At 42.1% G+C, this 62147-nt stretch overlaps 2 protein-coding genes across 10 annotated transcripts; one reads left to right on the top strand and one right to left on the bottom strand.

Annotated features, from left to right (window-relative positions):
* Positions 1-3803: 3803 nt before the first annotated feature.
* Positions 3804-28216, top strand: ANGEL1 (angel homolog 1). 4 transcript variants are annotated; one of them, XM_060758029.2, is made up of 10 exons: positions 3804-3920; positions 8981-9583; positions 12407-12633; positions 13904-13973; positions 16222-16655; positions 17897-18023; positions 21264-21374; positions 22571-22640; positions 23467-23630; positions 26838-28216. In XM_060758029.2, exons 1-10 carry the CDS (start codon positions 3857-3859, stop codon positions 26996-26998), a joined length of 2031 nt encoding a protein of 676 aa, XP_060614012.2. In that variant the 5' UTR covers positions 3804-3856; the 3' UTR covers positions 26999-28216. The 4 variants fall into 4 exon arrangements, with proteins under 4 accessions (XP_060614012.2, XP_060614003.2, XP_060614027.2 ...); XM_060758020.2 differs by having other exon boundaries at positions 8978-9583; XM_060758044.2 differs by lacking the exon at positions 3804-3920 and adding an exon at positions 4113-4247.
* Positions 28217-34034: 5818 nt separating this feature from the next.
* VASH1 (vasohibin 1) lies at positions 34035-60433 on the bottom strand. Of its 6 annotated transcripts, none has more exons than XM_067462895.1 (9): positions 59870-60433; positions 59106-59212; positions 57224-57633; positions 46204-46292; positions 44170-44226; positions 42792-42866; positions 40533-40914; positions 38230-38342; positions 34035-36897 (listed from the first exon to the last, which is right to left on the bottom strand). In XM_067462895.1, exons 3-9 carry the CDS (start codon positions 57500-57502, stop codon positions 36825-36827), a joined length of 1068 nt encoding a protein of 355 aa, XP_067318996.1. In that variant the 5' UTR covers positions 57503-57633; positions 59106-59212; positions 59870-60433; the 3' UTR covers positions 34035-36824. The 6 variants fall into 6 exon arrangements, with proteins under 6 accessions (XP_067318996.1, XP_067318997.1, XP_060614040.2 ...); XM_067462896.1 differs by having other exon boundaries at positions 57224-57581; XM_060758057.2 differs by lacking the exon at positions 59106-59212.
* Positions 60434-62147: the final 1714 nt, after the last annotated feature.

Raw genomic sequence — 62147 nt, 5'->3', positions numbered from 1 at the left:
GAGTATATCTAATTTAGTGTATTACTTCTGCTTTCACACTTATTGCCAAATAACAGCACAATTTGCAACACTATCTTTAAATTCAGTCACAGAACTTCATAATTAGCTGACCTCTTTTTGAGATTTATTTCCAGCCATAATATTTAGACTTGCACACAATTTGTGTTCTATCTTTGTTCCATGTATTGTGATATACGTATAGTGCTTTAATATATGTATTTTATTATATTTTATGTCGATGTGTTTTGATTGTGTTATAATCTGCTTTGAGCTGTGAGGAGTGGCGGGTAACAAAATGTATTATTATTGCTATTATTTATTTATTTATTTCCTGCACTTGTAACCCGCCCTTCTCATCACCACCAGCATCATCATAGGAGCCTCTGATGGTGCAGTGTGCTAAAGTGCTGAGCTGCTGAACTTGCTGACCAAAAGGTCAGCAGTTTGAATCCAGAAAGTGGAGTAAGCTCCCGCTGTTAGCCTCCCCTTCTGCCAACCTAGAAGTTCGAAAACATGCAAATGTGAGTAGATCAATAGGTACGGCTCCAGCAGGAAGATAACGGCGCTCCATGCAGTCATGCCGGCCACATGACCTTGAAGGCGTCTACGGACAACGCCGGCTATTCGACTTAGAACTGGAGATGAGCACTACCACCCATAGTTGGACACGACTAGACTTAATGTCAGGGGAAAGCCTTTACCTATCATCATCATCTCTGTATATATAACAGACACTCAAAAGTGAGGTGTGAAATATATCTATTTTTTGACCAATATTATGCTTATAGTTTCGCCCGATTATGGTCCTTAATGTTTAGACAACTTTAAAAGAGCATGCACATGGTAAAAACTGCTGTCATCCAAGTACTGACATCTTGGTTTCATGGGATGTATCTTGCTGGCATGGCCAAACTTGGGCCCTCCAGGTGTTTGGACTTCAACTCCCACAATTCCTAAGTGTTAAGAATGTTGAAATTGTCCACATGCGTGTGGATTTCAGTGGCTTCTCTGTGTACCTTGACATTTATTATTTATTATTTATTAGATGCACTTATTGACCGCCATTCTCAGCCCTTACGGGCGACTCATGGCGGTGTACAGTACACATAAAAAGACAGTTACAGAGGCCAGTATCAACAACATATGACTATACAACAAATACAAACTACATAAAAATCCGCTTCGTCTCTTAGTAGAATCATAGCCAGTCTCATTTTCCTTATACCATTCCAGTTCTCATTACCGTAATGTTGTTGCTTAGCACTTAATTAAATGCCCTCTCGAACAGCCAGGTCTTAAGGCTTTTTCGAAAGGACATGAGGGAGGGCGCCTGCCTGATGTGTGCCGGGAGAGTGTTCCACAGCCGGGGGGCCACCACCGAGAAGGCCCTCTCCCTTGTCCCCGCCAGCCGTGCCTGTGATGCAGGCGGGATCGAGAGAAGGGCCTCCCCAGACGATCTCAAGGTCCTCGTGGGCTCGTAGGCCAAGATGCGGTCAGAAAGGTATTTTGGGCCGGAACCGTTTAGGGCTTTGTAGGCCAAGACCAGCACCTTGAATTGGGTCCGGTAGCAAATCGGCAGCCAGTGAAGCTGGGACAACAAGGGCGTTGTGTGCTCCCTGCTACCCGCTCCAGTTAGTGACATGGCTGCCGCACGCTGGACCAGCTGAAGCTTCCGGGCCGTCTTCAAGGGCAGCCCCACGTGGTGGTTGTTAGAGAGGTCCAGCATTTCTGTGTTCTCAAATAATATGCTGTGTTCAGGTTCAGGCCTGTAGTGAGGGGGGGGGGGAGGGTTAGGGGTTCAACCCCCCCCCCCCTGAAATGTTTCAGATTTTTTTAAAAACCTGGTTTATTCATGAATTTTAACGGGTTAACCAAATCCCCATGCTAAGTCTATGAGATGTAAAAAATTAAGAGTCCCTCCAGAACTGCAAGCACTATCTCAGGCAAATATTGACAATTTATTCACACTGTCATTACTTGCAGCAATAGCTGATGTAGCGAAACAACCAAGTTTTTTTTGGGGGGGGGTGTTGAATGCTCTCATTAGAGCCGTAGCAAACTAGGATTTTGCGAGAGCAAACTAAGCCAGCATGAGCGATGCTCCGCCTCTTTCTCCGCCTATTTCCCTTTGCTAGGGCAGCGTTGCGAGTCGTGCCACAGCAAACTACAGGAAACTTGCGCTCCGGCTTGCTCTGAAGCCCCGCCTCCCCCCCCCCCCCCCCAGGTTGCTCTCTCTCTTGCTAGCGTGCCTGTTTTCCATTGCAGAGGGCAGGGATGCGAGCGTACGCTCACAGTTGAATTCTTTTTTTTTTTTTTTTTTTTTTTTTTTTTTTTTTTTTTTTTTTTTTTTTTTTTTTTTTTTTTTTTTTTTTTTTTTTTTTTTTTTTTTTTTTTTTGAAATGATTTTTATTAAGTTTTTCACAATCCACACATGGAAAGAGGGGGAACAAAAAACAAGAAGATAGAACAGTAGGAAAGGGAGAGGTACACACAAAAAAAAAAAAAAAACGCAGAAACCCACCATATCTAACTACCATCTAATACATACAATACAACTACTCAAACTATTCTAAAACGACTTCCACTCCAACCTCAGGATCTTTTCAAGATATTTCTTCACCTTAATATCTATTCTCATCCCATTGTTTTTTCAGCTTTCTTTTCATAATCATATATCAGGGACCAATCTGTCCTCCTCAAAACTCTTCCTTCATTTCTTCTCAACAAAAAAGTTAGTTCGTCCATGTCTCTTATTTCTTTAATTTTCTTCCACCAGTCTTCAATACTCGGAACCTCACCATTCTTCCAGTATTTGGCAAAAACCATCCTAGCCGCCGTTGTGCAATAGGTAAATAATTTATCTTCATTCTCATCCAGTTTACAGTCATCATCTGTAAATCCCAGAAGATAATATTCCGGTTTCTTCTTAAAGCTTTTCTTTAATATTTTTTGTAACTCCTCATGAATAATAGACCAGAACTTTGTTGTTTCTTTACATGTCCACCACATGTGGTAAAAGGTGCCTACTTGCTCACTACATTTCCAGCACTTATCTGATACATTTTGATACATATGGCTCAGTCTACTCGGAGTCAAATACCACCTATAAAACATTTTATACCAATTTTCTTTTAAGTCCATAGCATATGTGTATTTCAATTTTTTATTCCACATCCTTTCCCATTCCCCAAAGTGCGCTCACAGTTGAATTCTGCCAACTGCGAGAGTACACTCGCATCGCTTCCCTAGCAAGGGAAAACAGGCACACTAGCAAGAGAGAGAGCAGCCTTGGGCGGGGGGGGGGGGAAGGCGGGGCTTCGGAGCGAGCTCGAGCACAAACTCGCTCTCGCTTCCAGTAGTTTGCTATGGCAGGAGGCCACATTTGGTGGAGGTGGTTGACAGGGGTGGAGCTGCAGGCTATTGAAGGCTGCTCTGCTCCCTGCTGTGCTCTTTACTTCAGAGTGAGCTAGGAGGCAGGTTTCAACCCCCCCCCCGCGAAATTTTCAAAACCAACCCCCCCCCCCCGAAAATTTCAACCCCTCCCGAAATTTTTTTTCTGGCTATGGCCCTGTCCAGGTTGGTTCATCAGGTGCTCTGCCATGGCTGACTTCTCTGGTTGAAGTAGTCTGCTGTGCCTTTCATGTTCCTTGATTCGTGTTTGTAAGTCAAGTCTCTCAGCCCGCTTTGCTAGTCTTCAAGCCAAAGCGGCCACTAGGGGAGGAAATGGCGCTGTGGGGCACAAGGCCTCCCTCGGCGCGCCGCCTCAACCAATGAGGGCCCAGGAGGTCGGCGTGGGGGCGGGGCGAGGCGGACCCGCGTGGCCGCTTGGCCTGGCAGGAGGGACGGCGACAGCAGCATGCTGGGGACGCTGCTCTGTTACGTCCTGCTGCCCCTGACGCGGCTCGGCCGGGCTTTACACGGTAACCTCCTCCCCCTCCTCCTCCTCCTCCTCGCCCTCCACCTGCTACCGCGCTCCAAAGGGGGCGGCCTCGTCGTGCTGGGCCTCCTCCCAGAGAGGCTCCGAGTGGAGGCCGCTCTGCTCTCCTAGGAATAGAAGCCTGAGGGGGGTTCGGAGGCCGTTGTCGGTGTTGGCTGGGGAGGCGCGTGACAGCCTTGGGAGCTCAGGAAGCGCCTCCCCGTCCTCATCCACAACAACAGAGGAGGAGGCCTGTCAGGAGGCGCGCGGCTGCCCTTCCCTTCCCTTCATAGGCCGCCGCCATACCTGCCTTTGAAACCCCTGGCGCTCGGTAGAGTATGCTCGAATTTGCCCTAATGGAGGGGGAAGGGGGAGGCGGGCCTCAAGAGGGTTTTGAACCTTCTCTGCCATACCAAACTACAACTCTCGGGATTTCCTATCCACGGCAGCTCAACAGGTGCCAAGCCGCATTCTTTTCTCAGCGTTTGTGTTTGTACCTAAGGTGTCCGTGGCTATATTTGTACAAATAGGGTTTTTTGTGTATTTTTTGCCCATAGCTTTCCCATGAGGGTTTTTTTTTTTTTGGTGTCAGGAGCGACTTGAGAAACTGCAAGTTGCTTCTGGTGTGAGAGAATGGGGCGTCTGCAAGGACGTTGCCCAGGGGACGCCAGGATGTTTTGATGTTTTACCATACTTTGTGAGAGGCTTCTCTCATGTCACTGCATGGGAAGCTGGAGCTGACAGAGGGGGCTCATCCACGCTCTCCCCGGATTCGAAGCTGCAACCTGTCGGTCTTCAATCCTGCCGTAACAAGGGTGTAACTCACCGAGCCACCGGGGGCTCCTACCTCTGAAGATGCATGCCATAGATGTGGGTGAAATGTCAGGAGAGAATGCTACTGGAACATGGCCATACAGCCCGGAAAATTCATAGCAACCCAGTGATTCCGACCATGAAAGCCTTCAACAGCACAAGGGTTTAACCCACAGCACCACCGGAGGGCTCCTGAGGATGAGAGTATAATTCGTCCAAAGTAGGCAACTTTGGCTGAATGGGAATTTGAGGTTGGCTCTACACCAGGCATCCTCAAACTGCGGCCCTCCAGCTGTTTGGGCCTCCCACTCCCAAAAGCCCTAACAACCTTGTTCAGCTGGTACTTATTTATTTATCGTGTCAGAAGCGAGTTGAAGGTACAGTTAAAATGCATTTAAAAACACTAAAAGAATGTCACTGTGAGAAGGTCCTCCATTGTGCATGTTGTCAGCTCACAGCGGCTGCTCCCAATGAAAACACAAGACCACGCTCTGATGTCAAAGAGAAACTTTACTGCTGGAATCATAGACATTCAAAAAGCCGAGATTGCCTGGCACCAGCCGGCACCTCCTTATATACCCTCCCCCTCATTCAAAAATGTCTCTCCCGCCAATGTAGTAGATGGTCTGTGGTTTGCTGTTCTCCACACTTGCATGCCGTGGACTCCACTTTGTAGCCCCATTTCTTAATGTTGGCTCTGCATCTCGTGGTGCAAGAGCACAGACTGTTCAACGCCTTCCAGGTTGCCCAATCTTCTGTGTGCCCAGGAGGGAGTTTCTCATCCCGTCTCAGCCACTGATTAAGCTGCTCGGTTTTAACCTGCCACTTTTGATCTCTGTTTTGCTGAGGTGTTCCGTGAGTATCTCTCTCAATCTTAGGAAACTGTTTCTTGATTTAAGCTGTTGGCGTGCTGGGCTGATACCTGAACAGAGGATGGGCTGGAGATGTCACTGCCTTGGTCCTTTCATTATTGGTTACTACTTCCCAATTGTTGTCAGGTGGTGCAGTACCAGCTTAACAGTATAATTTCTCCAGTGGTGTGGGGCATAGACATCCTGTGGTAATGCGGTATGTCTTATTAAGAGCCACATCCACTGTTTTAATGTGTTGAGATACATTCCACACTGGGCATGTGTACTCAGCAGCAGAGTAGAAAAGCGCAAGGGCAGATGTATTCACTATATAATAATAATAATAATAAACTTTATTTATACCCCACCACCATCTCCCCAATGGGGACTCAGAGCGGCTTACATGAGACCAAACCCAAACAACAAATTACAATAAAATAAAACCGAAAACGCAAACAATAAACAACTACAACATAATTACATAAAACATGTGAAAACATAGCAATATTGAATTACAATAGGCACAATCACAATGACAGTGGGTGGGCTACATGTAATGGTTAAAAGAGAGACTAATTAAAACTGATTAAAACTCAGGTGAGATAACAAAGAGACCGATTATTTGTGGTGGAGGATTCATTATAGTGGGGGTTGTGGAATCAAGCTTTCCCACAAAGAGGGGGGGGGGGGGATATGTACTCCAATGACAAAACATTGAGGCTAGGCAATAGTGTGAGAATGTAAACCTGGTTAAATACCTAGTTGTGATCCCCAGGTTGTGCCAGTCAGCTTTCATACAATATTATTTCTAGCACCCACCTTTTGCTTGATATTCAAACAGTGCTTCTTATAAGTCAGAGAACGGTCCAGGGTAACTCCCAGGTATTTTGGTGTGCTGCAATGCTCCAGTGGGATTCCTTCCCAGGTAATCCTCAGAGCTTGATTGAGATGCTTGTCTGTTCTTAAGATGAAAAGTACACATCTGCATTTTAGATGGATTAGGAAACAGTTGGTTTCCCCTGTAATAGGCAGTAAGAGCACCTAAAGCTTCAGTAGGCTGTTAGGAATTGTGGGAGTTGAAGTCCAAAACACCTGGAGGGCCAAAGTTTGCCCATGTCTGGTGTAGATGCATCAAACACGCAAGGCACTACAACACACTGGCAAATGCATGTTTATTTTCAAAGAGATAGCTATGTTTATCTTTGTGAGGAGAGGAAGGGGAGCACGAGCTTTGTGTTACCTTTCAGATTAACCCGTTTATTTCAGTGTAATATTTGGGGGACTACAGGTACATCTGAAGATGTCGATGTGGAATAGTAGGAGCTAGTGGTTAGACTGGGACTTTTAGATACAGCCATGAAATTCCCTGGCATACCTTGGTGGCCCGAGTTACTTCCGGAACTGTTGTGAGGAGAGAAAGTGGAAAGAAAGAGCCACCCATGCTACCTGGGGTTCACTGTAACAAACAAATTAATTAATCCTTGCAACAGTTCTGTAAGGGTAGTTGGTATCAAGTTCAAGACATTTTACTGCCTGGGGCCAGAACAGCAAGGACAACCTCACTTACCTCAAGTCAAGATATATATAGTAGCCAAGGGTGTTCAAGTTACTTTGGCATCTTGGGAAAAAAACACACAAGCATCTCCCCCATCATGGCAGTAAACACAAAACAGCAATAAGCTGACAAATTGCTGCATAATCAGCAGTCTGTGGGAGGAAAAAACAAGAACAACTAGTTTCCACTTGTATGAGGCTTGGAAACACCTTTTAGGCTTGTCGTGTAAGTACACTTATATAGACACCCATTTCTGTCTAGTTTCAATGCAGGGTATGGTACTAAGACAGCTTGGGGTGCCCTGACTGGGGACATATTCTAGGGGAAATATGTAAGTGTCATATTCTCTTGATATTTGTAGACCTTTAAATGGCTTTTGGTATTGATCTTGGTATCTCATTGGTCTGGTGCCATTGGTTGGAAGGCACTGTGTTATGGTGAGTTCTGTTCCAGTCTGTGAGGGCAAGTCCAGAGTATAGCGTTCAGTGGAGGGGAGAACCCTTTCATCTCCAGAGTCCACTGTACTTTTATATATCCTATACTATTCAACATCAATATGAAATTCATATCTTGTCTCCCAAGTGTTCAATATCAATATGATGCCTCTGAGAGAAGGTACTAGGAATTTTGGTGTTAGGGTCTATGAGTATATTCATTACACTCACCAGTACTTCTTGTCATTGGAGTTGTTTGGGGTTAGTACCTGGAATCTCTAATGGACTGGATTAAGGCCAATAAAATAAAGTGGAGATTGGAAAAGCTGGAGGATCTGTGGACAGGCGTTTCTCAAGCCTGAGAATTGTGTAAGGAACATGACTTGGATGGATTTGCACTCTTTTTGAAAGTTCAGGTGTGTTGCTTAGAAGTGCTCTTGGATCTATGTATGTCTCTCCAGGCCCTAGGTAGTTTCTGTGGTTCAGTTTCAGTTTGCCTCTAGCAACAGCTTTTTCAGGCATAACAAGGATAACTTAACCACAATCCAAGTGGTAACTTCACAATTAGACTGCTGAAGTTCACTCTGTGTGGAGTTGCCCTTGAAGAAAACATGGAAGCTGGTGCAAAATGCATGATTTGAACTGCTGATTGGAAAGCTATGTGGAAAACATGAAACATCATTTCTAAAGGAATTGTGCAGGCTGCCAACATGCTTTTGGGCTGAATTTAGGATGCTAGGATAACATGTAAGTCCTCAACGTCTTGGCACCGTGATATCCAAGAGAACGCTTCTCTCCCATCTATGCCTGCCTGACAGTCTTTTAGAGCAGTGGTTCCCAGCCTTTGGGCCTCCAGGTGTTTTGGACTTCAACTCCCAGAAATCCCATCCAGCTTGCCAACTGTTAAGAACCACTTGTGTAAAACTAGTGAGAGCAGTATATTGTGGGAGAGTTCCTTCTCTGTTGTGGTACTTGGGGAGTGGAATAACTTCAATTCAGAGGTCTGATGGGTAACAACTGTGTTTTGGTGCCCTTTGGGGTCTATTTGGTTGTATGCAATATGTACATATGCTATTGTTGGCATTGCAATACACATTGTTTTACCTGGTAGAAAAAGTTTCACTCACCCAGATCTCATGCTCAGCTAAAGTGATCAAGAAAATGTTCCTAAATGTCATCCAAATAATGAATCAGAACTGCAGTATTATGAAAATGTTTTAAAAATGTAGAAAATATGACTCAGGCTGCTTGTATTTCTTCTGTGCCAATTGATCCCCCTGAGTTGGCACACAAACTCCCTTGTCGAGTTTAAATAGTTTTAACCAGCCGAATTTTGCTTCACTTAGGAATCATGTGGATTTTTAATTCTTCTTCTCACACTGTTTTAAAAGGATTTTTTTTCTTTTAGCAGATGCTTTCTTTACGTGTCGGAAGAACGTGCTTTTGGCAAAGAGTGCGACCACCCATATAGACAACTTTTCTGCTTCAGTCAGTGGAAAGCCAGTCTCAGAGGAGCAGCAAGCCCTGCTGCAGCAGTGGCTAGAGGAAGGAGCTGGTGAGGTACATCCCAATGAGAGTGCTTCAAAACCAGAGAAGATATCAGCCGTTTTGGCTACTGAGTGGCGAGAAGGCCCAGAGCTACTGATGACGAGCTTAAGCGACCTGAACATATCACCAGAGTCTGGTGACCAGGAGCAGCCACAGCAGCAGTATGTGGACCAGACTGAAGTATCTCCTGAACTACAGGAGTTTGTAGAAACGACACTGTCAAATTTACCAGCAGAGGAGAGAGATGCCCTAGGGGACAATGCAATATGGGCAGCAGTAAGGACACATGCTGCTCCTCAGATTATTGATGCTGCTCCTTTATCCACAGAAGTGTGGATTGAAGACCCTGCTATTTTAGCTTGGAGTCCTGCCCAGGAGAGTGATGTGGGGTCAGTGGAGGGAGGAGTGTGGCCTTTTCAGAACACAGGTCAATTTCAGCCACTTCCAATTGAGATACCTTATCATGGTAAGTACACAGTATCATGGTGAGTAAGATACCTTGTCATGGTATGGCATGGCTGTATGATCTTTCCCACATGTGAATCTTAGTTATGTCAGGTGGTGATGAAAAGGCTTTTTTACAAGCCTTACATTTCCTTGGACTCTTTGAAGATATGTGTATCCTTTCATGCTACATTTTCAGAATAATTTCTGGTTTAATTTAATTCACTCTTCCTCAGTTTAATGCTACCTAGGTGACTAGGAGGCAAGATATTTGTGTCAGGAACAAGCATGTCAGATCAGCTTTATTTCCTTAGTGTTAGTAATTTAGTGAATTATGAGACATAGTATAGCTCAATTTAACCAAAGCATTTGACCTCATTTTTCATTATATTCTTCTTGATAAGCTGGTAAAATAAGGTGGATGATATTGCAATTAGGTGGATCCACCTACTTAAAAAACTTTATTCAGTGAGTTTCAGTTAATGGCTCAGCATTCTCCTTGATGAATGTCTACAGCAGTATGGAATCGGGATCTATTCTAGGTCATGTGGTGTTAAAACATTTTAGCAGATAAACTGGATGGGTCTATGAGTGGTTACTGAGCAGATCTGCATATAGTTAGGAGGTATAGCTAATGCTGTAGAATTTAAAATCAATCCTCTTTCATTCTGGAATATTGAAATGAAATTCTGCAGAATTAAATGTGAAGTCTTGCATGTGTTACAAGAAAAAAATTCCAAGTATAGGATTGGTATAGACTTGGTTTGGCCACAACTGACATGAAAGGAGCTCAAGTGTAATGTATATCATTAGCTAAATATGACCTAGCAATGTTATAAGTGTCTAACAAAGCTGTCATAAACTGCATTAAGAGAAGTTTGTGCATTACAGAAAGTAATTGTTTTACTCTGTTATATGCTAGTGAAGCCAAATTGGGGTATTCACAGTGCCTACTTCTAGAAGCCCCATTTTAGCAAGAATATTGGCAGACTATATCTAAAGAAATACAACCAAGATTATGACCATTTTGAAACCCAAGTCCTATGAAACACTGCATATGTTCAGCCTGTAGTAGAGATTAAAGGGATAAATGTTGTTATATTTATTTATATCCTGCCCTTTTCTTAAAAATGAGACATGGGGCACCTTAATGATTTTTTAATAAAAAACAGTATAGATTGGAAATTATAAAAACATCAGTAAAAATAAGATATACTTTAAAAACAATTAAACAATCTGTAGTTAAAACCTTTAAAAATAATTTAAAAGCCATATAAGAAGACAACAGAAGAACACAGTACACAATTAGAAATTCATCTCAGTCATTTCTAAAAGCCTAACAGAATATGAATGTTTTACTTGCTATGAGAAAGGGGGGGGGGGGGGGATCATTGTAGCCTTCTTAGGAAAGAAGTCCAAAACCCTTGAAGCAGCCACCAAAAACGGCAGCTCCCTTATTCCCATCAAATGAGTTTGAGAAAGAAGTGTGGGAAACAGAAGGGCCTTTCTCAAAGATATTTGAGCTCTAACATACTCCTTAGGGAAATCCAGTCCTTCAAAGAGTCTGGACCTTAGTAGTATGGGGCTTCATAGGTCTTCACCAGCACTTTAAATTGCGCTAATAAATAGAGTGGCTGCCAGTGGAGGTATTGCAAGAAGGGAGTTGTAAGCTCTTTATAGCCAACCCCAGTTGACAATCTGCCCATAGCTCTTTGAGGGAACTGAAGTATCTGAGCACTTTTCAAAGGCCACCCATGTAGCTTGCATTTCAATAATTTGAGTGGACTGTAAGTCTGGCATGGGTTACCATGCCTGGGTCAGACTTCTCTAGGAATCGGTACAGTTGGTGTAGTAGGTATAATTGTGCAGATTCACTACTGGTTATCCATGAAATCTGGACGTCCAGAATTGGGGCCAAACTTACATCTTCAGGGGGAGCGCAGACCCATTTATTATATGCTGAATATGTATTCTTTTGACTGACCAGGAGCACTATTGTCTTGTCTGAATTAGGCTTCAACTGATTTGGGCTCTGGTTTACGAGCTTCCTTGAAATTAAGTGGAAACGAGTAATACAACTGGACATAAGTAACATACTGTGACACCTGAGCCCAAAACCTCAGCAACCTCTCGTAGTAGTTTCATATATATGGTTACTGTAAGAGTGGACAAAACAAAGAGAGAATTCACAGGCCAGTTGCTAAGGAATTAAAGAGGAATCACCCAGCACAACCTTTTAATGAGGAATAGAGCCAGTGTAAAACAGTACTTTTTTGCTCCAGAATTGCCCCAAATACACTGCAAAGGGGTGTAGAGGGTGTTTCCATCATGTCTGATGCCTCAGGGGTCTCTTCCAGTGCTTTGATTGTAGAACAAAAGTAGAAAATGCACCAAATGCAACTTTGCAATTAATATGCATGTTTTTAAAAACGCCCCAAGTCTAGTGATTATTGGAATAGCAAAAAGCAGTTGTGGAGTGAAGAGTTTAATCCATTCTTTTCATGCTGAGGTCCTGATGAAAATTGGTTCTCTGTAGTTGCTGTTGGGAGGGATTTTTTCCCACATGTGGTGTAATATCTGTTTTGAAAAACCTGCATGATAAATTGATTTAATATGTTTGATATGGTCCTAAAGATTGAAATCAAAATGCTGTTGCTATCATCAGTATCTCATACACTTAAATAAAGTTAAAAGGAAACCTAGCAGCCATTAAATTGGACTTGAGACTGTGATTCTGGCAGGAGGTAGTTTGAGAAACCATCCCAATGCAACTCCTTCTGTCTATATATCTTCTTGTTGCTTGCAAATATACCCTTAACCTTTGTTTTCCTCCTTTCTTACATAGAGATTCTTTGGAGAGATTGGGAAGATCTTTCTGCTCAGGCTTGCATCCCAGAGCTGGGCTCAGAGGGGAGTTCTTTGTTTGAATTCAGAGTCATGTCCTACAATATTCTGGCCCAGGATCTGATAGAGCAGAGCCCTCATCTTTACATGCATTGTCACCCAGACATCCTGAACTGGAGCTATCGTCTCACCAATCTCTTACAGGAGATCCAGCATTGGGATCCTGATGTGAGTAGTGAAATTTCAGGTTTGTCAGGCACACTTAAAAATGGCAAGTTATCGTTACTGACAAATACAAAGTAAAAATGCATGTTTTCTTCTTCGCCTTCCTCTGAAACAATATTTTCATGTACTTCAGGCTTTTACTTAGGATGTCCTAAATCTTGTCAAGAAATGTTTCCTGCCCAGCCATAGCAGTAAGCTATGGGAACTCAGGGTAACCTCTTCATACTATTAAAAGACTGACTTCTTTAAAACGTACCAAAAACATCCTAACTCATACAGACATATCAATGTTAACTAGCTTTGTTCTGAGTTTCATGTAGGCATGTAGCATATTAATTTCCTCCCACATTTTCCAGTACTTTGTCCTTTTTCAAAATTCTCATTAGGAATATTTTCCTTTCCAACAGCCAAATATCTTGTTAACCTTGGTCTGCAATCCATACATTAGTCTTTCCACCACAGGATTCCACCTTCACCATAAGTCTTGCAAAGTAGACATGATCCTCAGGAATCCTCATTTGGTCATTAACGTCCAAGACTTGGTTCAATATTGAACCCTGACACACATTACTGCTGGAAGATGTTTATTGGGGTTAGACGATGTAGCAGTTGGCATATAGCTGAGAAGCATTCTAGTCCTTTTGTTAATGAATTTTTTGGGGGTGGGGGGGGGGGCAAAATGACTAATTCTGCGAAGGCTAAAGACCTTGTCAAACTACATGTCCTGTGATTCTATGGCATTAAAACGTGACAGTTAAAATCATGTCAAACTGCATTAATTCTATAGTGTAGGTGCTCCCAGTGTCATTTATACAAATTAAGTCCTGGACAGCTGCTAATGTTTGGTCATGAAGCTCTTAAGGATTTCAAAATCCATCTTCTGGTGTCGCTCGCGTGCTATTTGTTCTATTAGTATCTGATAATGGAGTTCCAGAGTTCTGTTCTGTGGGACATTTGAAATGTCTACTTTGGCGTTTCTACTGTTGGAAGTCCACTGAACTCTGGGTTCTATATACCACATTTGATTTTTTGTGAGCATCTCCAGTTTTAGTCTCCTGCTTTTTCAAAACTCTTTGCACCTCTTTTCTTGCTCATGTTTGAATACATAACTGAAATGTGCAGTGCTCCAGGATACTGTATTTTAATATTCTATAGCAAGTGGAAGTGAGGGAGAGAAACTGTTTAGATAAAAGCAGTTAGGATTAGACATATTTTCTGTTTTGCTGATTTATAAGGGCAACTGCTATGTATGTGCTCTTTTTTCTTGTTCCAGATTCTCTGTCTCCAAGAAATTCAGGAGAATCACTTTTGGGAGCAACTGGAACCAGCACTTATGATGATGGGTATCTATTTTCATTTTGATAATAACTAGACCAAGGTTGCCCCCTCTGATGCCTCCGAACATTGCCAATCTCTTTCTGATTATTTGTCTTACCTCTTTAGTCTGATCAGAGGCATGGTTGCGTAAAGTTTCAGTGATCTCTTGAAAGTTCCTTGGGGACTTCACTATTTGGGAACTAGCTCAGAAGTTTGTTCTCCCTATTCTCTCCTTATGGGTTTCTGAAAAGTGTTAAACCAAATTCTTCCTCAGGGCCAAAGTAGACATTGTAGATGTGGAAGGCTTCGGTCAGAGTGCAGCAATGGTGGTGAAAGGAGCTGTTTAACTTTCTACACAAACCGCTGTTTCCCCACCCACACAGATTTCTTTCATGTTGCAGGAGGGGCAGACTTTTATTTTACTGCTGAGATGGAAAATAGCCCGAGTGTTTGTCTGAAAATGCTTTGTATTTCCCTTTGCTTTCAGTGAAACACACCCATAGTCCTCACACCCACACTCACACTTCTTGTCATGTAAGAATGGAGATATTCACACCTCTTCTCCATGTGCTGGGACCTGTTTGAAAATGGACTGGTATGAAGACATTCAGCACCATCCTGGCTTTTGAAAACTCTCTTGTGGGAGTGGCAAAGATTAGGTCATTCCCCAATCCCAAGAGAGAAATCACATGTATTCATCACAATAAATATATCATTGGGTAGATGAGAGTTTAATCTATGTGGGGGGAGAAGATGCACAACAATGATTATTTTTGCATGTTATCTCTCCCCTGCGGCAGTGGGAAATTGGTGGTAGACTTGGAAACCAACAGTGGATGGTCAGGGGATTGATTTAAAGCAGAACAATATACAGAGGTGAAAGGTAGTCCTTGCCATTCCTCTGCTTACACTGCATAACTCTGTAGAACTGCATTCTGTCTGGAAAATTTATTTATTTATTTATTTATTGCAGTTACTTATACCCCGCCCTTCTCACCCCCAAGGGGGGACTCAGGGCGGCTTACAAACAAAGGCACAAATTCGATGCCTGTCAAAATATACATCATATATAAAACAGTATAAACATTTAACAACATTAAAACACATCACTACATAATATAATAAAAACAATTTCATGCACAGTGAGATTCAGAGTTCCGAAATGTCCATTCATTCCAACAATTCCTGCTCATCAATGGGTCCTTATTTTAGCTGCCAGAATGTCCAAAAGCTTGGTCCCAAATCCAGGTCTTCAGCTTTTTTCTGAACGACAGAAGGGAGGTCGCTGATCTGATCTCCCCGGGGAGTGAGTTCCATAGGCGAGGGGCCACCACCAAGAAGGCCCTGCTCCTTGTCCCCGCCAGCCTCACTTGAGATAGAGGCGGGGTCGAGAGCAGGGCCTCCCCAGATGATCTTAAACTCCGAGGTGGGACGTAGAGGGAGATCCGTTCGGACAAATACACTGGGCCGGAACCGTATAGGGTTTTGTAGGTTAAAACCAGCACTTTGAATTGTGCTCGGAATTGGATTGGCAGCCAGTGGAGCTGATGTAACGGGGGTAGTGTGCTCCCTGTACGTCGCTCCGGTGAGCAATCTGGCTGCTTCCCGCTGTACTAGTTGTAATTTCCAAGCAGTCTTCAAAGGCAACCCCACGTAGAGTGCGTTGCAGTAATCCAAGCGGGATGTGACAAGAGCGTGGACCACCGTGGCCAGATTTGACTTCCCGAGGTACGGGCGCAGCTGGCGCACAAGTTTTAATTGTGCGAAAGCTCTCCCGGCCACCGCCGAGACCTGGGGTTCCAGGCTCAGCGATGAGTCCAGGATCACTCCCAAGCTGCGAACCTGCGTCTTCAGGGGGAGTGTAACCCCGTCTAACACAGGCTGTAACCCTATACCCTGTTCGGCCTTACAACTGACCAGTAGGACCTCTGTCTTGTCTGGATTCAATTTCAATTTGTTAGCTCTCATCCAGTCCGATACAGAATGGAAGTAATATTTCATAGCTTATTTACAAAAGCAGAAGTGAGAAGAATGGCTATATTATCTCATCATGCTTAAAGATACTTGAAACCTAATTCTGTGTGCTTTTACTTAGAGTTTACTGGACCTTTCTCTGTCTGACCAGAGTAGAGCCAATAACCAATTGGATACACCTGTGTGTTGATTCACTAATCAACAATTGATTGAATTCCAGATAGTGGGTGTTTAAAGACTGCAGCTTGAAGTAGTTAGTTGGTTAAATTGTTCTAATAATGGCTTTTGTTGTTTGGCTAGGCTTTACCTGTATCTTCAAGCGGCGGACAGGAAGAAAGACAGATGGATGTGCCATCTGCTATAAGCAGAACATGTTCCAGCTGATCAGTTCAAACCCTGTGGAGTTCTTTCGGCCTGGCTTAGACATCCTCAACAGAGACAATGTGGGTCTGGTGTTACTACTGCAGCCCTTACTACCAGAAGGTTTAGGAGACAAATCAGTCAGTCCTTTATGTGTGGCAAACACTCATGTGTTGTACAATCCTCGTCGAGGAGATATCAAACTAGCCCAGATGGCTTTACTCCTGGCAGAAATTGACAAGACTGCAAAAATGGCTGATGGCAGTTATTGTCCTGTCATCTTATGCGGTGACCTGAACTCTGTACCTGACTCACCGCTGTACAAGTTCATTCGAAATGGCCAGTTGTATTACCATGGGATGCCAGCCTGGAAGGTAAGCAGAGGAAGAGCTAATAGATAGTGGCAGCTGGATTGATGTAGCTCTTTAGTGTGTAGTCCCTTTCTCTCTGGCCTTAGAAGTGCCTAAGAATACACCTTGCTTTTTCTTTGTATCTCTTTGTAGTTTTATTTCTTTCTTTCTTTCAGCAAAGCCGATTAATTTCCTTTCCACTAAAAGGAGAGCACTAAAGTCTTTATAAACGGAGGGTTTTATCTGTTTGACTGTTATTTCCATTATTGTTACTCTACACTCATGCAAAGTAGGAAGTGTGTGAAGTAGCTAAAGTAGGCACATAAACATGGAACTGTCAGGTTTAAAACTTGTCAGTAAATTAAATCAAAACTTTGATTTTAATCCAAGCAAACAGTTTTTTTGCCCAGTTCCAGTATATGTTAGACTTACTCCTCATAACATTAAATGACAAAAAACAACAAAAGGGAGATCAAATAGGTACATTTTTTCTGTAATTGATACTATGAAACCTGTTATGCCACTCACTGCCATGTGAGTGGCAACTGTAAGATGTAGGTGTGTGATTTGGATGCACAGATATCTCTTGTGCATTAATAATTTTTAAGATTATTACATTCTAAATCTCCTTCTGTCCTTGGTTGTAGTGTTACCATCTGCTACAGTTAAGTTTCCAGAGCCCTGAAATGACCAGAAAGAGTCTCGATTTGATTAGGCCACTCTTTTCTTTGTGATCATTAAGTTTCCATCATCCTATGTACCTATTGGAATTATAAAACACATTTACTCTGCAAACCAGGGGTGAGAATGTGCATCCTTAACTTGTGAATCCTTAACTTATTTTTCTTTGGAGGGAGGGATGGATAAAAATGCCGAGGAGGCCCTAAAGTCTTGTGGCTGGAGTGGTTATTAGCCATTTAGCTGTGTTTGGGGCCTTTTTGTACTCTTAGCATTTTGGGACTTGAACAAGATTTTTCTTCAAGTAGGAAGTGTCCATCTAGCATGGGGATAATGGAGGCCATTCTGTGGTTAAATGGGTGCAGGGAATGGGGTTGCAACCCTCCAGAGTTCTGTTTTAGTGAGGAACCAGTGAAGCCCACAAAGCCGTAACAGTTGGCCCACCAGTGGAAGCGGTAAATCTTGGTTTTCTGATCTTATTTAAAGGTGCATGTGCACCGACTGTCAATTTTTGCTGTGTCTGAGAAGAGGATATGCCTCAAAAGACTGCTGCAAGTATTTGTGTTTTGCCCCTTCTGCCTCTGTAGGTGTCTGGACAGGAAGAACTCTGTCAGAATTTACACCAGCGGAAACTGCTGACACCCCTTTGGCCTAGCTCCCTGGGTATAACTGATAGCTGCCAGTATGCCACTCTTTGCCAAAGCAAGAAGTCAGGTGAGCTTCCTGGGGGAATTGCAATTTTGATTTCTTCCACAAACTTTACATTTGAAAGTAGCATTTCTTTTTCTTTTCCTTTCTTTAATAGTCTGGAGCCTTTCCACCTTACTACTTTTTCAGTTTCCCAAAGTAACCTTTTTCCTAAAGACAGTGACTGTAACATTTGATATTTTGTGCTATCTTCCTAAATTTTTGAACACAAATCCCATTGAAAGGAATATGGTTTATTTCTGTACATGGATAAGATTTCATTGTCCTTTGGTAATTTTTACTGCAGTGAAACTAGCAATGATCTTCATGCCCTTATTTATGTCCTGAATTAGAGAATACAAGGTACTTTTCAGGTTGTATGGAGTTTCTCAGAATCTTTTATGTAACACTGACTGGTCCTAACTTTCTTACAATAATGGAATTCAGAAAGGAGTGGAAGAGTTATTTCCACAGTTGCCAACTATTTCTGTGGTTTGCAGCACAGTAGCAAAGCGCAAGGGCAGATGTCTTTACTGTATCTGGTTGTGATCCCAAGGTTGTGCCAGTCAGTTTTTGTACAATATTATTTCTAACACACACTTTTTGCTTGAAAAGCACATGTCTGCATTTTAGATGGATTAGGAATCAGCTGGTTTTCCTTATAATACTCAGTAAGAGCACCTCAAGTTCTGTGGTTATGTAATATTGTTAGGGTGGCTATAACCCCCTTACTTTTCTTATGCCATCTGGACAGTGATATTCTTGGGTGCTCTGTTTTGAAATTCTCCTATCACAATGTTGATTTTATTTATTTTTCTGTTTATTTTTATCCAAATGGTCTCCCTCTGGTTTGATCACTTGCATGGATTTATGTAAAAGTTAATTTGTCATTAACATTTAATGCTACGCTTCTTCCTTTTCTATACACCTCAATTATTATTTTCCAATTGTAGCAATCATCTCACCTTTTATAACCCCAAAATCATATTTACCTTCCTGAACAAGAACTTCAAGCTGTGAGAGCTGTTCAGCAGTGGAACTCTCTGCCCCAGACTGTGGTAGAGGCTCCTTTGGAAGCTTTTAAACAGAGGCTGGATGGCCATCTGTCGGGGGTGCTTTGAATGCAATTTTCTTGCTTCTTGGCAGGGGCTTGGACTGGATGGCCCATGAGGTCTCTTCCAACTCTATGATTCTATGATTCTTGTTCGTTCCCGAAATTCTGCGCATAGGCATCCAAAGCATTACACTTTTTTTCTATTGTGAATTTTACTATACTTTCCATTCTCACACTCAACTATTTTTGAATTCACATCCTTTTGTTTGGAAGATACTTTTTATAGACGTTTAACCTGTCATTTTCAATCCCCAAAGGATTTAGTTTAATTCCCTCTTGATCAGATTGCCATGCTTTTGCCAAATATATTTTCCCCAATTTTTGTGAAGTGTAGTGTAACTTATCTGTAACTAATAATCCTTTGTCTAAGGCCTGAATATAATGTTCACAGAAGCCAAACCTCTCCTGTTAATATAATCTGCATAGCCAGTCATTTCCTACAAGGTCTTCAAATTCTTGTCTCTATCTTTAACTGGTACAATTGGCAGGAATATATTTCACTGGTAAAATCGGTGAGAATACTACCGGGGCCTCTAAACTCTTCAGTTTTCTACTGAAAAGTGTTTTTTGCAGTGATGTTGGCTCCCACATGAATCAGGAGAAAGGGGTACTCCTTTCTGTTCTTGATGAGCTTTGACAACCTGTCAATGGCACCCTGGTTACATATGCCTAGGAAGACAGCACACTTCCCATTTCATCTTGTCCAATTGGCATACAATTCCCTCGATGCCCATGAACACTAGCACCTTTCTTTTTTTCTTGCTGCATTGGCAGTTTTTCTTATTGTTTCCAATCAGTGAGGGAAACCTACTAAATGATCTTGGGGAAGTCTAAGAGTAAGGCATTGATAAGCCACTTCTGAATAAATCCTTCCAAGAAACCTCAGTAATAGGGTTGCCAAAGCTATTGTTATGTCTGCAATGGACAACTTCAGGGACTGTTTTTTCCCTCTATAACTCTCTGCTGGTAGCGCTAGGTTTCAGAGTTCCAAATTCCCATGGCAAATGAACACTGGGAGTGGTTTCTGGTCCATTTCCAGTTTAACTTCCCCCACAATTTGGGGTTTTTTGACTTGCCAGTCCTGAAAAACAGATTTTTTTAAAATCCACCCCCACCCTGCTGCTAGTGGACCACACTTTGTGCATCCTGATCTAAACCTTTGAAGGGAAAAAAACGTAGATCAGGTCCCAAGATCATCTTGCAAACAAACTAGTAAAATGTTTGCAGGTGACCCCAAATTGGGAGGGCTAGCTAATACTCCAGAAAACAGGGTTAGAATGGCCTCAACAGATTAGATTGTGGGGCCAAAAGTAACAAAATGAATTTCTGATCAAGTAGGATATTTCACTTAGGCAGAAAAAACGAAATGCACAGGTACAGGATGGGTGACACCTGACTCGACAACAGAATATGTGAAAAAGATCTTGAAGTCTTAGTGGACAACAAGTTGAACATGAGCCAACAGTGTGATGCAGGAGCTAGAAAATCCAGTGGGATTTTGGGCTGCATCAAAAGAATATAGTGTAATTGTGCCTCCCTATTCTGCTTTGACCTCACCTAGAATACTGTGTCCAAGTCTAGGCACCACAATTCTAGGGAGATATTGTTTAGCTGAAATGTGTTCAGAGTAGGGCAGCTAAAATTCACAATGGTCTGGAGGCAAGTAGGCTTGTTTTCTGCTACCCTGGAGACCAGGACTAGGAGCAATGGCTTCAAATTACAGGACAGGAGATTCCACCTGAATATTAGGAAGAACTTCCTGAATGTAAGAGCTGTTCAAATGTGGACTCTCTGCCATGTAGTATGGTGGATGCTCCTTTCTTTGAGGCTTTTAAACAGGCTGGATGGCCATCTGTTGGGGGTGCTTTGTACTTTTCCTGCATGGCAGTGGGTTGACTAGATGGCCCATGTGTTCTCTTTCAACTCTATTATTCTATTGTTTTATAACACTGAAAGTTGTAAATCTATGGTTTTTCGTTTTCAGATGTCTCGGGTCATAAGGCTTGTCCCTTATTTTGTTCCTTGCCATTTAAAAAACTTGTTTACATTTTTATCATTGTGTATTCCTTCCAGTGTCATCGGTGAGGCAGGAGGAGGAGTAAATTCAGTATAAGTAATCAATTTGAACACCTCTGAACTATTTTTTCTTGCAGACAGGCGCAAATACAGCCGTGCATTCTTGCTTCAGTTCCGCTACTGTGATGCTGCTTGTGAACGACCTTCAGACCTGGTCCTGTTGGAAGGTGTGACAGATGCTGTACCAGGTACCCAAACATGGCCTCCCCCGATTCTGCTGCTTGTAGCAATTATATGCGTCATAGGCAAAGACCTTTTAATAGTTAATGATTTCCTACATTCCAGAAAGGTTTATGAATTGGGTTTGGGCAACCACACCGGGGTGTCTGTAACTGTCAACCTCACCTGCTCTAGTCTTTAGCTCCGTCTACTACTGGTAGGTGATTTCTGACCGACCAGTAGTTTGGCAATTGGTCTACCCAACTTGTGAAGGTTTCACAGCATCTCTTGCGTTGAGGAAGGATATCAGTTTTTTAGTACTCTTATTATTTATTTTGTGAAATCTGCCTGATCTGGTGTAACATGAGGAATCTTTGCATATTCTGTGCTTCTCCTTAGGGCAGCCTGTTGTGGTTTGGTAGATACAGGTCTTTTTGTATCAATAGCAAATCAATGATCCAAAAGAATCTTGTGACAAATGCCACAAATCTCAAGGCAATTTGTGGTTGTGTGTTTGTGTGCGGGTTTTTTTTTTTAAAGGGTTTTCAAGATAAGAGATTTTGCAAAAAAACAGATTCTCTTAGAAGCCAGAAATTGATTATGTCTGAGTTCTTAAATGCCCCTAAAGTAGTTTGGAAGACAGGAAGCTGCCTTATTCTGAGTCAGACCATCGATCTGTCTAGTCCAGTATTTGCTCAGGATACAGCTGTCCAGGTAGAATTCTTTCCTAGCCCTGCGTGGAGAGACATGGTATTATCTGATGATGTCCTACCACAATATTATCAAAAACTTCCAGAATAATTTTTAAAATCAGATGTGTGTTCAGGTTAGTATGGTGTTCTTCAAGTCCTTTCAAGACATATATGTTACATGGATAGCAGCACTGTTACTCATCCCTTGAATAGAGAAATATGAATCCATAGATGGCTAAATAGCCAGATCCATTTCTGACTAAGGCAGAAATTCTTAGCTCTGATAACTTCTGCATGTAAACCTGTTGCTAGTGTTTGCCAAGAAAGAATTTGAGACCCAGTTAGATTTTTTGTTAGAAGCATCAAGGCAATTTACATTCATCAGTGAAACTAGTGATTCCTCAATTTTGGTGTTAAACGATGGGGTTGAGGTAGGCAGCAACTTTCATTCTGCCTTTTATTGCAAGTCATGCTCAATGCTACAAATTCAGTGGCATATATAATTGTTTTGTTTTTGTTGTGTTGTATTGTAGATTGTCCTGCATACTGGCCTAAGGAACCTATTGTGGTCAACAACTCTGATTCAGAAATGTTTTGTTCAAGGTAACCTGAATGAGAAGTGGAACAGGGGATTTAGTAACTGATGCAAGCTCATAACTAATAATATACAAAGACTAGAGAATGGTATCACTGGAGATAGTGTGTTTACAATCATAACACTCATGATGCAATAGAAGACCTAATAGCAATAGATGAGTCCGTCGTCATCGTCCCCCCACCGCCCCAAGAAAGCCTTCTCAAGAGAAGGGAGTTGCCAGAGGCAGTCTGAGAAGCTATTCTTGGAGAAATTGAGTCTTCCCAGTTTTCACAGATTTACCAGGTGAAGTGAGAGATGTTTTCCCATCCTTTTGATATAGTTAGCCAACCAGGATGGCGTAAGTAAAGTACTTTCTCCAGACTAAAATGGAGACATTGGATAAGAGTTCTATCAGGAGACTTGAACATCCACGGGCTAAACCACAGACTTAGAGCAATTCATTCACTGCCAAGACAGGTCGTATACCATCAATAAAAAACAATCCTTGCATACTTATCTGGAAGTTTACAAGGCCCAAATCATTATTCTCTGTATACTCCTTTAATTAATTCCTCCTGTTTCAATTAACACCTTTTGTCCAGATTGCAGCAGGAAGAAAAAATGTTAATTCTATTTGCAGGTCCTGAGCCCAAATTCCAATAAATCATTTGCACTCTCATTCTCTTGGAGTTAAATGCAGAGGTGCATTGTTATTTCCAAATAACTGATGAAATGTTGCTGTAGAAATAGTTTGTGAATAGCAGTTGTAATTTCCATGCTCTTGACTCCATTGTTGAATTTTGTATCCCCTTCCCCTTCTTTTGGGGAAGGGGAGTGCTTTCTTTTGTGCAGCTACCCAGGCAGTATTCAGCATGGCCTCAACCTGACTTCTGTCTACAGCCACTTCCTTCCCACAAGAGGTCGCCCTGAGATCACAACCATGCCAATGGGTGTGGGTGCCACTGTGGATTACATCTTCTACTCGGCAAAGCCAATCAAGAACGACAATCTAGAAGGTGAGGAACATGAGGGTGACACAGTTAGTTGATGAGGTGGCTACAGCCTGTATATGATGTTCTTCCTCAGGGCAATTAATGGGTCTTCTCCCCATCCATGGACCTTTTCCATTGAATTAATAGAGTACACAGAAGTCAGAAAATATATTGACTCTCTTGTTTCCATTTGAGTTTAGCTTTGCAGTGAGTTGTAGTAATATGTAGATAATATACCCGTTGTACTTCATGTGGTCTTTCCTTAAATTATGATCAGTAAAGGCTAAAATGTTTTTCCTTTTTCTTGACATAATTTCTTTTCCTTATCATAATTCAGCTCTGACATGTTCTAGCAACGTTTTGTTTACATCTGCAATTTATTCCCTAGAGTAAATCAGTATAAGTAAAAGTGTTTTTAACATTCTTCCTGACATCATTTCCTTCGCAAATCATAATGCCGTGTATTTAACTTGGGGCATTAACTTCATGTTATTAAAAAACAACAATAATCCTTCTTCCTAAGCCTAAATTGTCTCAGAAAGTCCAAAAAAATGGTGGAAATGTCCCCATACATCCTAAATTGTATTTGGGGGCACAGTATCTAATCATTTTGTGGTGAGATTCAACCCTCCCAAGTTCTGGGGAGCTAATATGGCCCTCTACCCTTCCACTGTTGGTCACTTCCATCCTCGAGGATGCCATGGGGACAATGCTAGTGTATCTGTCTCTTTCTCCAGATATTTCTACTATTCTCTATGACAGTAGGACTTAGGATCACATACAATGGAAGCTGATATAAACAATTTAAAATAGTAAAAATAAACTATAAAAATGTGGAACATCAGTTAAGATTTAAAACCATGTTCATTACCAATTGAGATAAATTAGAGGGGTCAAAAGGTTCTGATGAACAGCTTTTTTAAAGCAGTTAGGTCCTTAAAAACTGTAGTCATGGCTAGTAGCAATGCTGGCTGGGAAATTCTGGGATGTATAGTCCAAAAAGTAACTCTTCCTAGCTCTGATGAAAACTGGTTATAGATTGCATGTATGGCAATTATAGGGTAACTACAAGTTTTTGATAGCTTTGACGATGTGGTGAATGAATTAGAACCAGACATCCTGAGGAGTGAGGTTGAATGGGCCTTAAGAAGCATTGCTAACAACAAGGCAGCAGGAGACGACGAGATCCCAGCTGAACAGTTTAAAATCTTAAAAGATGATGCTGTCAAGGTGATGCATGCCATATGCCAGCAAATATGGAAAACACAAGAATGGCCATCAGACTGGAAAAAATCAACTTATATCCCCATACTAAAAAAGGGAAATGCGAAAGACTGCTCCAACTTCCGTACAGTGGCCCTTATTTCTCATGCCAGTAAGGTAATGCTCAAGATCCTGCAAGGAAGACTCCAGCAATACATGGAGTGAGAGTTGCCAGATGTTCAAGCTGGGTTTAGAAAAGGCAGAGGAACGAGAGACCAGATTGCCAATATCCGCTGGATAATGGAGAAAGGCAGGGAGTTTCAGAAAAACATCTATTTCTTCTTCATTGACTATTCTAAAGCCTTTGACTGTGTGGATCATAATAAATTGTGGCAAGTTCTTGGTGGGATGGGCATCCCAAGCCACCTTGTCTCTCTCCTGAGAAATCTGTACAAGGACCAAGTAGCAACAGTAAGAACTGACCACGGAACAACAGACTGGTTCAAGATTGGGAAAGGCGTACGGCAAGGCTGCATACTCTCACCCAACCTTTTTAACTTGTATGCAGAACACATCATGCGATGTGCGGGGCTTGATGGATGCAAAGCTGGGGTAAAAATTGCTGGAAGAAACATTAACAACCTCAGATATGCAGATGACACCACTCTGGTGGCCGAAAGCGAGGAGGAGCTGAGGAGCCTTCTAATCAAGGTGAAAGAAGAAAGCGCAAAAGCTGGGTTGCAGCTAAACATCAAAAAAACCAAGATTATGGCAACAAGAATGATTGACAACTGGGAAATAGAGGGAGAAAATGTGGAGGCCGTGACAGACTTTGTATTTCTAGGTGCAAAGATTACTGCAGATGCAGACTGTGGCCAGGAAATCAGAAGACGCTTACTTCTTGGGAGGAGAGCAATGTCCAGTCTCGATAAAATAATAAAGAGTAGAGACATCAGACTGGCAACAAAGATCCGCCTAGTCAAAGCCATGGTATTCCCTGTAGTAACCTATGGATGTGAGAGCTGGACCTTAGGGAAGGCTGAGCGAAGGAAGATCGATGCTTTTGAGCTGTGGTGCTGGAGGAAAGTGCTGAGAGTGCCTTGGACTGCGAGAAGATCCAACCAGTCCATCCTCCAGGAAATAAAGCCCGGCTGCTCATTGGAGGGAAGGATACTAGAGACAAAGTTGAAGTACGTTGGCCACATCATGAGGAGATAGGAAAGCCTAGAGAAGACAATTATGCTGGGGAAAGTGGAAGGCAAAAGGAAGAGGGGCCGACCAAGGGCAAGATGGATGGATGGCATCCTTGAAGTGACTGGACTGACCTTGAAGGAGCTGGGGGTGGTGACGGCCGACAGGGAGCTCTGGCATGGACTGGTCCATGAGGTCACGAAGAGTCGGAGACAACTGAACGAATGAACAACAACAACACAAGTTCTTGAACTACATTTTTACTTTGTGACATTACAGTATTTAATTATTTTGTCACTCTTCTATCTGAAATGTTCAGGAAGAATAACTATGGATATTGTGATCTCATTAGTCAAGGAAGATAATAGCAAGTCTTTATTAGAATGAAAGCAAATGACACAAAGGGGGGTGATGTGTAAATTAATGTCTAGATTGCATTTGGGGGCACAGTATTTAATTATTTTGTGGGGAGATTCAACCCTGTCTGTAGAAATTGATTCCTAAGTTTCTGTTGACACAATTGTGCACTTTTAAAAACCCTTTATGGTTTTCTTAATAATAACAATAAGGACAACAACAATTATATTTGTATCCCATTCCATCTCCCTGCCAAGGACATGGAACAGCTCACAACAAAAATGGTAGCCATTCGATGCCAGACATACATAATATCTGAGTATTACAGCATAAGTAAACAAGATAAACAATAACAAATAAATAAAACATAATCAAATAAGCAATTCGTGCAAATATTTCTTTGCAGTTTCTCTGTGGTTAGAGCCCAAGTTCATGTTCTCTATGTGGAGCATTTTTCATTGAACTCTGGTTTGTTTCTAGGTCCCAGGATATATCAAGATGGAGCCCTGAAGCTACTGGGACGTCTTTCCCTCCTCTCTGAAGACATCCTTTGGTCAGCAAATGGCTTACCGAACCCTTTCTATTCATCAGATCATCTGTGTCTGCTGGCCAGTTTCGGCCTAGAGATCTCCAGCTTCTGATCATGTGCCAGATCTCTAGGACTTACACATCAGTTAGTGTGACTGGGAAAATCATGCCATTTGAAGTTTGCATCAACTAACCAAAAAGAAAACCCCCACCCACTCCAGCAATTTTTCCTTCCTCACCCTTCCCTTCCCCTATTTTTGAGATGTCCTTGTTCTTTTGTCCCATGGTTCTTTTTTTCTCCATAATAGGATAACCTAAGATTTACCCTGTAATGCTGCAGTTCTAGACCGAGCTTCACTTCTAGTTTTTGACCTCTTTTTTCTCTGGCTTGCTACTCCATCTCTGAGAAGGACATCCTGCCAGCAAACAGATTTCTTGGTTTGGTGAGAATACTTTTTGCTACCTTTATATAGAAGGTGGAAGGGCTTGTTGTGTGCTCATCGCAAAGATCTTGACTGAAAGGGCAAGAGCTGGGCTGAATCTCTTACGGAGGTTCTCCTTTTTTGCTTTATGCTGCTAACAGCAGGAAAAGTAAGATTTATTATTTTCCATGACACTCAGGTCAAAGTGGTGGTGCTGCCTGGTTTTGGCAATTGTGCAAATTATATTAATTTTAGTGGTGGTGCTGCTACTACCTTTCAGAGGTAGGTGCTTGCTGGCTGCTGTTTCCCTTTATCTGGTTAGAAATGAAATGAAAACAACTGGTGCCACCTGGCACACCAGAGAGACTTTTTATTAAGGCTTCCCAGTCCAAGCTTCAGATCTTCTGCAAAAATGCCAGATACGTTTGAAAGCTTTCAGCCCACATTGTGAAGAAGTGATCTCTCAACTCTTAAGAGCCCCATTGTGTTTTATTCTCAGGTTCTGTTTGCTTTTGTTTTTATTTCTCATTGTAAGCTTTGGGACATTGTTATTGCCTCTTATGGCATCCAGAGAAGAAAGGACTGCTAAAATTGATAGGAAAAAGAAAAGTGCTTTTTTGTGTTTTGTTTGTCTGTTTGGAGCTTGGAGGCCATGCCACTGAGACCTCAGCTGGGCCTGGCAGTTGATGCTCATTTTTCTTTCTTTCAGTACTGATGGACTGTGGCTACAGAATAAGTGGTCAGCTCTAGATTAACCCCACCCTTTCCTTGAAACATGGAAACCACAAGATCTAACATCAGCTATGTGGGGGCCAAATTTATTTTGGAAAAGAAAATGTATTGGGAGTTCTCTGTATTTTTAAAGTTTTTCTTAAATTCAAAAAATAAAGTTCTATGATTTCAGAAAAATGGTGAACTACTGGTTGGGACTAAGGGATGGGAAAGGACAGGAATGCTTTGCAAGGGCAGAGCTGTGGCTGTAAGGGTGCCCTCAGGTGGACACAGTGAAAAATGTTTAGGATGCATTTTCACACTTCACAGCAATTCCCAGGTGCTAGAAAAACCTGCTTAAAACAGTGAATGCTGCACCTTGGGTAATTTACCTGAATTTAATAATGCTTAGTGTGTCATGTGCTTTCTGAACCAGAATGAGAGTAGATACGACATTTTAAATGAGTTGATGCTCCCTTTTCTCAGTATATTTAGTGAAAAATGGAGAAGACTGACAAGAGTACACCTGATCTCAGAGGTAGGAAGAATGAAGATAATTATTTACTGCTAGATCTTGAGCTGACAGCATAGTAGTAGAAAAATAGCCTCAGATCTAATGACAAGTGTTTCAGGCCCAGTGTCCCTAGGAAGATTGCTGAGCTGGCTTTAACTCCATTTTTATGCAGCTCTACTGGGTGTTGTTAAAGTTTTCTTTTAGAATTCTTGGCCTGCAGTGATTTTAGTATATAATTGGAACTGGGTAGATAGCATTTAAAGAACCAAGATAGTGTGGTGGTTTGAGCTTTGGATTAAGACTCTGAAGATCGGGACTCAAATTCTCCTTAATCACAGAAATCCACTTGGGCAAGATACGTTCACACAGCCTCAGATGAAGGCAAAGGCAAATGCCCTCTTAGAAAACGTTACTAAGCAATCTTTGTGATAGATTCATCTTGGAGTTGCCATAAATCAGAGACAACTTTAATGCATGTAACAACAACTTCACACAATATCCAAAGTAAAGTGCAAGAAGTTACAAAGTGCAAGAGGTGATTGGAGTTGTCCAGAGTCACTTGTATCTTGCTTCACTTCTCAAAGGCACAATTTGCACCTAGCTCTGACCACTGCATGGTGTTGTTCTAACTCAGAAATAAGACCTTGAGTGCCTGCGAGGCACTTGTTCTATGGGATTTCTTCAACAAAAGTTAAAATTTATCATTCAGGAATTCTCAGGATTAAAATTAAGTAACTGTTAGCTATTAAAGCAAAAGCATGCAGTGCCAAAGGTAAGAGGAAAATCTCTTGTGACTCAGAAATACGTGTGCATAGTTAATATATATATAGATTTCCTTGTCATTACCTACCTCAAGTTTTGTTGAAGCAAAATTAAATTTCTTGCGAGGAGGGTGTGTGTTCTGTACATGTACTCAGTGTGTGTGTGACCTCAGATGTTTGCAACAAAAATTGAGGTTCCCGGAGTTGTCACTGAAACTGGGTCGTTGCTGCAACCACCTCTTGTGATGCATGCAGGAGAGTGCCAGAGCATATGCCAGTGCCACCGAGATCTCAAAGACTACGTTGCATTCCCTTTTGGAAGAGAAAAGAAAAAAAATGATCTTGGAGTTTAGAGCAATGCCACCAGAATTTAGTAATGCCTCTAGCCATCTAGGAAATGGTAAGGGCAGATAAAGTCTCAGGAGATTGCACATGTTACTTATTGCCCACCTTTACCCTATTGGGTAACAGAGGCTTGGCTGAAATGCTCTGTTGTTGTTGATGTTTATTTGTACCCCGCTTTTTCTCTCCACAAGAATAGATACACACACACACACACACACAATTTATATCCCACCTTTTCCTACCTCGATAGGGATTCACGGCAGCTTTACATATGGCAACTATTTGATGCCTTTAGGCAGCAGACAATAAATACATTTAAGTTGAAATTTAAAGTTGGAGATAAATTACACATTAAAACATATAACATTATAATCATTCTTAAAATCACGGCATCCACAATTGTAATCCTGTGCCGTTCCAAGTATCAGTCCAAGAAGATACCAATCCTTTAAAGAATGAGCCCCATTTAACTCAGACTTACTTCCGAGTGGACAGGTCTAGGGCTGCACTTGGAAGGATGCAATTTCTGACCTTAAATTCTTAGATTTCCTCTAAAGGTTTGTTTGATGGGACTTCATGTGTCACTATCAGTGACTTGCATTTTTGTTAAGGCATTGTACTGCTTCCCACACTTCACTGCAGACACATTTCTATTGCAGTGCTTTCTTTATGCCATTCTATCTATTTGTTTATTTAATTAATTTGTATACCACCTTTCTTCCAGATTGGGATCCAAGGTGATTCCCAGAAGAAGTTGATTAAAAGACATACATTGTAAAATAACAAACACCACCACATCAAACTATCATTTAATATATACATGTATAAGTCTTGACATATTTTTAGAATCATGTAGGAGGCCTAGAGGTCCAGTGCAATTCTGTGGTATGTTTTGGTCAGAATTTATGAATCCCTAGGTGATCCCTTGGATGTTGGTCCTCCAAGTATAGTGTCTTGGCAGTGGATCAATAGGTGGCTGTGGAGCCCTATTGTTGATCTGCATGTTCTCCCGCAGTGAGGACATTGGTTTCCAAGAGGAAGGTGGTTCCAGTCAGGGTTGGCTTGACATGCCTTCATCTTGGCACATTTCTCCTTTTCACCCACTATTCGTGCCTCTTTGAATTCTGCAGCACTGCTGGTCACAGCTGACCTCCAGTTAGAGTACTCAAGGGCCAGGGCTTGCCAATTCTTGGTGTTTATGCCACAGTTTTTAAGGTTGGCTTTAAGCCCATCTATAAATGTCTTTTCCTGTCCACCAACATTATGTTTCCCATTCTTGAGTTGGGAGTATAGCAACTGCTTTATGCCATTCTATCTGTTTATTTAATTAATTTGTATACCAGTGATTGGGCATTTGGACAACATGGCCGAATAACATGAAGTATTGGATTACTGTCAAGGGAACAATAGTTTATCTTGAGTAATGTTTCAGGACCATTATAACATGCAGAGAGTCTGCATGAAGACAAGGCAGTTTCCTGTAAGTAGAAAGTTTGCTAACTCTTAATTTTAAGCCACTATATAAGTGCACTGAATGAGGTCTGGCCACATGGACATTCATGGGCAAATTTAATGCTAAAGAACACAGATTTAAACTACACTGGAACACAGATTTAAACTAAGATGTTATAGCATACTAACACCTAACAAGCTAGGATTTGGGGCCAAAATGACTGCTGTACAATCCTTGTTATTGTAAAGCAGCTACAGTGTAAATTAACTATAGGACTTGCTAGCATCCCTTTTAAGGTCGTTTAATGCTTTTCAACATTTTTTTAATTTTCATAATTTCATAAATTGCTTTTTTATATATTTCATATCAACTGTTATTGACATTTTTGTATTGAAATTACAAAAATTAACATGTTTTATACAAATGAAAAACTGAATTAAATTCTAGTACTGATTTAAATATTGGCTGCCTTGAGCCCCAAATCAGGAGGAACTTGATGATAACAACAATAATAACAAGTATAACACTAGAATTATATCTCTTTTCAATTGTAATTGAGGGAAGAACTCAAAATCTTTCCTTATTATTTGCCCCTGTTCTTATTATGCACCTTCAAGTCATTTTCTAAGTTATCGTGATTCTAAGGCAACCCTATCATGGATTTTCTGGGGCTGGGAGTATGTCCAAGACTAGTCCAAGGTCACCCACTGGGTTTCCATGGCTGAGTGTGAAACTGAACCCTAGTCTTCAGTCATAGTCCCAAACCATCTCTCATTGTATGTACCTACCTTTAACCTCTCAAAACTTGCTGGGGATTGTAGAGAAGCACTCGATATATCCTTAAAGCTGGATAATTGAAACAAAGGCATCTCCTAAGTCTTCCAGATGTTCTGGAGGATGAAGCTGCTGTTGTGCATCAAGCAACAGAGACATAGTCAAACTCTCTTCTGCCCCACTCCACTAGCTCCCCTTCAGCAATTACAATATCATGTTGGGAGAGTGTTGCAGAACGGAGAGGAATCTTATGGGGAAAAGTCAGGGCGATAGGGCAGTATTCTGTATGGAACTTCATGCTGCATTTGCTAATGCCAGATACCAGCCATTACTGTGCTTGTTTGCACCAACCTCAGAAACATTCATACATTGAACAATTTTACCCCAAATCCTATAGCTAATGGTCTTTTGGGTTCATATTTTTTTTTCCAAGTTGTTGTTCTGGGATAGCAGCAGAAGTTCACATACTAAAATACAATAAGTGGGGAAAAGACATAGCTTTATTCCTAAATTAATACGGTATTTACAACTTATTGCTGCACTGTTTCCACCATACCACATGGAGTTTTGAAACAAAGTGCAGGCGTACAATACCAGCTCCTATTTTTAACACATTTAGTATAATTACATGTTTGAGGCACGTGGACTTGAAACTCAACTCTAGGGTACAGCATTCAGTCTTTGAAGTAGCACAGATGGCTCTCCACATTTATGGATTTTACCTTTGCAGATTTGATTAAAATGTTCTAAGAATCTCTAGGTTCTTCAGTGCGACTTTCTCATGAGGTTAACCATAGAATCAGACTGGAATCTTTAGGAATGTCTAGGTCCACCAGTGTGACTACGGACAACTTCAAGAGAAAGGTGGCCACAGTGTCACACCAGAGAACCAAGAAAAAAGAGCATTTTTAAAATTTGTGGGTCTTGTCCCTTGACTCCAGTGAATGAAAAAGGCTGATTGTACAAAAATCAGGACCAAAGGCTAGTCTAATAAATATTGGTTCTTCCCAGCTTGTAGTTTTGTGAGATAAATCTATAAAATTCATATTACCTTTCCAGACTCTCAGGATGGATGTGCCACATTCTTTGTCAAGAAATGTAAAACAGAGAGCATCGGATGGCTGAAGCAGAAATGGTGTTTGGTGGCGTCATCTGTTTGCTGTTTATTTGTGCCCATGGAAATTAAGAGTCCAACCATGTAGAACAGTGGTTCTCAATTTTGGGGAAAATAGACCTTGACATTTGGGAGTTGTAGTTGCTGGGATTATTAATTCACCTACTGAACCCCACCAATCATAGAATTGAGCCAAATTTCCCACACAAAATCCTTAAGGCCAACAGAAAATAGTGTGTTTTCTAATGATCTTCAGTGACCCCTCTGACACCTCCTTGTGACCCCCCCCCCAGGGGTCCCAACCCCCAAGTTGATAAATACTGATGTAGAAGGACACAAATTCCCTATCCTTAAAGTATCAGTGGCACATGCTTTGCCGGTACAATGGCGTAGGGAGGAGCACGTCTGTGGAAAAGGATGATATGAAACTTAGACATTCAGTATAGATTGTTTCTCCTCCCTGGAAGAGCTTTTAAAATATGTATTTCTCCCACACTCCTTTTCATTACATAAGTATATGAGTCCTCTAGATGCAGTTTTCCTCAGAGTCTTTCCCAAGTTCTCCACTTACAACTGAACTTCTCTAAAACACACACAAAGGGTTTACTACATGTCTGGCAAAGGAACACACATTCAATTTGGGTCTTACGTTTACTTTCACATTAATTGTGGTTCATCACCAGCAAAAAAGGGGTAGGCTGCTTCACAATTGTATCTTCTTAGAGAGCAAGTACTAATGGGAATTACCGGTTCACTTTAAGGGCTCAACTAAATGATGAATGTCAATCATTTGATACCATCTTTATGTGTAATTCTCGAACTTGGCTCAACTTTTCAAGATCAAAAGATGACACAAATATAAAGATTATGTCAGCGGTTAACAGATCATGGCCTGGTAATGAATATTAACCACTTCCTGTTTCCTGTCCATTTTTTCATCTTTTCTTGATAGGTTTAGCCAGTAGCAAGCTAGAAAAACAAAAGCAAGAGTAGCTATTTGACTCTGTTAAAACACTTCACAGAAGCAATTGTGGATAGATCAAGATGGGCCCCAGTTGCAGTAGTTTCCACTATTTATTATCCAAAAATCAGGTTCACTGTAAACTACAAAAAGAATATCAATTTTTAAATATAAATATGATCCAGTCATATCGAAAAGTGGTATTTTCTTTACTTGTAGAGACAAAAAGGAACTAGCCACAAGCATGATGCACAGTGCCCTAAACAATGCTCCAAACATCTTAATACTTTGTGGACATACATGATATGTTTGCACCTGGCTCAAAAGTATTTATGCACTTTCTGTAGCATAAATATTTCAATTGTAGATTTACCCCACCCTCCCTCCATCCTCTTGATGTTAGCACACTGGTAAGTCTCATAATTTCAGTAGGACAGGACTGGAAACTCACATCACATTGTTTCACACCCATTCCCAATATACACAAAACGTCATCCTGATCAGCAACAATACTCCCAGCTTCTCCAGCCAGAGATACCCACAGCACATAATTTCTGAAAGTGTTTAATTACACCATAGCTGCTCACTAGATGAGAGGAAGATCAGAGTTGTCTTTTTGTGAAAAGACGGCCAAATTAAAGACAAAGAATGTCTGATTATTACTTGAGGTTGAGGAAGAATAGAAAAGTGAAAGAAAGCAATCACATTTCCTGTGATGATTGAAATGCTGTAGCCTGAGCTGCCCAGGATGAACAGGGAAACAAGACACTGTGTAGAAAGCATGGCACAGGTCCTCTGTACATAATACATGAGCTCTTGGTAGATCTTCATTCTCTTTTAACAATGTTAAGATATCAGTATTCCCAATCAGTATAACTATTTCCATTGAATGGGTGAAGTCTGTCATTCCCTATAGAGCTCTCTCAACGTATTTACCACATTCCTTTTCCTAATACAGGCTTCCTTTAACGCCGTGACCAGACAACCCCATCTCCCCTTTCAGTTTTGTCCTTTATTAAACCAGACCCTCGTTACCTCTTTAAAAAATTGCAAATTGGCAAAAAGTTTGTATCCTTACTGTCTACTTTAAAGAAGTCCTCAATCTATGCAATTTCAATATATTATCGAAGGCTTTCATGGCTGGAATCACTGGGCTGTTGTAGGTTTTTCAGGATGTATGGCTATGTTATAGAAGCATTCTCTCCTGATGTTTCACCTGCATCTGTGGTAGACATCCTCAGATGTTGTGAGGTCTGTTGGAAACTAGGTAAAATGATATATAAACCCTATTTTCCTAGTTTCCAACTGACCTCACAACCTCTGAGGATGCCTGCCACAGATGCAGGCAAAACATCAGGAGAGAATGTTTCTAGAACATGGCCATACAGCCCGAAAAACCTGCAACAACCCTATGCAATTTCACTTAGATACATCTTTCCAATCAGAATGCTTATAAAAAGTTGTGAATCGAGTTTGAGATATGATTTCGAAGTGTCCACATGTAAGCAGGCTTCTACTAAAACCAGCTACCATATTAAATAATCATTTTTTTAAAGTAAGGAGATGAAACGTCACTGTTGAAATATAAAGGACAAAGAGAAAGGCAGTTCAAGACTTTGGTCCAGACCAGTTCAAGAAAATCCTGCAATTGTTAAAATGTCGCACAAGTCAGGAAGAGAGGGGAAAGAACTAGGGAGAAAGACTAGGGGAGAGAGGAGAAAGACTAGGGAGCACAAAACATGACAGACCCTACACAGAAAGTAATGTGCCCCCCAGCCTCCTTCATACATCAATAGCCAAATAACTCAATTCTTCAAAGCAATAAAAATAATATGTGATTTTCATACAGTACGAACAAACACATCTTGGTAAGGGAATACGGCAAGGTGTCTGTTGCTAGAAAAAGAGTAAGACATTGTTTTACCATCAAAAGGCAGACATACATATGGAATCTAGTCGGAGGGATATGTTTTTTCTCCCTCTGGCACCTGCCACTTGAAAGGCTAAAATGCTCAATCAATAACAGATCAGCACCAGAAAGTAAAGATATAGAAATCTGGTCTCCAACCAATCCTCTTGCATCTTTTACAATGGGAAACTGTCCTGACTAGACAATGATGCCATCACTGTCCTTCAGTTGACTTCTCAGATGCCACCTGAGTTGCCTCCTTCAAAGACCCATTTCCTGGAGACTGAGCCAGTTGGCCGGCTGATGGAGCTATATGATGGAGGAGCAAGTTCTCATCGTACAAGGCACACCATCATTTGAAACTGGAGCATAAGCATCAAGTCAGTGATTCTTAGGGCATACGTGAAGATACAGTTGTCTCTCGCCCCTTCCTCTTCTTGGTAAAAATAAAATTGTCAAGACAGTAAAAATTCAGAAATCCTTCTACAGGGATCAGCACTTGTTTGTTTATTCCCAGCTGCACTTGGCATTCTTCCGGGGTTTCCATATTAACTTCATTGTTTTAGAAAGAGAAAGGTTCATTAAGAGTCTAGAAAAGAGTAAAAGCCTTCCAGCTCTGCATGGACCAGTAGGTTGCTCAGATAGTCCTTTTCACATTAGGACTTTTAGCGTATAGACCCCCCCCCCCCCCCATCTTGAGACTAGCAGGCCTGATACTTTACGTTTTGTTTAGCCACTCCATTAAAAAAAGATCTCCCCATGGATGTCAGACAAGTGAATACATGGTATGCTGCAGACTAAAACTCTGGGAACAATGCAGGAAAAAACCTTAAGAGGGAGAGAGAGAGAAACCACACACACACACAAGACATTGTGCCCACTGTGTCACCTCCCCTTCTGGCATTGTGCATCCTGCAGATAGAACTGGTTCAAAAATGTTGGCCAGAGAGTTGTCCACAAATAGTAGGAAATTCTTTACACTCTGATTTGGTAACCATTCAAATCTGGCATGGCTTTGGGCTCTGCAGGTTTCTTCTCTCCAGATGGTCTAATAAAATGCAAAACAAAACAAGAAGGAAAACATGAGTCCTTGTTAAAGACTGTTCACTTATGAAATTCCCAGAATAGGAAAATATGTCCTTCCCTCTTCTCGGTGTTCTGCATAGTGCTATTGCACTTAGGTTGTCTTTGTGGACTTCTAGGCTTCTGTATGTCTCTAGAGAACAGCATGCTGGTCTACATGGATCTTTGAACACATCCAGGATGGCCCTTTCTAATGTGGATCTGAGGCCATCTTAGCATTGTAAGAGTTCTTCAGAGAAAGGTTCTTGGTGGAACCCAGAAAGAAGTCCACCCCCAAGTCTGGACTGGGATTCACAACCATGATTACCTCCTAAACCAGTGTTTCTCAACCTTCCTACTGCCATAACTCTTTAATACAGTTCCTCATGTTGTGGTGACCCCCCAGCCATAAAACTATTTATGTTGCTACTTCACAACTGTAATATTGCTACTATTATTAATCATAATGTAAATATCTGATATGCAGGATGTATTTTCATACACTGGACCAAATTTGGCACAAATACCCAATACATCCAAATTTGAATACTAGTGGGGTTGGGGAGGTAGGATTGATATTGTCATTTGGGAGTTGTAGTTGCTGGGATGTATAGTTAACCTACAATCAAAGAGCATTCTGAACTCCACCAATGATGGAATTGAACCAACCTTTGCACACAGAACTCCCATTACCATGAAAAAATACTGGAAAAATTTGGTGGGCATTGACCTTGAATTTCAGAGTTGTAGTTTACCTACATCCAGAGAGCACTGTGTACTCAAACAACAATGAATCTGAACCAAACTTTGCACAAATACACAATATGCCCAAATGTGAACATTAGTGGAGTTTGGAGAAAATACATACTGACATTTGGGAGTTGCAGTTGCTGGGATTTATAGTTCACCTACAATCAAAGAGCATTCTGAACCCCACCAATGATAGAATGAAGCCAAACTTCCCACACAAAACCCATATGACCAACACTGTGTGTTCTGATGTTCTTTAGTGACCCCTTCAACATCCCCCTCATGACCCGCCCCCCTCCCGGGTCTCTAACCCCCAGGTTGAGAAACACTGTCCTAAGCCAATATTGATATCTTTCCCTACTATTATCGAATGTATAACTTTTAAGCAAAAGAAAAGGAAAAGAGCAAAACAGTTATGTATATTGGAAAAATACAAGCATAACTGTGTAACATGCTGCAAGGGCCAAACTGCATTTTGCATGTAGTGCTTAAATTAAAATATGTGTGGGACAAAAATCCCAAAATAAAAACTGCTCATCATTCAAAACAAAGAGCGTTGTGAGCTCACCGCCTCTCTGTTCTGCTGTTGCGACGGTGTGGACTGGATTGACTTCGCTGTGGGGATGATACATCCTTTTTCCTATCCTTGGTGGGTGATGGTGGCCCTGTTCCTTTGCTGATCTAGGAGGGGAAGGAAAATGACACATAAGCCATGTTATCCATTTGCTACTTCCCTTGGGAGGCTGGGAAAGAATGCAGCAAATAAGAGGGAAATTACAATGAGCACTCTAATGCAGGAACTAGTTTTTCAAAGCGCTACACAAATCCATTATATATCTTTACAAGAAACCTGTAAAGTACATCAAAATTATTTCTACATTGCAAGGGTATGGGACTAACATTGAGCACATCTAAGACCATTAAGCAAACACAGCTGAGGTACAGATAAGAAAAGCTGAAGAAACATTTAAAGCGAGAGATGTCCTAGTTTAGATTCTTGGTCATTTTATGGCATTGACTCCCATGCTGCATGTCTCCTAACACAGTGCATTTATTTATACCACACACAATGCAACTTTCTTATCATATCAACAGTTGCATGAAGTTATGACAGTGTTGGACATTAGGTGTTGTAGGTTTTTTGGGTTATATGGCCATGCTCCAGAAGCATTCTCTCCTGACGTTTTGCCTGCATGTACGGCAGGCATCCTCAGAAGTTGTGAGGTCACAACCTCTGAGGATGCCTGCCATAGATGCAGGCGAAAGTCAGGAGAGAATGCTTCTAGAACATGGCCATATAACCCAAAAAACCTACAACACCTAATGTCCAACACTGTCATAACTTCAAGCAAGTGAAGTTTAGGACTTTGTACTCCAAGGCAACAAATAAATTTCACATATGAGCTTGCAAATAAAATGACTGGACTGGACAATTGAGAGCATTTGTTTTAAGGAAAGACTGCACTTTCACCTACACTCATGGCTATGTTAGCTATTACTTATGGGAACTGCAGTCTAAAAATACCTGGATGACTATATGTTCTTTATCCCTGCTTTGAGGTTTGGAAACCTTTTATTCACTTTTTGCATGTGGAAGAGAAGGACTTGCTGATTTTAAGTTTTGAAGATTGGAGGTCAACTATTTGTTTCTTTTTCATAGAATCAAAGAATCCTATAGTTAGAAAAGACCTTGTGGGCCATCCAATCCAACCCCCCTGCCAAGAAGCAGGAAAATCGCATTCAAAGCATCCCTGAGAGGGCCATCCAGCCTCTGTTTAAAAGTCTCCAAAGAAGAAGCCTCCACCACACCCCTGGACAGAGAGTTCCACTGCTGAACAGCTCTCACAGTTAGGAAGTTCTTCCTCATGTTCAGATGGAATCTCCTTTCTTGTAGTTTGAAACCATTGTTCCGCGTCCTAGTGTCCAGGACAGCAGAAAGCAAGCTTGGTCCCTCCTCCCTATGATTTCCCCTCACATATTTATACATGGCCATCATGTCTCCCTTCAGCCCTTTCTTCTGCAGGCTAAACATGCCCAGGTCTTTAAGCCGCTCGTCATAGGGCTTGTTCTCCAGACCCTTGATCATTTTAGTAACCCTCCTCTGGACACATTCCAGCTTGTCAACATCTCCCCTCAGTTGTGGTGGCCAGAATTGGACACAATAAGGTTCCAGGTGTGGTTTTACCAAACCAGATAAAGGGTTAGAATGACTTCCTTGGATCTAGACACTATACTCCTATTTATGTGGGCCAAAATCTCATTGGCTTTTTTTGCCGTCGCATGGTATTGTTGGCTCATGTTTAACTTGTCGTCCACAAGGACTCAAAGATCTTTTTCACACATTATACTGTCGAGTCAGGCATCCCCCATTCTTCATCTTTGTATTTCATTTTTTCTTTTCTTTTTTCTTTGCATTTTTTGTGTTTCTGTTCTGTGATTCTTTTCATGATTCCCTTTTTTTTTACTTTTAATGTAACTTTTGAAACTTTTAAAAATAATGTTAAGAGAGAAAGAGAGAAGGTGAATTGCCACTCTGAAATTGTTTGGGAATTTTGATAACTTCCAAGAATGACAATTCATCTCTTTAATGAGTTGAATATTCCCCTCTGTGCATATTTGAATGCTTTAAAACCATTTTTTCTACAATACAAATGGACTTCAAACCATTTGAGTCTTGTTTAAGAGAGAAAAAGTGCATACACATATTGTTATTGTTGTTGTTTCTCTCTAATTAAAGTATGTCAATATGTCTATCTGTGTGCCTATCTGTCTTGTGACTGCTAATGGAAGACAGGGATGGGAAGCTGGCCTGGCAATCACAGCAACGTACCCTAAGCATGGAAAACCTCTCAGCTCTTCCAGCGATCTCACCTTTAGTCTCATGTCACGGGAATGCCTCTCCAGCTCCTTGCGGAATTCCTCACGACCCAGCTTTTCCACATCCAAGATGGAGTGTTTCCACTCAATCTGCTCCACGCTGTGTGGATCATGGGACACATACTGGCCAAGCTTCACCTTTTTAAGGGTGTGCCAGCAGCGCCGGTATGCCTCCTCATAGTCAAAGATGAGTTCGCTCAGGGTGCGGAAAGTTGGTGCCTTGTACATGAGATCCTCACGTCGACTAATGCCCAGCGCCCCATAGCGCCCCCCAAAGTTCACTCCCAGCACAATATGGCGGAAGTAGTTCCCTGAGAAGTAGGTTTTGAAGCTGATGGGAAAACGCTCCAGTGTTGGCATGTTGTTGGTGAGGTAACTGTCAATGGCAACTCATTTAGGAAATTGGCAGTGGAGCAAAGATGAACTTAATAAAAACTCTTAGCCTGACTACTTAGCTTCAGGTCTTAGGTATGGGCAATCTTAGATACTGCATGATATTTCCTTTATCTGAAAATACAAATATGCAAACAAAAAACTTATCCTACATGAACTTTCCAATCTAAGTAATGCCTACATTCACTCAATTTGGTAGTGATTTTGAGAATCAAATTCTCATTTGGTTCTTTATTTCTAGTTTTAGAAGAGTGGTTCCTAACCTTTTTTGACCAGGGATTCACTTGACCAGGGACCACTCTCCAACATTAGTACCAAAAGGGTTAAGAATCAGTTTTTGGTCAACTTTGGTTTGGTTATTTGGGGTGCTGGTTCAGAACAATCCATTGGATAGACCACATCAACTCTAGTTTCTGATACAGAACATATGCCATCCAGTAGTCGCCATCTGTTCTCCCACAAAAAAAAATGTAATAATCTAGAGCTGATGTGGCAGTAGTAATCTTTCATGGGTAGTCAGCCTCTCCCCTCCTAACATCCCCATTGCCTCAGTTTCATGAGACCAATCACTCTCATTGCCACATGGTTTCCGGGCAACAGTGTAGTAAAGGTGAGGCCACGGACCATGTTTTGTTCTTGCAGACCACTAGTGGTCCATGGACCACAGGTTGGGAACCACTGCTTCAGAGGTATAGTTGGTTGGAAGACAACAACTTTTTATGTGGCTTCATCCATGAATAGTATAAATCTTTGCATAAACTGTATCTAACTGTCTTGCTCTTGTGAACTTTTCAAGTCCTTGAGGATGGACAAAACACATACTTATTCACACTTACTCATTCTTACTGTTAACGAATAGCACACAGACATCTAAATAATCTCCTTTTAGTACCAAATGTCCTCACTCATGTGAAAACTAGTTATGAAGTGGAGTGTAAATACTGACAAATCGCAGAATGCAGCGTGGGACCTCCAGGTAAGATGTGCCAGTTTACACAAAATACTCCAAATCTTAGTTTCAAATTCTACAATCCAAGAGCAGTACTGTCGAAACTACAGTAAAACTCCCATACTCTCAAGACCAGAACATACATTTCACTTAGGAAAGGTAATGGTTTCCGCTGACTTTGAGTCTGGTCATATCTGACTCTGGGAGTGGTGCTCATCTCCATTTTTTACTGTTGTGGTGATGTTTTATACTGTTTAATGTTTTACCTATATTATGTTTTATGTATACTGATTTGTTGGAAACCGCCTTGAGTCACCGATTGGCTGAGAAAGGCAGTATACAAACACAGTAAATAAATAAATAAATAAATAAATAAGCCAAAGAGCCGGTGTTGTCCATAGACACCTCCAGAGGTCACGTGGCTAGCATGACTGCATGGAGAACTGTTACCTTCCCACAGAAGCAGTACCAATTGATCTACTCACATTTACTTGTTTCCGAACTGCTAGGTTGGCAGAAGCTTGGTCTAACAGCAGGAGCTCACCCTGCTCCCCGGATTCAAACAACCAACCCTTTTGGTCAGCAAATTCAGCAGCTCAGTGGTTTAAGCAGGGGGGCCCATTTCACTTACCACGCTCAATACAAATATGTCTTTTCTGAGAATTTTAAGGTCCTGGGTTGGAGTTACAATAGGGTTTCACTGGAGCAACTAATAATTTCCTAGAGAGGATAATTTGCTAGGTCCTCCAGCATGGTTCTATATGATAATGTCTGGGAGAAGTTGTTCATTTCAATAAGGTTTACTATTATCTACAATTTATTGTTTCCACAATAAGTTCAACACAGATCTTCCATGGATACAGGGGTCATACTGATAGGAAAATGCATGTAGACTTCTAATAAAAGGATACATTCCAAGGATCACAGCTTCTAGACATTTGATCGGCAGAGCCTCTTTCGTCATTTCTTTGGCTAGATCCATCAGCCTACAGGATGAGAGAAAAGGGAGACTTTTTAAAAACTCAAATTTAAAAAACCTATTGTCAAACACAACAGGATAGTTTGGGGGTGATGGAATGTTGGAAAGGAAAGAATGCCACACAAAGAAGAGGAAGTTAACTGTTATGACACAGTTCCTCATCATATTTTTCTCCTAGCTGACACTGAATTTCCTTTGAATGAATCAGAAACAGTAAATCCCCTAAGATGGATTGCACCCTCATCTTTGGAATAATTCTTATTGCAGTTGGTGTAGTAACACTCCTCCAATCACTCTCATAGAACACTGTAAGCCCAATGTTGAATAGAGTACTTCAAGACGTCTGCTTCATGGATGCCATGTGCAATCAGGAAATGCAATGCCTCCATCTATAGCAGGCATGGGTAAACTTCGCCCCCCAAGTGTTTTGGACTTCAACTCCCACAATTCCTAACAGCCTAACAAGAATTGTGAGAGTTGGAGTCTAAAACACCTGAAGGGCTGAAGTTTGCCCATGCCTGATCTACAGGTAAGGTAAAGGTTTCCCCTGGCATTAAGTCTAGTTGTGTCCAACTCTGGGAGGTGGTGCTCATCTCCATTTCTAAGCCAAAGTGCCAGCATTGTCCATAGATACCTCAAAGATCATGTGGCCAGCATGACTGCACGGAGCGCCATTACCTTCCCACATAAACTGTACCTATTGATTGAACTGCTAGGTTGGCAGAAGCTGGTCCTAACAGCGGGAGCTCACCCTACTCCCTGGATTTGAACCTCCAACCTTCTGATCAGCAAGTTCAGCAGTTCAGTGGTTTAACCCACTGCACCACCAGGGGGGCTGGTCTATAGCATAGGAAAAGTACTTTTTTTAAAAAAAACTATACTTTCCACAATTCTCTAGCCAGTGTTATTATACTGGTCAAGGACTGTAAGCCAAAATAAATAGTTTCCCTAAGCAATGCCTAAAATTATATTTAATATGTGAATCAAGATGACAGAGATGTCAGTCAATATGGTTTCAGATACCTAACTATTTCACAAGCTATTAGGCATGATAAAGTTGGTGCTGTTTAATGGTTCTTGAACACTTGGAAGACAACTTTGCTCTTATAATAGAGCAACAAGTCATAGCTCTGAGCAGCTGCATGTGAGCTCAACACTATAGTTTGTGTTGAGCTTCCTTGGGGAGGTCAGTCACTGGCCAGATTGGAGCTAAGCCAGGGCCTTTGGCCAGACTCAGAAGAACGTCCTGAGAAACAATGTCCAAATAATAAATAAATAAAACGGAAAAAAACTAAAGCAACAGCACTTACCCAGTCAAAGGCCTGCTTTTCTTGATTTCAAAGAACTGTGTCCCAGTATGATTGTATCTGGGACCAAGGAGTTAAGATCTACACAGTTTGGAAATTCTTGGCTGCAAGTGAACAGGAGATCCCACCACAAAGGCTCAGGGCAGCCTATATGACAGTTTCTCAAATTCTACTCCTCCAGATGTTTTGGACTTCAACTCCCACAATTCCTAACAGTTGGTAAGCTGGCTGGGAGGAGCTGAGTTTGAGAAACACTGCTCTATGACAACACAGAAATCAGTCGCTAATAAATTGCTTAGGGGTGAGAGTATAATGAATTGGTAGTTTAAAAAGTTATTAACAAAGAAATGATGCTTCAAAAACAAAAACAGAGATGGCTCTTAAAGAGTAATTAAAAACCATGCTAAGATGGGTATGTGCGTGTTGAGCAGTAATTGCAAGCCCTCTTTCTCCATTTGCACTAGGACTGCAATACAAGGGAGCTTGAACTAGAACATGAAAAACATTCTAATTAAAGATTTAACTAGAACCTGAAAAACTTTTCCTTACTGTTGTAGTCCTAAAAAGTTACTAAAAAGTTAGTTTCTCAAACGATGGGTTTAATTGGGCTATTGTAGGTTTTTTGGGCTGCATTAGCATTCTCTACTGACGTTTCACCTACATCTATGGCAGGCATCCTCAGAGGTTGCAGGTGAAACAACAGGAGAGAATGCTTTTACAACATGGCCAGACAGCCCGAAAAAACTGCATCAACCCAGTGATTCCGGACATGAAACTCTTCAACAATATATGGGTTTCACTGTTTCTACCCAGCTCTGATTTTTTAGAAAAAATCCCCTTCCTGTTTCTGGTTGGTGCTGGATTCAATTATAGGTAACAACAGCTGGCATCGAAAAGAGCCAAATCATAAAATCATAGAGTTGGAAGAGACTTTGTGGGCCATCCAGACCAAACCCCTGCCAAGAAGCAGGAAAATCACCCCTGACAGATGGCCATCCAGCCTGTTTCAAAGTCTCTAAAGAAGAAGCCTCTATTACACTCTGGGGCAGAGAGTTCCACTGCTGAACAGCTCTCACAATTAGGAAGTTCTTCCTCATGTTAGGATGGAACCTGTAGCTTAAAGCCACTGCTCTGTATCCTAGTCTCCAGGGCGCAGAAAACAATCTTGCTCACTCCTCCCTATGACTTCCCCTCACATTTATACATGTCCCTCATCATGTCTCCTCTCAGCCTTCTCTTCTGCAGGCCAAACAAGCTCTTTAAGCTACTCCTCATAGGGCTTGTTCTCCAGACCCTTGATCATTTTAGTCGCCCTCCTCTGGACACATTCCAGCTTGCCAGCATCTCCCTTAGGTTGAGGTACCTAGAACTGGACATAGTATTCCAGGTGTGGTCTGACCAAGGCAGAATAGAGGGGTGGCATGACTTCCCTGGATCTAGACACTATGCTCCTTTTTATGCAGGCCACAATCCCATTGGCTTTTTTAGCTGCCACATGACATTGTTGACTCGTGTTTAACTTGTGGTCCATGAGGACTCCAAGATCTTTTTCACTATTGAGCTAGGCATTCCCTATTCTGTATCTTTGCATTTCATTTTTTCTGCCTAAGTGGAGGAGTATCTTGCATTTGTCCCCACTGAACTTCAAATGCATTGAATAACTAAATGCTGAGTTTGTTCTCCTTAGCAAAGTTAGCCAGTACCTTTCCTATTGTCTGTCCCTGATGTCCTAAATGAATCATGGTGTGTATCAAACAAAATGTCCGGATACTGCATTCCTGGTAACAGAGAAAGGGCAGCTTGCAACAGACTTTTTCTTGCTTACACAGATAATGTCAGGATGCCAAGGGAACAAATGAAAGGAAACTAGTAGGGCAGCAAAACCACAGGCTGCAAGGAACAGCAGTTTCCTCAAAGAGGGAGTTTCATTTCCCGGTTGGGCGAGAGTACTAAGTGGTCAGAAAGGTTCTCTTCTGCTCAAGTGAGAAAAGTTGCCTTCCCAATTCTGGTCAGTTTGGCAAAAAGTTGAAAGGATACTGAAGTTCCCTGATGTAGCGCTGTATGGCTTCCAGGCGCTCAGGGATCAGGGTGGACGGCTGAAACGTAGGCACACTCGGTATAGGGATCTGTACATGGGAGGGAGAGAAAGGAAGACTGATATGAGCTCACTAGAAAAACATCAATTTACAGACAAGACAAGAGACCACACCCAGGCTCAGCATGGAAGGCACATGAGGTCACCCCACATAATTATATGAGATAGCTCATTTTTTATTGCTGGCCACCTGAGGTTAGTCATGTGTAGGGAGAATGAGCAAAGGAAAGAAAGAAATCAAAGAGTCCATTTATTCTTCCATTTTGAGAGAGTTAAGAGGCAAGACCGGTCATTTCAAAACTCTTGAGAAGGAATGAAAGAAACACTGATAGGCTGTTATGAAAGTAGGAAGAATGAGCTACTTAACATGGTTATTGTAAAAGCAAACATGGTGAAATTTCCTTCTCTGGAGGCTTTTAAACGAAGTTTTGGTGGAATTACTTTGATCCTATATGGCAGGGCAGGGGGTTGGACTGGATGGTCCTTGGGATCTCTTCCAACTCTATGATTTGAAGTACAGCAGATGTGGAAATGCACATTTCGTGTCTTTCAGAAGGAAGTGGCTTATCAATGATGACATTAAATACTCCCCCCCTCCAAAAAAAAGTAAAGATGGATAAAAATGTCAGTAATTTTTTAAAATCCACAAGCATGTGGACAATTTCAACAGAAAGGAAGAAACCATGAAAATGAACAAAATCTGGCTACCAGTATTTACAAAAAAGCAAAAAATTATAACAGTAAATAAAGAACAAAACTCAAAACACAGGGGGACTCCAGAAAAGAAACAATCAGGAACAGCTAATCACCTCTCAACAAAGGATTCCCCCAGGCAGGAACAAGCCACCCCTAAAAACTGTCAGGCAATCAAATGCTAATCAAGGTGGCCAATTGAAACATTCACACTTAGCTCCAACAGACAAGATTTCTTTCTCCCACCCTGGACTTTCCACAGATATATAAACCCACTTTTTTTTTAGTTTCTAATAGATCTCACAACCTCTGAGGATGCCTGTCATAGATGCAGGCGAAACATCAGGAGAGAATGCTTCTAGAACATGGCCATACAGCCTGAAAAACTTACAACAAGGCCATTTTTAAAAAAACATTTTCCAAAGTTTGCAAATTTGCAGTATTCATACTGTTTTTCCTTTCCCATGTTCTGTACCACTAGGGGAGACACAATAGTCCTAGACAACGTAATGTAATCCACTAAAAGTGTGGAGGATTCTCCTAGCATAATGAGGCTCTCACTTAAGCAATTAGACTGATGAACAATTTAGTATATACAAACCTGGGCCTGGAGCCCAGGCTGAGCTAAGGTTTCTTCCATATTCAGGTCTTCAGCAATTCCCTTAACAGTAGATGGAACAGGATGAGAGACAGCAATCTATTCTTCTTATCTCTGAAGTAACTGATAAGCTACATTAATGGCTTTGTTGGGGTATTACCCTGCTTCAATTTCTTCTACTCAAAATAGTACCAAAGTGCAAGATTTAATTGATCTATGTACATGTTAAAAGGAAACATAATTTTCTTCCTTGTCATTACTTCTGATTGTTATTTCCATGACTGTACAACTCCTTTCTAGAGGCAGCTTTGACAATTAAATTTCCTTGACTATGCAGCAGTCTAAATATTATCAAACTGTAGGTGGTTCCATATTATAATGGGGTTTCCCCCCTTACATGGTGACAGCTATCATATGATAGCCTATTATGTTGAAGTTTCTCCCATAAACCACTTATCCTGAACTACCTCAAAGAGTTGTTGTGAGGGTAAAGCAGGGAAGAGGAGATTCATGCACACTGCCCTGAGCTCACCAGAGTAAGGGTGCAAAATAAATATAACAAATACAAGAATAAAACCCAGAGCCTATTTCATCATATTATGGCAAAGAGATTTTAGTAAGCTGTACATATGAAAAAGATCTTGGGAGTCCTCATGGACAACAAGTTAAACATGAGCCAACAATGTCATGTGGCGGCAAAAAAAAAAAGCCAATGGGATTTTGGCCAGCATCAATAGGACTATAGTGTCTAGATCCAGGGAAGTCAAGCTACCCCTCTTTTCTGCCTTGGTCATACCACACCTGGAATACTGTATCCAATTCTGGGCACCACAATTGAAGGGAGATGTTGACAGGGAGATGTTTAGGAGGGCGACTAAAATGATAAAGGGAACAATCCCTATGAGGAGCGGCTTAAAGAGGAGACATGATGGCCATATGTGAGGGGAAGTCATAGGGAATAGGTTTGTTTTCTGCCGCCCTGAAGACTAGGACGTGGAACAATGGCATCAAACTACAGGAAAGGAGATTCCATCTTAACATTAGGAAGAACTTCCTGACTGTGAGAGCTGTTCAGCAATGGAACTCTCTGCCCCAGAGTGTGATGAAGGCTCCTGCTTTGGAGGCTTTTAAGCAGAGGCTGGATGGCCATCTGTTGGGGGTGCTTTGAACGCAATTTTTCTGCTTCTTGGCAGGGGGTTGGACTGGATGGGCCCACAAAGTCTCTTCCAAATTAAGGATTCTATGATTCTATGATCTTCAGTAATTCTAAATTATCTTTGCAACAGTATGCGTGACAACAGAGAGCAAGAACAATCACACTATGTCCAGAGGTCATAGTTAAGACTTTTTCAACCACAATTCCAAAAATGAACAATTCTGGAAACGATAGCCTCTAAAGTAACTTTTCCAATTCTCATCTCTGTCCCCATTCTTGTGTTTCTCATGCTGAACTTCTGCAGTGGGCAAGCCTTTTCTACTGGTAGAGACTGTAGCTCAAACCTCTTAATCTTCTATATGCACAAGAAGACTCACAAACGGAAGACGCTCCCCTATAGAAGTTGTCTTTGCCTATAGAAAGGGTGCTGGAAGTGGATGAAGGTGTTGTGGTTCAGACAGATGAAGATGAGGGGGTTGGGGTTTCAGAGCCTGAGAGAGTGGTGGAGAGTTCTTTCAATGAGAGAAATGGGGGGATTTCAGAGCATGATTCTGTCTGTGAGACAAGGCTTGAAAGTGGAACTGTTTTGAAGTCCAGCTGACAGGGAGATGACCTTTCACCCACAATGAGCTTAGCAACCCCTAATAAAGACCTGGCACACCAAGATAGCTCAATATCAGACTGGATCTTAGGGAGAAAAACATCAAGCTCAGGAAATCCAAAAGAGGGTTGCTGTAAGTTTTTTAGGCTGCATGGCCATGTTCCAGAAGTATTCTCTCCTGACGATTTGTTTGCATCTATGGCAGGCATCCTCAGAGGTTGTGAGGTCTGTTGGAAAATAACTTCTGAAGATGCCTGCCATAGATGCAGGCGAAATGTCAGGAGAGAATACTTCTGGAACATGTCCATATAGTCTGAAAAACTTATAGTAACCCAGTGATTCTGACCATGAAAGCCTTCGACAACACATTAAATCCAAAAGACTCAGTGAGAAAAATGCGCAGAGAAAGTTTCACAAGCTAGAAAGTCAAGGTCAAAGAAATGCCTTCATGTTTTGCAGATCTTAAATTAGAGTGTCTTGGTGAGAATTCAGTTCAGGCAATGCTGCATAAGAGTACGGATATCGAGTCCTGTTTCCAGTTCATGTTTTTAGTTTAAGTTCCAGGCAGTTTTGATTCATGTTTTAAGAAGTTCTTATAGCTTTGGTTTTTTCTGGATTCATATTCATGTTTTGATTCTTGTTTCCTTGAATTATGCTCATGTTGTGATTATTGTTTTCATGTATCATCTTAATTATCGTGTTTGAAGTTTTTTACTCCTCACCAGCTTGGTTGGGTTTTTACTTATTGGCTACCTTTTCTGATTACCTGTTGAATTTCGGCTTTCTTATTCCTTTTGGTGATTTTGCCCTTTTTATATGTACTCTCTTCAATAAACTGTTTTACCACTGCTTTTGAATTTCTAGTTGGCACTAAGGGCAAGGTGAACTCTGGAGTACAATAGAAAGTAAGCCTTGCATGCTGTTACTAATCCTCTTCCCTCCTTGGGTTGCTGTCCTGAATAGGTCTTTGGGTTATAACAGAGTTTCTCAAACTGCTCCTCCAGATGTTTTGGACTTCATTTCCCACAATTCCTAACAGCTGGCAATCTGGCTGGGATTCCTGGGAGCTGAAGTTCAAGTCACCCAAAGGAGCAGAGTTTGAGAAACACCGGATTACAATATGTGCTGGTAATGTGTGCTCCCAACCAGTTACCAGCGCAGAGCATCCTTAAAAGAAGAGTTTGATGCTTAGAGTGTGGTTGGAAAACTTACTAATTTTGGACTGCCTGAGGGCTTCTGAGAGATGTAGTCAAGAATGTAATTCATCCAAGTATGGTTGAGATAAGCCTTGTCAGAGACAGTGCTTTAATGGAGATATAACACTATAAAATATTTGCTCTGACTTCTTTCAAAGCAGGACAGAAAACACTGCTTTCAACCATCCTACAGAGCTTTTACAAAGCAGACATAACCTCAGTTATAAATCTATATATGAACTCCTGACACTAGACTGGTGGACTTGCCAGAAGCCCATATTTGACTCAGAGAGCTTGAAACTGGATCTTATCCAGATATGAAACGTCTACAGAACAAAGATTACATCGAGGCCTTGGAACCATGGCATTTTGGCAGTTTTAGCTTGTTCTCAATATTTGGATAGCAGGGCACAAAATCCAAAAGCATTGCGGGAAACAAAGCGTGGCAATAATGCAGAACAAAACACAAAGTGTCTTCATGTTCTCCTATGTTGCCTGAGGTAGCAGTGCTAACTCTGAAATGTACTTCTGTGCTCTCCATCCATTGTGTGCTTCCATTTCAGAACAAATTTATCCTTTTGTACAACTGTTCTGGGAAGTCATCCACTTCTTCAAGAAGAAAACAAAGGGTAGCTAAAGAGGGGAGGAGAACCTTTCCCAAACAGACTCTATTCCACCATAGTAAAACTCATTAACAAGCTATTTATTGGGTTGCTGTTAGTTTTCCGGGTTGTCTGGCCATGTTCCAGAAGCATTCTCTCCTGACATATTGCCCACATCTATGGCAAGAATTCTCAGAGGTTGTGAGGTCTGTAGGAAACTAGCCAAGTGAGGCATCTGTGGAATGTCCAGGACGGGAGAAAGAATTCTTGTCTGTTTGAGCCAAGTGTGAATGTTGCAATTGGCTGTCTAGATTAGCATGGAATAGCCTTGCAGCTTCAAAGCCTGGCTGCTTCCTGCCTGGGGGAATCCTTTGTTGGGAGGTGTTAGTTGCTTCTGAAAATGCCTGTCATAGATGTGAGTGTAAAGTCCAGAAAACTCACAGCAACCCAGTGATTCCGGCCATGAAATCCTTCAACAACACAAGCTATTTATTGGTTGCAAAGGCTGGCATGTGGGTACACAAATATTTTTTACTAGCCATCCCCTGCCACGTGTTGCTGTGGCCCAGTCTGGTGATCTGGAAAATAAAGTAATGAGAAAGTGTTGGTTTCTAATATATGTAACTTCTTTATGCTTGTGGGTAAACAGTATTTCTTGCTGTTTCTTTGTCAGTGTGGAGATGTGGAGATTGTCTGGTTTGCCTACATGAAACATATCAATGTCCTTCTTTAGCGGTCCCTTTCAAATCTATGATACTATATCCGTGTGTGTGTGATTCATATATATCTATCTATATCTATGGCTGGATGGCTCTTTGCCAGGAGGGTGTTGATTACGTTTTCTTGCCCTGGTGAAGTGAGTCGGACTGTATGGCCTTAAGTATTTTCTGTTGGTCATGGGGGTTCTGTGTGGGAAGTCTGCCCCATTTCTGTTGTTGGTGGGCTTCAGAATGCTCTTTGATTGTAGGTGAACTATAAATCCCAGTAACTACAACTCTCAAATGTCAAGGTCTATTTCCCCCAAACTCCACCTGTGCATATGAAATATTTGTGCCAAGTTTGATTCAGACCCATCATTGTTTGAGTCCACAGTGCTCTCTGGATGCAGGTGAACTACAACTCCCAAACTCAAGGTCAATGCCCACCAAACCCTTCTAGTGTTTTCTGTTGGTCATGGGAGTCCTGTGTGCCACGTTTGGTTCAATTCCATCATTGATGGAGTTCAGAATACTCTTTGATTGTAGGTAAACTATAAAACCCAGCAACTACAACTCCCAAACGACAAAATCATTTTTTTTAGTGATGGTCACTCCTTGGGTTAGTAGATGTCTTGTAGCCAAATTTGACAGCAATTTGTCCAGTGGTTTTTGAGTTATGTTAATCTCACAAACAAACATTACATTTTTTATTTATACTATCTGTCCCCTGCCACGCATTGCTGTGGCCCAGTCTGTGTATATGTGTTTTGTGTATATATTTGTGTATATGTGTATATATGTGGTTTTGCGCATGCGTTGTAATGTATTTTTTTGTTTTTTTGGCTTTTTTAGTCTCTTCTGCTGTGTTTTTCAGTGTTTTTATGAGTAATGGTCACTTGTTGGCCTGATCGGTGTGTCGTGTCCAAATTTGTTGTCAATTCGTCCAGTGGTTTTTGGGTTATGTTAATCCCACAAACGAACATTACATTTTTATTTATATATATAGATTCCAATGGGCCTTGGGACTTTACTGAGCATTGCTGTGGCAGAGCAATGCCCATCGCATGCCTATCTGCAGTGACATGGTAAGCAACAAATGCCAAGCCGCATCACAGTGTCATCCAACAGCATCATTGAAGAGGTTGCTGTTCCCAGCAAACTGTCATAATGAGCCAATTTGCACTAGCACTCAAGAATGTCTGTGCCCAGTGTATGAGAAGGTACCTTGCCAGACCACAAAACGGAGGCCTCTAATTTAAAAAAAAAGGTATACTTAAGAACAGCCAATGCAGTGAGAGACAAAGTAGTGCTGCCACAAGCAGTTTCTATGCAATGGCTCTGACCACTGCAGCCACACCTTTGTAATCTTCCTTTTTCAAGGATTATCAACGCTATGGTTAAAACTATCAGAATCATATAGACTGCAAGCCAAAAAAATCTTTGAGGACAACATGTCTCCTTGGTGAAGTTGTATAAAGGCCAGGAGAGCCAGATAAACAACAATTTACCATGTACAAGACAACTGTTCACTGGCAGCTTAGTCTATACGGAGCGGAGTCCCCTCTGCTTTGCAGTTTTTTTCCCATTTAGTAACTGATTTCCCATCTGTCTTCCCATCCCCAGAGAATCCCCTCCCTTTGCCCACTCAGCTCAGCCATCTGCCATTGCTGCTCACCAAACACACTGCACTGCAGAAACCGTTTGGTCTTTTCCACCATGTTTTTTGTTGTTGTTGTTGTTTTTGTTGTTGCTTTTGTTTTGCTAATGTCTTTCACCAAGCAACCTCCATACTGGGTACAACTCATATTGTAAATGTGTGGATATACTGTGTTGGGAGTAGAAAACAATATAGAAGTGAAGAATTACTCCTTTGTGGAAGAGTCTGCCAGCACCACCCACTAGAGTCAGTTCCTTGGCATTTTTAAGCAGAACAGAACAGTGGCATCTAACAATAGACAGTGAAACCTTTTCCCTCCATGGGCGCACAAGTCAGATCTAGATGTACTTCACCACAAGGCTTGATACAAGTTAGCATGTACACATCTTCTGCAACTTAGTTTCCTTGGATTCCTCAAACAGTTATTTTATGAGGTTGCTGCAAGTTTTCCAGGCTGTATGGCCATGTTCCAGAAGCATTCTCTCCTGACGTTTCGCCTGCATCTATGGCAGGTATCATCAGAGGCTGTGAGGGCTGTTGGAAACTAGGTTTATATATCTGTGGAATGTCCAGAGTGGGAGAAAGAACTCTTGTCTGTTTGAGGCAGGTGTGAATGTTGCAATTGGCTGCCATGATTAGCACTGAATGGCCTTGCAGCTTCAAAGCCTGGCTGCTTCCTGCCTGAGGGACTCCTTTGTTGTGAGGTGATAGTTTTCTGGGCTGTATAGCCATGTTCCAGAAGTATTTTCTCCTGACGTCACACTCACATCTATAACAGGCATCCTCAGAGATTTGTGAGGTCTGTTGGAAACTAGGCAAGTGGGGTTTATATATTTGTGGAATGTCCAGGGTGGGAGAAAGAACTCTTGTCTGTTTGAGGCAGTTGTAAATGTTGCAATTGGCCACCATGATTAGCAAACGAATGGCCTTGCCGCTTCAAAGCCTGGCTGCTTCCTGCCTGGGGGACTCCTTTGTTGGGAGGTGATGGTTTTCCGGGTTGTATAGCCATGTTCCAGAAGCATTATTTATTTATTTACTATATTTATATACCGCCCTTCTCAGCCCTCAGGCGACTCAGGGCGGATTACAGAGGCAACGATTCGATGCCCAATAACATCATAAAACATTTAAAACATTAATATATAGTATAAAATCATAACAAAAGTAATGAAAACATAATCCATTTGCATCTCCTAATTAAGAACTCCTCATTTTCTCCTGACGTTACGCTCACATTTATGACAGGCATCGTCAGAGGTTTGTGAAGTCTGTTGGAAACTAGGCAAGTGGGGTTTATATATCTGTGGAATGTCCAGTAACAATTTTTGTCTGCTTGAGGCAGGCATGAATGTTGCAATTGGCCAGCTTCAGGGTCTAGCTGCTTACTGCCTGGGAGAATCCTTTGTTAAGAGATGATTAACTGGCCCTGATTATTTCTTGTCTGGAATTCCCCTGTTTTTGAGTGTTGTTTTTTATTTACTGTCCTAATTTTAGAGGGTTTTTTAAAATACTGGTAGCCAGATTTTGTTCATTTTCATAGTTTTCTCCTTTCTTTTGAAATTGTCCACATACTTGTGGATTTCAATGACTTCTCTGTGTAGTCTTGTCATGGTAGTTGTTGGATTCTAGGAGCATACACATCACAATGAACTATCATCTTTGCCACAAGTTACAGGGGGCTCAACACTTTAACTGCCATGACCCAATGATATGGAGTCATGGGAGTTGTAGTTTGGTGAGAAACTAGCAGCCTGGTAGAGAAAGCCAAAAACAAAGTCAAACTACAGCTCCATGATTCCATAGCATTGAGCCATGGCAGTTCAAGTGGTGTCAAATTGCATTCATTCTACAGGGTCAATCAGGCATGGACAAACTTCGGCCCTCCGGGAGTTATGGACTAAAATTCCCACAATTCCTAACAGCCTCAGGTCCCTTCCTTTTCCCCCTCAGCCAGCTGAGGAGGAAAAGGAAAGGGCCTGAGACTCTTAGGAATTGTGAGAGTTGGTGCCTGAAACACCTGGAGGGCCGAATTTTGCCATGCCTGGTGTAGATGTATCATTTTAAAGGTCCTTATCTAGAAAACAGTTTCCTAAGCTAGTTAATTCTAGCGGATCTTCTCATGAAGTTGAACATTTATTTATTTATTTGTCACATTTATATCCCACCCTTCTCAACCCCAAAGGGGACTGGAGGCCTTACAAAGACAACAATTCAATGCAATATATTAATACATTGGTAAACAAACAAAAATGTTAAAACCAAACCCACTAAAACCATAGCAATAAAACATCAATTAAAATCACATGATCCAAGGTAAAGGTAAAGGTATCCCCTAACATTAAGTCCAGTGGGGGGGGGGGGGTGCTCATCTCCATTTCTAAGCTGAAGAGCCGGCATTGTCCATAGACACCTCCAAGGCTATGACTGCATGGAGCACCATGACTGCATTGTTTACTCAAATTTCCATGTTTTCAAACTGCTAGGCTGGCAGAAGCTGAAGCTAAGAATAGGAGCTCTCCCCGCTCCCCGGATTCGAACTGCCAACCTTTCAGTCATGTGGCCAGCAAGACTGCAGGGAGCGCTGTTACCTTCCCAGGTACCTATTGATCTACTCACATTTGCATGTTTTTGAATTGCTAGGTTGGCAGAAGCTGGGCCTAACAGCAGGAGCTCATCCCACTCCCCGCATTTGAATCGCCAACCTTTCGGTCATGTGTTCAGCACATGAACCTATTCATCTACTCACATTTGCATGCTTTCGAACTGCTAGGTTGAGGGGAAAACGAAGGGGCCTGAGGATGTTAGGATTTGTGTGAGTTGAAATCCAAAACACCAGGAGGGCCGAAATTTGCCCATGCCTGATATAGCTGTATCTTTAAAAGGTCCTTATCCACAATACAGTGATCTACACTGTAGAATGAATGCAATCACCAACAGTGAGAGATGATAGGAGTTGTAGTCTAACAACATCTAGAATCATATAATCACAGAGTTAGAAGAGACCTTGTGGGCCATCCAGTCCAACCCCCTGCCAAGAAGCAGGAAAATCACATTCAAAGCACCCCCAACAATTGGCCATCCAGCCTCTGTTTAAAAGCCTCCAAAGAAGGTGCCTCCAGCACACTCAGGGGCAGAGAGTTCCACTGCTGAACAGCTTTCACAGACAGGAAGCTCTTCCTAATGTTCAGGTGGAATCTCCTTTCTTGTAATTTGAAGCCATTGTTCTGCGTCCTAGTCTCCAGGGAAGCAGAAATCAAGCTTGCTCCCTCCTCCCTATGGCTTCCTCTCACATATTTATACATGGCTATCATATCTCCTCTCAGCCTTCTCTTCTTCAGGCTAAACATGCCCAGCTCTTTAAGCCACTCCTCATAGGGCTTGTTCTCCAGACCCTTGATCATTTTAGTTGCCCTCCTCTGGACACATTCCAGCATGGCAACATTTCCCTTCGATTGTTGTGCCCAGAATTGGACACAATATTCCAGGTGTGGTCTAACCAAGGCAGAAAAGAGGGATAGATCTAGACACTATACTCCTATTGATGCTGGCCAAAATCCCATTGGCTTTTTTGAAGGATCCCACGTTCCCCATCTCTATTTCCTCTCTTCTAACCATAGAGCAGCCCCTGGTCTGTATCTGTGTCATTTCAGTTGGATCTGTCAGAGCCCATCTGTTCCTCCCAGGCTAGAAAGACAAGGCAAAGCCTCTTCCAGCACAATGATAAGTGATTAACCCTTTGTGCACCAAAACCCCCTTCTTACCTTGGGTAGGTCAGTAGCTCCCCGGATCCTCAGGGCGACTTTCTCTCCCTCCGGGTGGATCTTGGCCACATGCTTCCACATCCTTTCCCAGGTGGCCTCGTTGACGGGGAGCCCTCCCCGGTTCACAAAAAAGGGTACCCCACCATCTCGGAGGTCTTCGTCCCCCTCTTCTTCTTGCTCCTCCTCTCTTTGTGCCACCCCGTCTCGGGCCTCGGATCTCCGTGGGGCGGCCGCGTTGCCACAAGCGTCCACCTTGCCACCTGGCATCCCTGCATCCATCCAAGGTTAGCTTTGGAGGCCGCTTTAGAGCCCAGCACCTCCTCCTCCTCCTCCACTGCCAGCTGCTTTCTTCAAGGGACTAGAGGCAAAACAAGGCGGAGGAAGACATGGCAGTTTAGAGGGCTGGGTCCCTTTAAGGCAAGAGACAGACAATTAGGGTGTGGCTCATTCATACAAGACCCCCCCCCCCCTTCCCTTCCAGACAGCAAGGCTTAGATTTTAACCTCCTTGCCCTAAGACCTTAGGGTCTGAAAAAGAGACAAGGAGACCAAGTGCTTCTCCCTGGATACAGAGCGAGAACAATGCTAACAGCCTCCTTATTAAAGGGAGGATGCAAACTAACAGATTATACAGTAGACTCCCAGTTAACCAGCACTAGAGGCTTGATAAATGTAGTTTCTGGTTAATGTATTGTTGAAGGCTTTCATGGCTGAAATTACTGGGCTGTTGTGAGTTTTCCAGGCTGTATGACCATGTTCCAGAAGCATTCTCTCCTGACATTCCACCCACATCTATGGCAGAGGCTGTGAGATCTGTTGGAAACTCAGCAAGTGAGGTTTATATATCTGTGGAATGTCTAGAGTGGGAGAAAGAACTCTTGTCTGTTCAAGGCCAGTGTGAATATTGCAATGGGCCACCTTGATTATCACTGAATAGCCTTGCAGCTTCAAAGCCTAGCTGCTTCCTGCCTGGGGGAATCCTTTGTTGGGAGGTGTTAGCTCTTGCCTGCTTGAGGTAGGCGTGAAAGTTTCAATTAACCACCTTCATTAGCATTGAATGGCCTAACAGTTTCAAGGTCTGGTTTCTTCCACAGATATACGAACCCCACTTTCCTAGTTTCCAACAGACCTCACAACCTCTGAGGATGCCTCCCATAGATGTGGGGGAAACGTAAGGAGAGAATGCTTCTGGAATATGGTCATGCAGCCCGGAAAACTCACAACAACATAGTTTCTGTTTTTTTGAGACCAGGTTTTAATTATAATGTTTACAATAGGCTTAATTAATACTACACCATACCATAAACTCTGTATTGACTTGATATTCATATTGAAATAGTGTTATTAAAAGCAAATAAAGATAGTAAAGAAAGATCAGCCCGCCAAAACAGAGGGATTCCAGACAAGACACAAGCAGGGTCAGCTAATCACCTCCCAACAAAGGATTCCTCCAGGCAGGAAGCAGTCAGGCTTTGAAGCTGCAAGGCCATTCCATGCTAATCAAGGTAGCCAATTGCAACACTCACACCTGCCTCAAGTAGACAAGAGTTCTTTCTCCCACCCTGGACATTCCACAGATATATGAATCCCACTTGCCTCGTTTCCAACAGATCTCACAACCTCTAAAGATGCCTGCCATAGTTGTGGGTGAAATGTCAGGAGAGAATGCTTCTGGAACATGGCCAGACAGCCCGGAAAACTCACAGCAACCCAAATAAAGACAAATTCAACCTAACGCAATGGTACTGTATTATGAAAACTGATTTTAATGTTCACTGAAATTATTATTTCTGTTATTTTTTTGCCGATTGCTTGAGAGTTCTGGTTAAATGAGAGTCCAGTATATATTGATCCTGAAAGGGAGAGGAAAAAATCCCACTCACCTATCAAGACATGGCCACAGGGAAATGATTAGAAATGATTATCTCTTTCAGCTTCTTGTTGGTTGCTTGAGAGTTCTGGTTAAATGAGAGTCCAGTGTATATTGATCCTGAAAGGGCGGAAAAATATCACTCACCTAGTAAAACATGGCCACTGGGAAATGATTATTTCTTTGATTTTTTTTAACCGGTTGCTTGAGAATGCCAGTTAAGTGAGAGTCTAGTGTATATTGAGTCTGAAAGGGAGGAAAAATTTCACCTAGTAAGACATGGCCACCGCTGGGAAATTATTATTTCTTTGGGGGTTTTTTGCCGGTTGCTTGAGAGTGCCAGTTTTAATGAGAGTCTAGTGTATATTGAGTCTAAATGGGAGAGGAAAAAATCCCACTCACCTAGCAAGACATAGCCATTGGGAAATGATTATTTCCTTGATTTTTTTTTTGCCGGTTGCTTGAGAGTTTTGGTTAAATGAGAGTCCAGTGCATATTGATGCTGAAAGGGAGAGGAAAAACCCGACTCATCTAGCAAGGCATGGCCACTGGGAAATTATTATTTCCTTTATTTTTGCCGGTTGCTTGAGAGTCCTGGTTAAATGAGCGTCCAGTGTATATTGATCTTGAAAGGGAAGAAAAATCCCACTCACCTAGCAAGACATGGCCTCCTTGAAATGATTATTTCTTTCAGTTTTTTGCCGGTTGCATGAGAGTTCCGGTTAAATGAGAGTCCAGTGTCTATTGAGCCTGAAAGGGAGGAAAAATCCTACTCACCTAGCAAGGCATGGCCCCCGGTTCAGGCAGCAGCAGCAGCAGTTGGTCCAAGAAAGCATCCCAAGGGCAGAGAGGGAAGGAGCCAAAGGGGCGGCAGACAAACAGACAGAGCCAGACCCTACGGAGGAGAAAGCCAGACAAAGGGGCCGCTTTGGGAAAGAAAGACGCCCTTATGGGGCATTCGTGGGTCTTTCCTCTCTCTGCAAGGCGGCGAAGCTGCGGGGGGAGCCCAATGGCCCGATCTTGGCTTGAGGAGGGGGGACTGGGGAGGAGGGCGGCTCCCGTTGCGCGCCGGAGAGAAAGCGGTCCGCGCGGTCGCCTGCCGCCTCCTCCTCGCCAGAGCCGGGCTTGTTTGGCCACCGGGCGAGGAGGAGAAGCCGGCCGGGCAGATGCTGCCTCCTGCTGCAGGGGACAAAAGCCGCCCGCTGCCCAAAGGCCCCGCTTGCCGCTCCAGGCCCCGAAGGCGCAGGCGCGACCCGGGTGGCTCTGCTGCTGGAGGGGCTTCAGTGCCCGGGGGCTGCATCGAAGGCGGGGGCAGGACACCGCTGGGCTCCCCCCCCCCCCCCCGCCTCACTATGCGAGCAGCCCGGCCCTCCTTGCGCATGCGTGCCTTCTTGGCCAGCTGGGCTCGTTAAAGAGACAGAGCAGCTCAGGGAGGGCTTAGGGAAAGGGGTCTCAGGCTGTAATTTGGGGCATGAGTAAATTCCTATGCACACTGCACATGTCTTATTTGTAGGGCAAAAATAAAACCACGAAAGAACAATACAATATTTCAAATCAATAATAATAATAATAGGGTTGTTGTGGGTTTGTCAGGCTATATGGCCATGTTCTAGCGGCATTCTCTCCTGACGTTTCGCCTGCATCTATGACAAGCATCCTCAGAGGTTGTGAGGACTGAGGATGCCTGCCATAGATGCAGGCGAAACATCAGGAGAGAATTCCTCTACAACATGGCCATATAGAGGTTGTGAGGTCTGAGGAGAGAATGCCTCTAAAAAATGGACATATAGAGGTTGTGAGGTCTGAGGATGCCTGCCATAGATGCAGGTGAAACCTCAGGAGAGAATGCCTCTACAACATGGCCATATAGAGGTCGTGAGGTCTGAGGATGCCTGCCATAGATGCAGGCGAAACCTCAGGAGAGAATGCCTCTAGAAAATGGCCATATAGAGGTTGTGAGGTCTGAGGAGAGAATGCCTCTAGAACATGGCCATATAGAGGTTGTGAGGTCTGAGGATGCCTGCCATAGATGCAGGCGAAACGTCAGGAGAGAATGCCTCTATAACATGGCCATATAGAGGTTGTGAGGTCTGAGGAGAGAATGCGTCTAGAACATGGCCATATAGAGGTTGTGAGGACTGAGGATGCCTGCCATAGATGCAGGCAAAACATCAGTAGAGAATGCCTCTACAACATGGCCATATAGCCCGAAAAAGCCTACAACAACCCAGTGATTCCGGCCATGAAAGATTTTGACAATACAATAATAATAATAATAATTATAATTATAATCTTGACTTATACCCCGGCACCATCTCCCCAAAGGGGAGCCAAGAACAGAATTACAGTACAACAAAATAAAATAAATTACAAACCATTTTAACCAACATAAATTCGCCAGGATTTCAATGGGAAATGTGGGCATGCTTTTGGCTGATGAAATAATCCAGTGTTTGGGTTGTTGTAAGTTTTTCGGGCTGTATGGCCATGTTCTAGAAGCATTCTCTCCTGACGTTTTGCCTGCATCTAGGGTAGGCATCCTCAGAGGTTGGAAGGTCCTCACAACCTCTGAGGATGCCTGCCAGAAATGCAGGCGAAATGTCAGGAGAGAATGGTTCTAGAACATGGCCATACAGCCTGAAAAACCTACAACAACCCAGTGATTCCGGCCATGAAAGCCTTTGAGAATACATAGTCCAGTAATCCACCAAGAAAACGCTATTAAAATACATATAACAAATATACACAGTTAAAATACAAATTAACATTCACCCTGCAGGTAAAAATTCACAAGTTATAATTGATTGGGTAGGCCTACCATAGTGATAGGTTTTCAGTTGTATTTTAAATTCTGGCATCTGATTAAGTTGACGGATCTCTTTGGCAGGTCATTCCACAGTCTTGGGGCAGCGATGAAAAGGTCTTCTGATGGTTACCAGTCAGGCAGGAATGTTTCACTACTTCATCATTTGTTAACCAAAAGCTTACACTATAGCAGTGGTTCCCAACCTTTTTTTAAAGGATTCACTTGACCACGGACTACTTTGACCAGGGA

Source organism: Anolis sagrei, chromosome 1 (assembly GCF_037176765.1).
Source record: "Anolis sagrei isolate rAnoSag1 chromosome 1, rAnoSag1.mat, whole genome shotgun sequence".
NCBI lineage: Eukaryota > Metazoa > Chordata > Lepidosauria > Squamata > Dactyloidae > Anolis > Anolis sagrei.
The sequence above is the reverse complement of the archived record's forward strand: the minus strand, read 5'-3'. Positions and strand labels throughout refer to the sequence as shown.

What these genes read in the sequence shown, in the direction of transcription:
- ANGEL1 (XM_060758020.2), top strand. Translation starts at nt 3,857, where the DNA reads ATGCTGGGGACGCTGCTCTGTTACGTCCTGCTGCCCCTGACGCGGCTC. An exon ending in AATTGAGATACCTTATCATG is followed by an intron (nt 9,584 to 12,406) that starts GTAAGTACACAG and finishes TTTCTTACATAG; the next exon opens with AGATTCTTTGGAGAGATTGG. An exon ending in TGTGACAGATGCTGTACCAG is followed by an intron (nt 21,375 to 22,570) that starts GTACCCAAACAT and finishes GTTGTATTGTAG; the next exon opens with ATTGTCCTGCATACTGGCCT.
- VASH1 (XM_067462895.1), bottom strand. Translation starts at nt 57,502, where the DNA reads ATGGATGCAGGGATGCCAGGTGGCAAGGTGGACGCTTGTGGCAACGCG. An exon ending in CGCTACATCAGGGAACTTCA is followed by an intron (nt 44,227 to 46,203) that starts GTATCCTTTCAA and finishes CCTTGGTCCCAG; the next exon opens with ATACAATCATACTGGGACAC. An exon ending in AACAGCAGAACAGAGAGGCG is followed by an intron (nt 36,898 to 38,229) that starts GTGAGCTCACAA and finishes GCATTTTATTAG; the next exon opens with ACCATCTGGAGAGAAGAAAC.